The 65,400-nt window shown below is 32.5% G+C and overlaps 2 protein-coding genes and 4 long non-coding RNA genes across 6 annotated transcripts; 2 read left to right on the top strand and 4 right to left on the bottom strand.

Moving 5' to 3' along the window:
• The first annotated feature begins 1,426 nt into the window (after nt 1–1,426).
• On the top strand, nt 1,427–3,447 carry LOC143051376 (uncharacterized). Its single transcript, XR_012970731.1, has 2 exons — nt 1,427–1,806; nt 3,014–3,447. It is a non-coding gene; the product is annotated as an uncharacterized LOC143051376 (long non-coding RNA).
• Nucleotides 3,448–13,086: 9,639 nt separating this feature from the next.
• Nucleotides 13,087–28,746, bottom strand: LOC143052772 (centrin-3). Its single transcript, XM_076225877.1, has 6 exons — nt 28,639–28,746; nt 21,775–21,910; nt 18,551–18,665; nt 17,781–17,895; nt 15,591–15,667; nt 13,087–13,246 (listed from the first exon to the last, which is right to left on the bottom strand). The coding sequence occupies exons 1-6, from the start codon at nt 28,653–28,655 to the stop codon at nt 13,203–13,205; spliced, it is 504 nt and encodes a 167-aa protein (XP_076081992.1). The 5' UTR covers nt 28,656–28,746; the 3' UTR covers nt 13,087–13,202.
• Nucleotides 28,747–36,304: 7,558 nt separating this feature from the next.
• LOC143052770 (uncharacterized) lies at nt 36,305–48,311 on the bottom strand. Its single transcript, XR_012971234.1, has 4 exons — nt 48,236–48,311; nt 46,274–46,447; nt 45,264–45,405; nt 36,305–36,510 (listed from the first exon to the last, which is right to left on the bottom strand). It is a non-coding gene; the product is annotated as an uncharacterized LOC143052770 (long non-coding RNA).
• Nucleotides 48,312–48,922: 611 nt separating this feature from the next.
• Nucleotides 48,923–52,015, bottom strand: LOC143052771 (uncharacterized). The gene is made up of 3 exons (XR_012971235.1): nt 51,879–52,015; nt 50,289–50,365; nt 48,923–48,991 (listed from the first exon to the last, which is right to left on the bottom strand). It is a non-coding gene; the product is annotated as an uncharacterized LOC143052771 (long non-coding RNA).
• A 2,633-nt stretch (nt 52,016–54,648) lies between these two features.
• On the bottom strand, nt 54,649–64,217 carry LOC143052769 (ras-related protein Rab-8A-like). The gene is made up of 7 exons (XM_076225875.1): nt 63,963–64,217; nt 62,775–62,835; nt 61,755–61,815; nt 57,534–57,611; nt 56,401–56,508; nt 55,855–55,974; nt 54,649–55,404 (listed from the first exon to the last, which is right to left on the bottom strand). The coding sequence occupies exons 1-7, from the start codon at nt 64,093–64,095 to the stop codon at nt 54,949–54,951; spliced, it is 1,017 nt and encodes a 338-aa protein (XP_076081990.1). The 5' UTR covers nt 64,096–64,217; the 3' UTR covers nt 54,649–54,948.
• On the top strand, nt 58,775–60,654 carry LOC143051375 (uncharacterized). Its single transcript, XR_012970730.1, has 3 exons — nt 58,775–58,908; nt 59,706–59,881; nt 60,342–60,654. It is a non-coding gene; the product is annotated as an uncharacterized LOC143051375 (long non-coding RNA).
• Nucleotides 64,218–65,400: the final 1,183 nt, after the last annotated feature.

Below are 65,400 nucleotides of genomic sequence, written 5' to 3'. Positions count from 1 at the left end.
ATTGTACATGTATTCAAATAGTTTGCTTTTGACAATGTTTTATTTGAGGGATATAATTGTTAAGTAGTAGACTTAAAATTTGTAAACCAAACATAGCATAACATAAACTATCTACAAGTTTTATAAAATGATCTAACATAGAAGACTCAGGAGTAATTTTCTATTCAATATCACAATAAAACAAAAAAAAAACACTCAGAGGCAAAGATAATGAATTCAACTATAGACAAATATAACTCACGAAGTTGCTAAATTTGAATTATCGAAATTTCCCTCGACCTGCTCGTTCGAGTTTGTAGCATTTAAAATATGAAGAAATTCCAAATTCCTTAAACTACCTTAACGAATTTAAAGTATGTATTATCTTCATTCAGATGGTTATAAATAAGACATAAGTTACCTCCAGAAACTTAGACAAAGTTCCTACATTTAAAAACAATAAATTGGAGTATATTCGTAACTGCTACACTTACATTCTGACCGCAATGTGGCATCATAAAATCCTATCTATAAAAACAGCCGAAACTCTTCTGGAATTTTCATGCAAGATCGATACATAAAATTTTATGAAAATTAAGAATGTATCTTTGAACAAGTTATACTGGTTCTCTTTTAAATAAATAAAGCATGCAGAAGAAATAAATGGGATAGAGAAATACACAAATAAACAATACAATAGTACATTTCGACATGCTAACTACAGAATAAAAACGAACACGTAAAACAACCTAGAACAAAACACCAATACAGCACAACACAACCACGAACTGTCTGTCACACGACTAGATTTGAAACATTTCATATTGCAATAAATGATTATTTAAAAAAAGAATAAAGATTAACATATATAAAAGCAAAATGTAAAAACATATAAAAAAGAAACGAGTTTAATATGATGGTGATTGGTAAAATAGACAAGTACATGAATAAAACATGTTTCCATTTAGGTTTTCCTTTTCAAATTGAAATGATTACGGTAATCATATACTAACATACATATTTGCTTGTATTTGGTTTATGTAATCAATTGTACATATGATTCACGTTAAACCGTTACATGTTCAAACCAAGCTACTAAGACATACATTTTTAAATGAGCTATTCTCCACTGCTGTCAATTTTGTTTCTTTTGAGCGTTTAGTATAAGGATATATCCTAAAACGTGCACCAGGAACTTAAAATTTATAATGTGCTATTTTCATTTTTTACTTTGGTTTCAAGTTATATTTTTTTTTGATTTTTCAAATGTTTGCATTAACGAATACAATGTATGAATACTGTGTTATGAAACTGAGGATAATTTATTTTTGATACACATCTTAAAATATCGCTCAATTATTCACAAAAATAATTCATCATACTAGTATATTGTTTATCTTTAAACCAGGATATGAACTGACCTTGTTAATTTCCTGTAAAATGTCTTGTTTCAAGGTCAAGCAGTAATATTGTGGGTATAAATTGTTTGACATTGTAAACAGTCGTTACTAAAGTATTTGTAAAAATTGAGAAAAACGTTCTTTTTTAATCCAGCTGTTTTTGATGTTGTGTACATATCCATTGCATGTCCTGCATCTTCTTCTGATGGGGGCAACTGTAAGCGGTCAGTTGAAATTCCATTGGTTAAAAAATTGGACGCACCTTAAAAAACTGAACTGAATATTACTTCACTGACTGACCAATTGACAGCATTGGTTAAAAGGGAGGTAAGTAATAGTTTGGAAGCAATCATTGGCAGAGTAAGAAACGACACCCTTGTATACGTGCAACAGAAAATGCAACAACAAATAGAAGCTGATAGAAAAGGTAGGACACATTTCAAAAAATTACTTTTAAGAAGTACATGTTTTCTAAACGTATATAAATTATATTTAAGTAAGTTCCAACGGAATTTGAGATCTTTAAAACCAAACGGGAAAAAACAGAAAACCCCTTAACTATATAACAGATAGTCACAAAAATGGCTGGATATTATATCAATTTCTATGAGATATAATTCGCATCAAAACGGTTGGACATTGGATCAATTTCTATAAAACTATTTAAAACCAGTTGGTTTCTGGTGTAGGCTTCTCTTGAAAAAACACAATTCGAAAAGAAGAAAAAAAACCGAAACATTGCGTACATAGCACAATATCAATGTAAGGCCAGAGATAATTTAATTTAATTTAATGTGTTTTTAACGTCACTTTTAAGTTCCACTTTTGGGCTATTTCGTGGCGTCCAGTTTTTATTGGCGGAGGAAGCCGGAGTGCCCGGAGAAAACCACCGACCTTCGATAGGAAAACTGACAATCCTAGTCAATTAAGATTAGAGTCGACGAGTGCACCCGCACGAGCGGGGTTCGAACTCACAACCTCAGAGTTGACTTGCTAGAGATTACAGTAGTAACTACTGAGACCACTCGGCCACCGAGCCCCAAGGCCAGAGAGATGATTCGCACCAAAATGGAAGAATATTGATCAATATCTTTGAAATAAAATGTTAGTGAGCTTTTTTGGACTCTGAAATAACATTATTCTAGGACAATTTTACTGATGTAGATGAGAATCAGAGAATATATGATTTTTATGTTTATCTTTGATAGTCTATATTTTATGGACAATTTGTTTGATGTACAGATGTCTTTATTGGTATGTGTTTTGTTAGATAGAAGAGGGACGAAAGATACCAAAGGGACAGTCAAACTCATAAATCTAAAACAAACTGACAACGCCATGGCTAAAAATGAAAAAGACAAACAAACAACAGCACACACGACACAACATAGAAAACTAAAGAATAAACAACACGAACCCCACCAAAAAACTAGGGGTGATCTCAGGTGCTCCGGAAGGGTAAGCAGATCCTGCTCCACATGCGGCACCCGTCGTGTTGCTTACGTGATAACAAATCCGGTAAATAGTCTAATTCGGTAGGTCACATTCAGGAAATTCAATTGATGTATACCTCAGTGAATATTTCATATTATGAGTTTTAAGAAAATCCCATTGTTTATATTTTTCATTTTCAGTTGCATTAGCAGCTTGTGGTGCCGTTAGTGGTAATGACGGATTAATTAGATTTCCAAACATGAAAATGTCAGTAGGAATAGACAGTCTATCTGCATTCCTTAGTACTGGGAAATTCACAGCGGAACATTCCGGACTTAATCAGCTAACTGTTACAATAATGACCGAGGACAGTGATAAAACTTTCAACATAAAAAAAAACGGAGTTGTTATCATATCAGGTTACTCACAACACCACGATTCAAACCAAAGGTGGCATACAAGCATCATGACAACGGCTGTTGAATTGGATGTTGGTGATTTGCTGTACGAGTTAAAGGGTTGAACTTCTATATCCAGCGTTTATCCTTACTGGTCATGCATAACAATACTTAAAGTGCAACGAAAACAAGATTTGATGATAATAATGCATTGCAAAGTAAAATCTAAAACAGTTTACATGATTTAAGGCGTAGTTTATACACCAAAAGATATACTAAAAGATAAATATTTTACGGTGCAGTTTAACAAACTTCTGATAAGATGCTTCCTTAATATTCCGGCAATTTAATTCTGGTATCATTTTCAATAAGCACATGACGGACGTAGCATGTGCTCCTTGTGCTTGTGCTTGTGCTTGTGCTTATTTTTATCTTATTTTTATCAAAAAGATGGTTTAAGTTTATTATTAATAAAACCATATCTATGCCTGTTCCAAATTATCTCATAAGGGGGTATATTCATGTATAGTTGAAAATTTAACTTAAAATTTGAAAAAAAAGTTTATTAATAGTACTTGTCAGATCTTTGATAGTCTATGTTTAATTAATTTCTCGAATTTCGAACAAATTATCTCATCAGGGGGTATATTCATGTATAGTTGAAAATTTAACTTAAAATTTGAAAAAAAGTTTATTAATAGTACTTGTCAGATCTTTGATAGTCTATGTTTAATTAATTTCTCAAATTTCGAAGACTTAGAGCTTAATTAGTGCGAAGTCTTAACCCCTTTTAATAGTTGGAGACATATATGTTGACATCATGACAATTCAATTCATGATTTGTTTATAAATAAGAGATAAGAAGATGTGGTATGATTGCCAATGAGACAATTCTCACCAATAGATCAGATGGCATAGAATTTAACAACTTAAGGTACGGTCTTTAAACAATGAGCAAAATCCATACCTTATAGTCATCAATAAAAAAACACCTCAGTGACAAAATTAATGTTAAACAGTGAAGCGAGAAATTTAACGGCCTATTTTTGTACGTATACAAAACAATAAACGAATAACAGTTATGATCAACAGCAACACACGATAGCCACATAATTATAGGCACATTCAGAATTTTCCTGGCGCATCAAACCCTTTCCCTAACCTTGAACAATGGTATTAATATCCAACATACTATAGCTCGTTTGAGCGAAGCCCAGTGTTAGATTTTACTATCACTTGGCCTTTGTCATCAATAAAAAGTAAAATCACAAAATCATTGAACTCCGGGGAAAATTCAAAAAAGAAAGTCCCTAATCAAATGGCAAAAGTAAAAGCTCAAATACATCAACCGAATGTATAACAACTGTCATATTCCTGACTTGGTACAGGCATTTTCTAATGTAGAAAACGGTGGATTAAACCTGGTTTTGCAGCTAGCTAAACCTCTCACTTGTATGACAGTTGCATCAAATTTCATTATATTGACAACGATTTGTGAACAAAACAAACAGACATAATAGGTAAAATTGTCAAAAATAGGGGTACATTAGTTACCATATTGTGTTATAATCTTAATCTCTATGAAAATTAACAAATATGTAACAAAGAAGCACAAAATGGCATGCAGATCAAGGATATTTTCAAAAATTTAGGACAAGAATACAAGAAACCCTTAACCCTGTCATATAAGACCTATATATCGATCAATAATCGTGGGTTTGACGATAAAAGCACCGCATTTTGCATGTTAGTAGTGATTGGTGTTTAAAACAATATATAGGCTTTGGACCCACTTTGAAATTTCAATATGGCGGCTATTTTTAACATGACTGTCATAAAATATCAGAATAAAAAAATATCACTTAATATATAAAGTTAAAAAGTGTTTTGTTTTTGGCGTTCATTCTTCAAACTGAATACTTAATTAGAAATACTTTATCTTGCATTATTGCACATGAAAATAAATATTTTGGAAAACATTTTCAAAAGGTAAACAAATATAAATGACGACCATTCATTCTACAGAGGGAGGGATGGAGATTTGAATAAGAAAAAAATACGTATTCTGATCTTCGTTAGATTGACAATAAATAATAAGGCCGCCTGTAAATTGGAAATAAATATTCTGATCTTATCACATTTACTAGGCCCGACCCCACCCGGCGAAATAATGGTTTCCTTAGTGAGAAGATTATAGATAATCTTAACCACGGTACCGTTCTGAAAAAAATAGTAGTCTACAACAATAAATTAGGTATCAACACTGATGTCATTTCAATATTTTATGAAGACTTCATGATCAACTAGAAGGGTTTCACCTCATCATCTATTATATATTCACAAGTGCTAAATATCATTTATCCCAGTATAATTTCCTGTTGTAAAAAACAATCTAGCAGATAATTAAATTCGTCTCAAATATTAATAATACTGCAAAGATGACTTTTGCTATCATTTCGTTCTACATAATTCTTCCTCTCCTGTTCAATCTATGGATGATCTGTGATTCTACATTCCCTTAAAAATACTGCATTGCAGATCAAAATAATCTGAGTATGTTATTGTTATATCTGCTTTCGGAGAGTCTTCTTACAGCCTTTGTCAACGAGCATACGTATAGTTAGCTATAAAAGCCTCTTGGATTGGTAAAACAATATAAAGCAATTCAAACATACAAGACAACAGGAGTCGACTGACTATCTTTACCTTCTTGAAGAACTTGTCTTTTGTAGTTCATTTTTGCTATTTAAATATAAAGTGTCCATCTATCTTTTATTAGTTTTCTGTAATTTCAAGACTTTGTCGAAATGGTCTTGCTAATCAATTGTCATTGAAAGGTAATAACTCCAATATGTCGTCAGACGATTTCTGCTAAGCTTACTCATTTGTCGATCTTGTCTGCTGTTTAAAATGTTTATTTATCTACTATACTTTATTTACATGTTTAAAGGGGCACTAGCTGTCAAATTCATATTCACCGATTTGACTCAAATTTTCATACTAGTATTTGATTTATAACATACTAAATCGTATACCCAAATTATAATAAGTCTGAAATAAACCGTTAGCAAAGCATGTACTCGATAATATATGCCAGAAGTTAGTGTGTATTGTAGTGTAAACGCCATCTTATTTACTTTCCATATGACCTTAGATTACTTCAGATGGTCACATAACCCGATATAAACTTAAACATAACTATAAATAGATTGTGACCTCGTGCGATTGGATTGTTTTGGATCTATTCGAGTTGATGTTATAGATTGAAGATAAGTTAATTAACGTAAACAAATAATTTTTCTGTGGATTGAATCAGTCAACGAAATAGTTCACCGGTTTCAATTTTAGTGTTGACATTATTGTCCTTAAAATGCATGAGTAACTCATTTCTAGCTAATGGCTTCATTTGAAGGTCGCAAGAGTACGCAGTAAATGAGGTCGAATTAATCACTTGCAAGTAAATAATTCATCAGCGATATTTTTTGCTTATTTTGACAAAATTGATCAAATTGTCCGCTAAATACTAATTATCTTTTCATTATTTCATTTTAATAAAAGAATGAACCAAACGAAATCTTATTCTATTTTTTTTTCATATATCATAGTTAGTGCCCAAATTACTACAAATGAAGAAAAATAATCAATAAAGAGAAATAACTTGGCAAAATTTGTCTTGTTTGTAGTTCTTGTCTTGCTACTCATTTTTGCTGTATAAAGCGTCAATCCATTTTGTTTTTGTCTTGAAATGTGCAGATCTCAATAGTTTGCACATGTCTATTTTCAGCCATGTCCGCCGATTTGGTTGATAGGCTGGGTTGTCCAATTTTATTTTAAAGCTAGATACTCAAATGGTGATTTTGTGTCATTATTTCGACAGATTTTCCAAATACTTCTATAGAATAGTTTTCTAGAAACCAGACCACATCTGAATACCGAGGCCAAGTCAAATATGAAAAGACAGCAATCTTTGACAATCACTGAATTTCAGGCTCCTGACATGGATCAGGCACATACAGAATATGGAAGGGTTACACATGTTAGCGAACACTCAATGCTTAAGTTAATCTCAAACAACACCATCTCAGTTCGTGCACAAATGATTGATAATTAGTATCAATATAAACAAAAACAAAATGCAAATCATACACACAGTACTTATTACTCTAGCTGTGACGACTCTAACAGCAAAAGTACTGAACCTTAGCACTCTGTCAAGACAAAGTAGTCTGCACTATAACAGCAGTTCTCCAGACAATTCTTGGTCAATTACAAGTCAAGAACCAAGTAAGTCAAACATATCTACCCTCTCAATAAACATCACTATAAGGAGAGACAGAGAAATAAAACATAATAAATAAGTACTAACTTACCTATGTAGCCTCCTCTTAGTCAACTCGTATGCGCCTGAGCCAAACTCAGGTCATACAAAATACCCCTGTAGTTCTTGTGCCAAAGCAGTCACATGGAGACAAAAAGCAGTCTGCTGTGACACATGTGATGAATGGTATCACATTAAATGTAAAGGTATTGATCAGCACATGTATAAAATCCTAAATAATAGCAATATCTCTTGAAAATACATGAAATGTGGTATGCCAAACTTTTCTACCACATTATTTAACACCACTATTGAAACATCAAATAGCTATGCAGACCTAAGCACGGATGATAATACATGTAACTTAGAACACATTGGAACACCAACTCATTCATCATCATCAATACTCAAACAAAAATCAAAACCATTTAAACAGAATAAGAAACAAAGAACAGTTCCATCTCTTCGAGTACTCACTATTAATTTTCAATCAATGAAAAACAAAAAGCCAGAAATTAATGAGATAATAGACTCATGCCAACCTGATGTTATATTTGGTACTGAAACTTGGTTTTCAAATGACATATCAGCATATGAATATATTTCACCATCCAAATACACCATCTACTGAGACATGTAAATCCATCCCTAGTAAACAGATTAGAAACATTACCACCACTAGGAGACCATGACATAATCTTCAGTGAAATTAACCTTTCCCTCTCGAAAGCAAAACGGTCACCACACAAAGTATTCATTTACAAGAAAGCAGACTGGGAAAAAATGGAAAAGATTTGAAAGAAACATACACACATATGGAAAAACACAAATTAGAACTTGATTTAGACAATAGGTGGAATTTCTTCAAAACAAAACCAACAGAAAGTATCCAAAAGCATATACCAACTAAGCTAATAGGTAATAAAACCCACCTACCATGGATAAATGGTTAAAAAAAACTGATAAATAAGAAAAAGAAATTATATAAAAAGAAAAAAAACATGATGGTAAACATATTAAAAAATTCAAACAAATCAAAACACAATTACAGAAAGAGATGCGAAATGCTTATTGGAATGATATCGAAAACGTTATTTTTGACATTGAAATACAAGAGCCTGAAAATCCGAGATTCAACAAACAACCTAAAAACTCTTTTCATACATAAAAGGCCAAAACAATGAAAACACTGGTATTGCACCTCTTAGAAGTGAAGGTTTACTTTATACAGATCCCTTGAAAAAAGCAAATATATTAAACGACCAATTTAAATCAGCTTTTACATCTGAGACTAATACAGTTATACCTGACAAAGGTCCATCAATACTTCCAATAATGTACAACATAGACATCAACAGAGAAGGCATCTATAAATTAATTAAAAATATAAATCCTAAAAAGACTACAGGACCAGATAACATAACTGGAATAGTGCTAACAGAAAACATCAACACATGCACAGACATACTCACTCTATTTTTTACAAAATCAATACGTACAGTAAAAGTACCTCATGATTGGAACCGCGCAAACGTAACATCTGTTTTCTAAAAGGAGACATCGACCAATTTCATTAAAATGTATTTCCTGCAAATCATTAGAGCACATAATTGCAAGCAGCATCATGAAACACCTTGAATCCAACAACATACTTTATGACTTCCAACACGGCTTCAGGGCAAATACATCTTGCGAATCCCAGATAATGTCACTAATTCACCAGCTGTCATCAAATAACGATAAAAAATATTCAAACCGATCTAATCATCATGGATTTCGCAAAAGCCTTTGACAAAGTTTCACACAACCGTTTACTATATAAACTTAAATGTTTTGGTGTATCAGATCAAGCTACAAACTGGATAAAATCTTTCCTTTCAAACCGTACAGAAACAGCCATGCTAGAAAACCATTCCTCTGACAACATACCAGTAACATCAGGAGTTCCTCAGGGTACTGTATTAGGTCCAATACTATTTTTAATATACATCAATGACTTACCTGACTATTTGCATCACAGTCAAATCAGCATCATTTACCGACAGATTAAATCAAAATCAGATGGCCTTAAACTCCAAGAAGACCTAGAAGGGGCAATCAAATGGGAACAAGACTGGCTAATGCAGTTCCACCCTGACAAATGCAACATACTTCAAGTGACCACAAAGAAAACACCCATCCATTTTTACTATAGTAAATATGCACGGTCACATTCTTGAGTCAGTTGAAAATGCAAAACATTTAGGCATAACTATATCATCAAATTTTAAATGGAACAAACACATTCAGAACATGACATAATAAGCAAATAAGACCCTTGCATTCATCAGAAGAAATTTTATAATAAACTCAGTATAAACCATCAAAGACCGAGCATACCAAGCCCTTATTTTACCAAAAATGGAATACTGCTGTACTGTCTGGGACCCTCACACAACAGAGAACATTAACATAGAAATAGTCCAAAGACGTGCAGCGAGATACGTATGCTCCAAATACCAATATACTGAAAGTGTAACAAACATGATTAATACACTTCACTGGCCAACATTACAAGAAAAGAGACTCAAAGCAGATTAAATATGTTCCATAGAATTACAAACAACAAAATTGTCATACCACATTCTGACATACTAATTAAAAGCAAATCAAACACCAGGTCTAGCCACGAACAAACATACCGACAAATTCGATGCAGCAAATAAACTCATCATAGATACGCGCATTTCGTCTACAAAAGACTCATCAATGACGTTCGAATCAAAAAATGTTAAAAGGCCAAATAAAGTTCAAAGACAGTTACAAATTTTCATTATTCTGCCAAACTATAAAAGACTGGAACATATTACCTGAACCAATAACCTGCTACTGAGTGCTTCAAGGAGAAACTCACTAGAGAGATGCTCCTTGACACTTACAAACACCTACATGTTTAATATGTATCTGGCTTTTATCTTATACCAAAAATTAAAATTAAAAATTGAAAAATATTACTTACATATACATTTGTATATATAAAAATTGAAAAATTATTATGAAATTAAAATCATATTTTTAATCATTAACAATATTGTTAAACCAGGCATGCGCCGGAAAGTAATCATCAACCAGTTGATGTTTTTTCTGTATATAAAGAAGAAGACCAATAGATTGACACAAAGCTTAAAAGATTTTGGTGGGGTTCGTGTTGCTTATTCTTTATTTTTCTACGTTGTGGCATGTGTTCTATTGTTCTATTGTTTGTCTGTTTGTCTTTTTCATTTTTAGCCAGGCGTTATCAATTTATTTTCGATTTATGAGTTTGACTGTGCCCTCTGGTATCTTTCATCCCTCTTTTAAAAAAATAATCTGTTTATCAGAAATATGTCGTGCATGTCAGCAGAAAATCCTCAAAAAGAATCATATGGACACCAACATCTAAAATTAATTCAAAGTTGCAGGACCATGACATAACAGCAATATGTGAAAATAAATGTCAAACTGAGATGTACTAATATTAATGCAATTTTAAAGAAACTATCATTGTCTATTATAAGCAGTTCATATCAAACTATCTCAAGCAGAAAAATTAACACTGAAAATTACTTATTACTACACGAATCAGACATCCTACAATGAACTAGAAGGAAAGGCCTTGGAATACTGTGGATTCATTATTATTCGTTGTATACCAATTTTCGTGGGTTTCGTGCGTACAGGTGAACCACGAATTCAAATGTTCAGCGAATATCATATTTTCAATAGGCTTTGTATACAGTGATTGACAAAACCAAGAAATCCATTATACAAGAATATGCAAGTTTTCAGCAATCCACGAAAATTGATACCCACGAAAATAAATGAATCCACAGTAGTCCCTAAACTGATATGCATTAATGCAACCTTTTAGGAAATGTCACTGACCTTGCAAAACGTTAAGCAGAAAACTTCACAATTGTTGACACCAACAGAGGATTGCTGAAAAATTAACAGCTATGTCTCCCCTTCAATGTTTTTCTTTGCATCAACTCACAAATAGAATTAAGACATGAAGTAACAATCAATTTAGCAGTTAGACAGTGAATCAACAACTTATTGTAAAAAGAAGATGTGGTATGATTGCCAATGAGACAACTATCCACACAAGAAACCAAAATGACACAGACATTAACAACTATAGGTCACTGTACAGCCTTCAACAATGAGCAAAGCCCATACCGAATAGTTAGCTATAAAAGGCCCCATAAAACAATTCAAACAAGAAAACTAACGGCCTTATTTGTATAAAATAATGAACGAAAAACAAATATGTACATGTATACCAATAACTCTAAATAAAGTAAACGCTAATCATAAAATTCGTAATAATTTTATTATATAATATGGAAACTAGCAATCATTTATATAAAAATATTTAAATAAAATACAAATATTCACAAATACCTCTTTCACACCAACAAGTGTTACAATGCATAATATAATTGATCTTTAAATAAAGATGTGGAAAAAAAACAGATTTGAATATGCAAAATAAAAATAATGAGAACAAGAAAAAAATATTTCAGCAGTATTTAAGTGGAAATATCAAAAAAGAAAATGACATCTACAACATGTACAAGCTTCAACAGTAGCTCAATCTTACTTAGTTAAAAATTATCCCTGAAACAACATAACTTCTTTAACAATAAATATATATCCTTTCAATTTAACTTATTTTCATGGATTTTGATATAAAATGAATTCATAATAAAAGTCGCAAGAAAAGCAATTGTTTTATGCAATTTTTAAAACAAGGAATAAAGAATATTTACATGTATTTAATGCTTTTTCCTTACATCACAAATTTAAGAATTCATGCAACATATTTTTTTTACATGTTTATAAATTTAAGAACAACTCTATCAATATCTTGTAAAATAGTTTCAAAATCAAGATTATAGCTAGCTGCTCTCATTTAATAGAAATATTACATATTTTCTCTATGTTAACCAATGAAATTTTGCAGGAATGTAAAATAGTGTAATTTGATCTTCATTTTCACTGATGCATAATAAATCTGAACACATTATCCATGAGTCTGTGATGATGATGACATACTGTTAATTTCACAAATTATTGCATGCATTTATTATTATGATTTTGTCATTAAGTTTAAAATGCGATTTTTATATTTTTTGATATTGAGAAAAATCCTGTTAAAATTTTTTTTTATCAAAATGCGAGTTTTAATTATTGTGATTATAACCCTGTCGCATTTTTCACAATAATAAAAACATTGCAATAATTTCTTAATTTACAGTAGTACTTAAATTGAAAAGTGAAATGATGATCGCACACATGTATACTAAATGCACATCTGTACAAATGCCTATCTGTACAAAAGTTCATCTGTTTTTTATATGTCAATACTAAATGACTGTCTGTACGAATGTTCATCTGTTTTTTATATGTCAATACTAAATGCACATCTGTACAAATGTTCATCTGTTTTTTATACGTCAATACTAAAAGCACATTTGTACAAAGGTTCATCTTTTTTTTTATAAACCAATACTAAATGCACATCTGCACAAATGTTCATCTGTTGTTATGTACCTATAATAAATGCACATATGTACAAATGTTCAGATTGTTGTTTTATGTGTTGTACTAAATGCACATCTGTCATGTCTGCACTAACATAGATCTGCCGTCTTATGTATCTCCAGTCATTATGGCAATAAACTCATCTTCATTAACTGAAATATAAAGATAGTGTTATTAACTTAATTACTGTACAATTCATTTATCAAGTTCACAAAGAATATAGTAAAAGAGCTGTGCCATGACTACAAGATACGCCAATAGCTTTTTCAAAGAATAAAGTTCTTAACTCATGTTATATCACGAATTTATTAAAAATTAAGGGGAGTTAATTTAATAGATATAAACCAGTCACCAAAGTTTCATGAAAACTGTCTGAAACTTGAAAATTCCACTATTTTAATGAATATAACTGCATGTTTCGAAAACATAAAATCTTGAATTTAAAAAAAATTGAAAGGGCGCTCACATCAATAGATATGAACCAGTAACCAAAGATTCATGAACACTACTCAAACATTATTTAGATATTGTCTAAAACTTGAAATCCCCCCTTTTTAATGAACAAAACCCCAAAACTTGGGAGAGTAAAATCTAAAATTTATAAAAGTTGATAGGAAGCTCATGTCAACATGGTCAATAGATATAAACCTGTCATCAAATTTTTTTTAAAAATGCTCAAAGCATTATTGAGTTATTGTTTGAAAACTCAACATTTTTCTTTTAAATGAATAAAACCCCATAACTTGGGAACTTAAAATTTTAAGTTTACAAACTTCAATAGGGAGCTCATGTCAAAAGATATAAACAATTCATTACAGTTTCATGCAAATTGGTTAAAGAGTTTTTTTATTTAATATTGGGTATGTTGACAACAAACTGACAGTTAAGTAGAGGGACAGGTGGAGGGAAGGACAAAAATATACCATAATACATCCTGTAAACAGGCGTATAAAAATAAGACGTGGTATATAAAAAAGAAGATGTGGTATGATTGCCAATGAGACAACTATCCACAAAAGACCAAAATGACACAGACATTAACAACTGTAGGTCACTGTACGGCCTTCAACAATGAGCAAAGCCCATGGTCGCCAATGAGACAACTGCCTACCAAAAGATATGGGTGTACACAATTATAGGTCACAATACAACCATCAACAATAAAAAAAACTCATACTGAACAACAAAAATTATGAAAGAAAGAAAGAAAATTTAAGATCAATAGCAATCCACAAAAGTCATGTTGAGGTTAAGACTGGGATTTTAACAGTAGACAAATAGTATGTTCTATTTTAGCTACTGTGAAAGTACTTTTATTCGTGGGGTTCCAATTTTCGTGGTTTTCGTGGATGACTTTATCCACGAATTTAAGTGTCCAACGAAATAAAACAACCATTGTCCAAAGCAAGAAAGGGAAAGATCCCCATCGGTAGGTTTGACTACTTATATGATCTAGCGAATATATTGAATAACGCCTAATCTGAGAATACTTTAATAGCAGTCACAGAACTACAACCGCATGTAGGATTATACCTATTTCATCTTGACTAACCTCAACTGTACAACTTTTGACCTTTTAATTCTCACAAAAAATATTTTTGATCGATGAAAGTCAGATTTCCGGTTTGATATGCCAGTATAATAAAGTGTTCATTTTATATCTGTATAGTTCTCGTACATATGGGAAATAATATCTTCATGCTATGCTTGATTTTGAAAAGAATTATTTGATAATTCAAGATACATTTATAGCATTTGTTAATGTTACTGTTTTCTTTAGGTGACATGTTTTAGGCCTAATTAACACCTTTGATGGTCTTTAATCTGTTGATCACTTTATCATGGGTTAATTAGTGTTATCACTACGATTTAAACGGGTCGATGTTTACTATGCAATTTCCTTCAATCCAGACTATTTGTAACATGTGTAACCTCCGTTTCTAAAGGCTTTAATTTTATTTTTTTTTCTTTCTAGAAAACTAAAATCCATGAATTTAAAAACCCACGAACATGTAAATATTGCTTAAACCACGAAAATTAATACCCACGAATTAAAGTACTTTCACAGTATTCTTAAATTATTTTAGCATTGACATTGATGAAAGATACAAACATGATGGTCATCAAAGAGATCCAGAAACATTTTGGAGTATGATTATCAAACTCATTGAGAATTCAACCAATCAAAATACTAGAAAAGGTGCTTCAAGCATTTTCTACTCTAAAGTACTGAGTAAGGTTTTACAGCCAAAGGGCTAGATGCTATGAATTCAGAAATTATTGTGTGCATTTATTATTATGATTTTTCAACAATGAACATAATTGAGACACTAATATTTGTGATTTCAGCTGAATCTCTTATTCTTAATCAAGATGTGTGTATCAGATATCAGAATGTGAATCCTTATTATTGCAATCCTCATCAAGTCCAAATATTGGCGTTATCTAAACTACGCATACATTTGATAAGACAAATGTCTCTAACATAATACATACTTTCACCGTCTCCATCTCTGTCAAACTCATCAATCATTGCTCGCAGCTCTTCATCTGTCATATTTTCTCCTAATTCTCTGCAATATAATCAAGACTTCTTCAAAATAGATGTACATTATATCTTATCGTATAAGTGACTTTGTAAAAATGCCTGTACCAAGCTTAAGTCAGGAATATAACATTTGTTTTCCTTTCACTTGATGTGTTTGAGCTTTTGATTTTGCCATTTGATTAGGGAATTTCGGTTTGGAATTTTCCTCTAGAGTTCAGTATTTTTGTAATTTTACTTTTTTCTGTTATATGGTCAGGTTGTCATGGTTGTTGTCTCTTTGACATATTCCTCGTATCCATTCTCAATTTAGTTGAATACTACCATATTAGTCTGTGATCCTTGTACTACCTTGGGTACATGTCACTGATTATAAAAGGCTAAATGAGAATATTGTCTGGAAATTGTAAGTTCTAACTATTTCTTTTTGTGACCTAGGCTAGTTCAGACTTTATGTACTGACCTTACTGGCAAACATTTAGCAAAGTTTTATTTGTTTTATATATTATAAAAAGTAAGCATTATAAGTGGATAAAACATCTGATAAATATTACAGAAAAATGCAATGGTGTCTAGGTCTGTGTTTGCAGGTAAAAACAATGTAATCAAAGTCCAATTTTGTTACTCAAAATAATTGGTTTTATTAATTAAAGAGCAGATTGCTCTGAAGGATACGATTGCCATTGTTTTTACTGATACATGTATTAGTATTATTTTCAAAAATAATTCAACTGTACGTGTAAAATACTCGTAAAATGTAATTTACTTAATCTGAATAGTTATTCAACTTTAAAAATAGCCATTGAATCCTCAATACAAGTGTATGAACAATGTACTTATTGTCTTTTATTTTTGTACTATTAATTCCAAGTTGACTTTCCACAGCAGTCACTGAGAGTGAGAGAAGGTATTTCACTTCATACCTTATCACCTATTTTCCTACGTGAATTCTAGGTAGAACCCCTATTCCTAACTCTTTAAATATATAATTTCCTTTGGGTCAGTAGGCATGACTCCTTTCCGTACACATTCCTCTGTTTAAATTGCGTTTGGTTTTAATGCGACGTCTATCAACAGAATGAGTTAATTTTTCTCCACGTATTGTCGTTTGACAAGAGACTACTTACGGAAGGGAGACAACTCAAAGCCTCCATTTTGGCTGAAGGGTGTTCTAGTTACACCTTTACGTTGTGGACTACATTTATTTTAATTTAAATGATGCATATGATTTAAAATTATGCAACAACAATAACCCTCAATAGCAGACAGACATAGAAAGGATCTCGTGAGTTTCAAATTAATCAATGGAGTGGGGAATCCAGAGCAACCATTCAATCTGATACCCCTTCAAGTCAAGAAAACTATATGCATGCGCATAATTACCTAACCAAACCCTAGACTTGTGATTTGTAGCAAAGACGTATATTAAATGTTAATTAAACGACCTCCATTTCTTTATGGAAGTACAATATCAAATATCAGTTTCATAACGGTGACATATATGAAAACTCTACTTCTGTTCTTATGTGACAGAAATAGATCTATCGATCAGAATTCAGAGAACTCTCGCATGTTATCAAAACTGGGGAATCCCACCTCTGGCATGTTTCTAAATTTATAAAAACACTAAATATAAATACTGCTTAATTCTGATTTTCCGTGTTGTTAAAAACACGCATACAACATGTACAAGTCAAGGGAAATATCGACACATGAAGATTATGAGAAGAACATTATAGGACAGTTGTTTAAATTCAATCCTTTTGTTTTTTATACCATTTAAAGCAAGGCAATCTCAAGAATCTGAGATGTTCCTTGATGTTTAGAATAAAACGGTTGACGTGAGGGCATGGCCCTGAGTCAATGGTATAAGTCTACAGATTGCTTAAAAGCAATGGTATCCCAAAAATTGGTAATAATGGTTTTCTTATCAGGAAATGTGCAACAAATATAACCTAATAAATACACATTTTTGTTTAGGGGTCAGCAGATGCACGCCTCCGGGTCCGCAATTTTCTCCCTGTGTTGAAGAACCATTGTTTGCACCATCTGTTTTCTGCTGTTTGGTTGGGTTGTTGTCTCTTTGGTACATTCCCCTTTCCATTCTCCATTTAATGACAAGAAAATAGAACTATAATTACCTAGCCACTCTTCTTAGATTTCGTAAACTTATTTTCCCTGATGTATCATCATCAAATAGTTTAAATGCTTTTATTATCTCTTCTTGTGGGTCTCTTTCTAACATCATATCTGTCACTGGAAATAGAAACATTTGATTTTGATAACTTATTGGCTTATCTTAATCAATATTAGTGGACAGTGGATGCAACCTTCAATTTCGGTTAATGTGTCTAACTAAAAAATTATAGTTTGCAGAAAAAAATGCAATGTAAATTTTGTTCCTTTTGTGATAATTTTTCACATCTGTCAAAAACAAGTGTTGAAAGTCTTCACCATTAATTGATAATACACCTACAACTTTACCATGCAATCCTGTTAATATACTGTGGAATCATTTTTTTCGTGGGTACCAATTTTCGTGGATATTTGATATCCTGGTTTTTCAAAATTTGTAATTCGTTGTACATTTAAATTCGTTGTTTTGGGGCTTCCACGAAATCAATGAAAATTGGTATCCAACGAATAATATTGAATCCCCAGTAACACTTAATTAGATGGTTTGAACTATCTAGTATCTGCTTTTCGCATGTCGAATTAATTACAATCAGATTGCTAAATCAGATTGATTGTTCTAATCCTCTTTCCATTAGATACATCTATAATGAAAACTCATGTGCAGAATGTAATGTAAGGGTCAGTATTAATCATTTTAAATGTTGGTAGAACAGTCATAGATTTTGGAAATTTATAACGAAACAAAATGTGATACATGTACGTAGGACATACTTACTGACTTCATTAAAATCTTCAAATGAAATTTTACCCGTCCCTTCTCTGTCATAATCTCGTAAAATTTTTAACACATCAGCTTTCTTAACATCAAAACCAAGTGCTCTCATAGCAACCTTAAAAAATAAGACAATAAATTAAATAAAATTTGATTTCGCAAACAAATCTTGTTTAAAATGAGTCTATTATCTACCCAAATTGCACCTATTTTGACAGTTTTATAACCTACGTTTATTTATGCTTAAGCCAAAGTTTACATTATGTGTTTATTTTGTAGATGTATCATTATTTACTTAATTACACCTTATGTAAGAATCTGGGGTTTTGATTGGTTAATAGCCAGTGTATTTTTCACCAATTTACTGTTATCAAATGAATATCGTTCATTTTTAACGCTGCCGGGGTATTTGCTAAAAGGATATGCCTTTTTTACCCTCTCTGCCGTGGTATTTGCCAAAAAATACTCTATTCCACTGGACGCTTGTAACGTCACGATCATCAATGCGTTTTAGTACATTAACATTCGGTGTAATTAAACAGATATATCATGTTATTGAGGGGTATTTGCGAAAAATACCAGTCTTGAGAATGAATTTCCCTCGCCTTACGGCTCGTGAAATTTAACATTCTCTCGACTGGTATTTTTTGCAAATACCCCTCCTTAACATGATATATCTGTTCAATATGGTTTCACCATTTTAATTTTAATCCATATCGAATCATAGAAAAAATGGTCTGAACTGACCTCCAAACCATCAATGATTCTGTAATGAGGAGTACCCAAATTGCATCCATGCTTAAATTTGCATTGTCAAAAGTCGAATAACAGAGCTTTTGTTTAATTTCTTCAAATATTTTGAATAATTGGATATAAGTCCATGATTTCTCTTCATATTTTTAAAATTGGAAGCTAGTTACATATTGTGTTTGCTCATTTTGAAAAGATGACGTTTTTGATTCATGACGTCGTATAGCGACGTTTCCTTACATTTTGCTTTTTTCAGTAAACACTGTATCTGTTGATAAATACTGTGAACATTTTGTATATACATGTATCTAAATATATTTACCTATGTTGAAAGACGTGCATAGTATCAAATCATGAAAATACAAATTATTTAGTCTCTAGAAAATCTTGTAAGATTTCCGCTGCTATTTTTGCTGAATAGGTGCAATTTGGGTACAAACCAAGACATGCAATGAATAAAAATTGCAGAACTTCACAAATTTCTGGATTCATTTCAGTTAGTGTGTTGATTTTATAAATGAACAAGAAAACAGATAAAAATTTGGGAGTACCTTTTTTTATAAAATGTTTGTGTTTTCAGGAATTACAAATGTACAGGTTGCATTTCTGTAAATATTGACAATGCAATTTCCCATAGGAACTCCTTTTATGGCTAAAACTGTACCACTTTTACTATGAAGTTTTGAAAAAAATCTTATCCTAGAATTGAAAGTTCATATGCACCACAATTTTTTTCAAAGGTCAAAATATAGGGCTGTGCGGCATATTTTCAACGTTTATATGCCCTGAACTTCTCAGAGTTTAAACTTACACTAATTTTCTTAACTACCCCTACCTCGAATGAAAGGTTACCACAGATTTCAATGTAAACAATATGCACGTGTTTATTTACTGGTAACATTCCCAAGTTCTGTCTCTGCGATATGGAACACAGAGAGCATAACTGGGAACCAGTATGTAAACAAAATGAATTTTCTATGAATATTCAATTACTCCCCAAAAGAGGCGTGTTTTGAGAAACAGCTGTATTTACAAAGTGCAACCTACAACATATAGCATATATATATATAATATATATATATAAGTGATATTTTTAAACTAAAAATGCAAATTTTAATCAATTTTATAAAATTAGGCAGTAGATATCATGAGGAAATATAACTTGTAATTATCCAAAGCCCTGTCTTTTGATATACATTGTACTTGCATGATCATGATGATATATGTACAAATAGTACGCGTACAGTCTGACTAATATTAAGAAGTTGGTCAAGTTTACTAGATACAAAAAGAGGGACGAAAGATACCAAAGGGACAGTCAAACTCGTAAATCTAAAACAAACTGACAACGCCATGGCTAAAAATAAAAAAGACAAACAGAAAAACAATAGTACACATGACACAACATATAAAACTAAAGAATAAACAACACGAACCCCACCAAAAACTAGGGGTGATCTCAGGTGCTCCGGAAGGGTAAGCAGATCCTGCTCCACATGTGGCACCCGTCGTGTTGCTTATGTGATTACAAATCCGGTAAATAGTCTAATTCGGTAGGTCATATTCATGAAAGGGAAGGGGATTGTAGTTACGACGTAAGGAACATATCTGATATCATTTGTGAAACGGTTATTCCATAACGGTCAACCAACTCGTGATGGTGTCCGAAAAATTTACAAATGTATATGGCAGATCAACATAACTTATATATATCTGAAATTAATATAAAAAGTTCAATAGTAATTGAAATAAAAACTTTTCATATTATAACTATTTAAAAAAATCACGCTTATTTAATCTGTTAATCTCCTGTATTTAGCATGTCAGTAATTTATTAATAGCAGCCCAGTATTCTCATTGAAATTGAAGTTATCGGAAGTAAACATAGTTTTAGAATATTTAGGAACTTTACAAAAAAATGCATATGCAAAGGAACATGCATGATCAAAACATGTTAATGTAAAAAAATATGACGTTCTTTGTGGAAACCAGTGTCACCTTGAGTAACAAAATAGAATTATCGGACAAACAAATATTTAATTTCAATTGTTCGCTTATTCACTTTATCCATCTAACTGTAATTATAACAATTTGTATAACGAAAAATAAAGATTTTGATAAATGTTTGTTTGAATTTAACCTATATGATCCCAAAACATGTATGGTCAGCTGGACCGTACGCGTATGGAACGACTGTACGACCGTACGCATACGGTCAGGACCGTAACGTACGGTCCAAATAATCGTATGGTCTGGAACATGTACACTTTGATGAACATTTTTAAACTACATAGTTTACAATGTACCTAAATTCCCAAGAAATGACCAACAAGGTTATCATAATGGACTCACAACAACCTATATCTTGGTCCGAGGCTAAGACAAGTTTTATGTTTAATACCCCTAGGATCTCAAGATCATGAAAATTTATAGTTCTGTATTATTTATTCTAAAGACATGTTTTAATTTCATGTTACCTTGAGTTCATGATAATCTATAGCTCGGTCTTTATCTGTATCGAATAAATCAAATGCTTCTTTAATTTCTTGTTTCTGTTCTTCAGCTAATTCTCTTTTCTTCTTTTTCTTTGTCTTGTCTAAAGCAAATTCAGCTCTATAACAAAATTAAAACGGTTATTTATTTTATATACATGATATGTAACATGATCATAATGAGTGCTTAATTTTCACCCAACTAGTCACTTCAAACTATATAATGCTCCAAATTATAAGATCTAGTAAACAATATGCTGTACTTCCGTCAGAGAATCTACAATTTTGGTACGTTCTTTTTAGAAGGTAAGCAGTACATATAAATGGTAGGATATTTTCTCCACAAAAGCATTGTATTAATGAAACTATATAATATGAAAAAATAAAAGAACTTATTTTAAACATGTCAAAGTTCAATTTTCTGAAACCCAATTTTTGTAATATACCGGTAAGCAAATGGTAAGTGATTTGTAAGTGAATATGATAGTGTAGTCCTCCAAACAAAAGGTGCCCTGATGAAAAAAAAATAGAGACTCTAAAGAGCCTGTGTCGCTTACCTTGGTCTATGTGCATATTGAAAAAAGGACACAGATGGATTCATGACAAAATTGTGTTTTGGTGATGTGTTTGTAGATCTTACTTTACTGAACATTCTTGGTACTTACAATTTTCTCTATCTAAAATAAACTTGGCCCTTTAGATTCAGAGGAAAATATTTTGTAAAAATTTACAAAAATTTCCCAAATTAGTAAAAATTGTTAAAAATTTATTATAATGGGCAATAACTATTTTGGTCATGTTGACTTATTTTTAGATCTTACTTTGCTGAACATTATTGCTGTTTACAGTTTATCTCTATCTATAACAGTATTCAAGATAATAACCAAAAACGGCAAAATGTCTTTTAAAAGTACCAATTGAGGGGGCAGCAACCCAACAACCAGTTGTCCAATTCATCTGGGCAGATAGATATTGACTTGATAAACAATTTAACCCCTTGTCAGATTTGCTCTAAATGCTTTGGTTTCAGAGTTATAAGCCAAAATCTACATTTTACCCCTATGTTCTATTTTTAGCCATGATGGCCATCTTGGTTGGTTGGCCTAAACTAGATACCCCAGTGATGATTTTCTGGCCAAGTTTGGTTAAATTTGGCCCAGTAGTTTGAGAGTAGAAGATTTTTGTAAAAGTTTACAAAAATTCATGGTAAAAAATGACTATAAAGGGCAATAACTCCTTAAGGGGTCAACTGACCATTTTGGTCATGAGGACTTATTTGTAGATCTTACTTTGCAGAACATAATTGCTGTTTACAGTTTATCTCTATCTATAATAATATTCAACATGTTCAAGATACATTGTAATAACCAAAAACGGCAAAATTTCCTTAAAATTACCAATTTAGGGGCAGAAACCCAACAACCAGTTGTCTGATTGTTCTGAAAATTTCAGGACAGATAGACAATTTTTCTCCAGTCTGATTTGCTTTAAATGCTATGGTTTCAGAGTTATAAGCCAAAATCTACATTTTACCCCCATGTTCTATTTTTAGCCATGGCGGCCATCTTGGTTGGTTGGCCGGGTAACCGGACACAATTTTTAAACTAGATACCCTAGTGATGATTGTGGCCAAGTTTAGTTAAATTTGGCCCAGTAGTTTCAGAGGAGAAGATTTTTGTAAAAGTTAACGACGAAAGACGCCATGTGATGTGAAAAACTGCAGGAAACACTAGCCACTACTAACATGACTAAGCTTACTTATAAATATTTGTGTATGTGATATACATTTGTGTAACCAACATTAGGAAGAAGATGACATTGGATGATTGCTTAACATCCAGCAGCAAATTAATAAGCATATTCAGGACTAGAACATGTTAATGTAATATGAATATCAACCTTAATTTGTACTAGACCAACACACTGAGCCTAATTTTTACCATGCTACATATTTAGTTCACAAGGTAAATGTGCAAATGAAGCCGACCAGTCTATGCAATTTGAATTACTCCTTAATGCTGCATGCTAAGCAGAGAAGCAGAAAATACAAATTTTCAATTCATTTGTTGGAACTCACAACCAGTGTACTCAAGGTGAACAAGCTACCACCAATGCAGTCCAACATTGAGGGCATTCTGTATTTCAGCTTAGCCTTATTTAATTTTTCAACAGAAATTCAATAAACTCATTTTTTGGTTCAGGCCTCACTTACGAAGACAATAACATAGTAAGGCTTTCTTACTTTTATGATTGTTTAAATGGCATTGCACAAAGAAATAAAATAATGATTTTTTAGATAATGACTAAATGGCTAATGAGAATCAATTTAACATTATGTTCTTTCTCTTCTTAATAAGCATGATGATGATGAACTGTACTAGACATTTTTATTAGGGGCCAGCTGAGGCCCACCTACTTGTTTGGATTTCGCTGCATTGAAAACCCTTTGATGGCCTTTGGCTGACCTTGAATTGAACATTTGTTGAATCTGACTTCACAAGATTTATGGGTTTTGGTAGCCTCTGACTATAGCATCGAAATTGCTCAATCAATTAACCACAATAGACCACTTTCGAGTTCATCCGTTACCGGCAAAAACTCGTCAATTATGCGAGCCATTATGACGTCATTTACCAGATAGAGGGGATCAACTGTATCCCTGCACTATTTACGTTCATCAAGCGTCTTAGTGATCGTTGTTGTGCAGGATAAACTAGAAATAATGGTTGTTCTGTAGGTACTTAATGACAATTCCCTAATGACAGCAGTGCTGATTGTCAATTTTGAGAATTTAATTTGCTGAATAATTCGTACAATATAGAATTATAGTTTTCCAACCACTCGCTCAACATTGAAACGGAAGTGACGACGCCCCTAAACGCACAAATGACGTTCACTAAAACCAGAGTTTTTGACGGAAATGCATCGAACTCGAAAGTTGTCTATAACTTAATTATAAATTAAAAACTTTAAGTTTTATCATACGGAAAATGTAAAATTACCCAAATAAGTTTGATTTATTTGATGTGAAGTGTTTTATAATGGGATCCCGCTAACATGTTTAACCCCGCCATTATGTATGTATGTGCCTATCCCAAGTCAGGAGCCTGTAATTCAGTGGTTGTCGTTTGTTTAAGTGTTACATTTTGTATATATTTGTTTTTCATTCATTTTTTATATAAATAAGGACGTTTATTTTCTCGTTTGCATTGTTTTACATTGTCATTTCGGAGCCTTTTATAGCTGACTAGGAGGTGTGGGCTTTGCTCATTGTTGGAGGCCATACGATAACCTATAGTTGTTATTATCTGTGTCATTTTGGTCTCTTGTGGACAGTTGTCTCATTGGCAATCTTCTACATTTTTTTTTATATTCTGATGGTTTTGAATTTGGGAATGCAATCGGCTCCTTTTTTAATTAATAAGTTTGCATTCTTTACTCTTCTGTGATGAAATTAATGCAAAACATTAGTTTGAATGACATTTTATTATCAGAAATTATTAGGATAAATACATCTGTTTCCTAATCGTCTTTATTGACTATAAAATCGGTTACAATTACAAATTACATAGTTTTGTAAATAGTGTCAAGTCCCTTCATTATATATATGTTCCGACTGCATTGGAAATTGAATACAGAATTGAACACAAAATGAATTTTCTCAAAAATAAAATAGATTTTTATGGCTTTCAGTCATTGTCAGTACTTAAATTAAAATTCCTGAAAATCAATAGACCAAACTTGAGTTGGTTATTATGAATATACTACATGTACATAAATTGACCAAACAGCTTCTATATAAATATTTTATCAGCATGGCTAGTGCCAGTGGCTAACTTAGGCAGCAACCATTTGATTTTCTGGAGGGCTATGGTTTTTTTTTCTGTACAAACTTTTTTTTTCGCCTGTGGCGAAAAACAATCTATTTTTTTTGCGACAAGTCGAAAACAATTTTTTTCTTTCAATTTTAGCATTACATATTGAAAGATCGGAAGCAAGACTTGATGGTTCAGATAGTAATTTAATAATGGCTGACAAATATACAATTGGTATCGCTGTAGCGACGTTACGTAACAAGTAAATTAAATTGTCCCGAAGGTTTGTGCGTGACGTTCCCGGAATAATCACAGATATTACATTCCTCCTTAACTTTGAATTAGAAAATGACTTTATAAATGTAAATTAAAATGTGTAAAATAAAGTTTGTTTACATTAATTAAATTATCACAGTCCCTGTATTGTTCACTAATGTTTTTGTAATAAATAAAATATAGATGTTCACTTTCTCAATTTGTATAAATTATAATAGTCTCTTTAATGTTCACTAAATTGTATCAGTCTCCTGGTTCTTCTGCTTTATGTTTCAGTCCTGGTTTCCTGACTTTTCCAAAGTTCTCTTTATCCGCCCCCTCCCGCGCCTGTCTTGCGGGGGGCCCATAATTTTGTATGTCCACTGCCCCCTCCCGCGCATGTCTTGCGGGGGGCCCATTTTCTCCATCTTCCTGTTTCTGTTTTCAGCATACCCTTTGATTTTCTCCTTGCATTGTCTGTCTCTTTCATTTATCTCCTCATATAAGTTTGAGTGATATCTTCTATTAATCTCCTGCTTAGCTGTTTTAGTGTTTTTCTTTTTTAACTTTGTTATTTGCTGTGTTTTGTTCCTGGGTTTTCTAAATAAGTTCACTTCTGTATTTGCTATTTGGCGTTCTGGTGTGACTTGGTAGTGTTTAAATCCCTTATCAATAGCAAGTTTCTTAGAGTTGAAAGGTGGTCTATTGTCTGGTATTCTCAACTGGTTTTTCTTTACAAAAGAACCATCAGTTCTAATCTGTATCATCCCTAGCTCAATCAGAGTGGATTTGCTTAGTAAGGGTGGAGAATTGATTTTTCCTTTTACCACAATGAATTTTGTCTCTGTGCCACATGTTTTGTTTCTTATGGTAGTTTTAAATTCTCCCTTGATTGGTAATGAATTTTGCAGTGTGCTCAACTTGATTTTACTCTTTTCTAATACTGGATTGCCGTATGTTTTGCTCTGAAATTTTACAAATTGATTTTCATCCATTACGTTTACATCAGCGCCACTATCAGGTTCCACCTTCACATCTACGTCGTCTATTCTTATTGTCACTGTTTTGTCCATGTTTCTACTGCCTTGTATGGTCTTTACCTTTCGTATTTTCATTATATGTTTGGTCGTTCCTCCAAAATAATCTTCATCTTCATCATAATCTGATATATCTGTATTCGAATCTGTATCAATCGTGTCCTCCGTTGTTTTCTTTACACTTCTTCCTTCTCGTCTAAAATTGCCAGCTCTATACTGTTGTTTTTTCTTTTCCGTTCTGCATACTGATGCAAAATGATTATATTTCTCACAGTTTCTACATTGTTTACCATATGCAGGACATTTGTTTCCCTCACAATGTTCAAATCCACAATAACCACAATTAGACTTGGTTATATAATCCTGTGACCTATTATAGCTTGACCTGTTGCTTTGTATTTTATTTATGGAACTTGTACCTATGTCTCTGTGATCTCCTTTCATATCCTTCATCTGTAAACATGTGTCTTCCATCTGTCCTGCTTCTTCTACAAATTTATCTAAATTCCATCCTTTGCTTATAGCCCTCTTTATCAAATCCTGATTGGTTATGGTTTGAATACAATGTTCCAATATTCTTTCGTCGCATGTAGCTTCAAACTCACACGCATGTGCCTTTTCTCTCAGTCTCATTACATATGTTACTGTGTATTCATCTCTAAATGGCTTCATTTTTAAAAACAAATACCTGGCATGATGTTTGTTCTTCTTTGGCAAGTAATATTTATTCAATTTGTTCTTTAAGACTTTATACTCATCTTCTCCTTCTTCATCTCTTAGGCTTCTTTCCAATCTTGATATATCTTTTCCTCCATAAATGATTAATGCATCCTTTTTATCTGCAGGTTCTGTTATCCTGAAATATCTAAATTCCCTCTCTATACTTTCCATCCATTCTTCCCAATGTTTTCCTGTAGATATCTGATCATCCGACTGTATAAACGGTTGTGATCGTAAATTTCTAGTTTCCGTAATTACCGTTATCTGCTGGGGCTCTCCTCGGTCCATAATCTCTATTTTATCAGTATCTTCTTTTAATTCCTTGTTTTAGCACTATCTTCTTTCAATTCTGTGTTCCGGTAAATTTTCTCTTTATTTACGCTGCTAAACACTGCTTTTTTCTTCGTTTTTAATCCTCGTCGCCATTGAAAGATCGGAAGCAAGACTTGATGGTTCAGATAGTAATTTAATAATGGCTGACAAATATACAATTGGTATCGCTGTAGCGACGTTACGTAACAAGTAAATTAAATTGTCCCGAAGGTTTGTGCGTGACGTTCCCGGAATAATCACAGATATTACACATATAGTGGCAGCTGAGGGTGAAACAAACAATTTTTTTTTCTCAGAATCAAAAACAAATTATTTTTTTCTCCAAAAACTGGAAACAAACTTTTTTTCCAAAAAAAAAACATAGCCCCCCCCCCCCCCACAGAAAATCAAATGGTTGCTGCCTTAGATGGTCCAAATTATAAAAATGTGTTACTTTAATTTTGTGTCGTTGTTGACATCAAACGTTAATTTCAGTAATTTAACAAGTTTACAAGTCAATGCTTTCACAATGTCAACTTTGAAATAATTAATTTTTGTAATCATATCCTTTCACACATGAAATTCGACTTGTCAGAACTTGAAAGATTTGCAAATATTTTTGACTGTAACAACGAAATCAAAACGTTTAAAGTAGGATTTACTTTCGATTACATTGCAATACAAATACTCGAAACCCGTGCACTCTGTACCTTAAAGCTAAACTCATGGCTAAGTTAGTTTTCTGACGGTTTAATAAATAGCGGTTAAAAATACCGCTTGTCGTTGCTATCCCGTTCGCTGATAATTCGTGACCGTTTCGTAAAGCAAAATAAAATATATATGCAACAATTCAATAGAAAAAAAAGCTAATACAAATATTTATATTAAATATCAATCTAATAATATCAAGGAAAAGGTCATTAAACTTTAAAAATACGAAAGTACAATATATGTATTAAGTTGAGACAATTCGCCCCAAATAACCTCGTCCTCATTTTGGAAGACGCATCACTGTTGAGTTTACCCTTCCGGAGCACCTGATATCACCCCAGTTTTTGGTGGGGTTCGTGTTGCTTAGTCTCCAGTTACCTATATTGGGTCTTGTGTACTATAATTTGTCTGTTTCTATTTTTCTTTTTTAGCCAATACGTTGCCAGTTTATTTTCGATCTATGAGTTTGACTGTCCTTTTGGTATTTTTCGCCCCTCCTCTGAGATGATCCAATCTTGCTCTACGTATAAAATAGTTGAAAACAGCTAATGATTTTGTAACTTTAAAGAATAAAGAAATATAAGTTATTATAACTTCGCTATTGTACAATTAACAGATTGATGACTTATTGACAAAGTCTGAATGATAAGTCAACTGACTAAAATTATGTGTGTCACATGCTTTTTTACAAGCGTGTAAGCAAAATTTCGACACGTGACTTGTATTTTAATCAGACTGAATGAATTAAGGATGTCTCCTAGCAAACGCTGAAAAATAATTGTGACATCTTTATAGACGTGACAAATTGATAATGATTAAAAAAAAACAAAAAAAAAAACAGGGTTATATTTCTTTATTCTTTAAAGTTACAAAATCATTAGCTGTTTTCAACTATTTTATACGTAGAGCAAGATTGGATCAGCTCATGTTAAATGAGAATTTTTTTTATGGAAGCATGCGCTAGGAATGCTCCACAAATACAGCTAGTCAAATTTATGTCTGATTACCAGATAATAGTGATACGTACCCTCGCTTGCAACATGTACGAAAATGAAACAAATATCTTTATCTACGGAAATTATCGACAAAAAATATTCATAATTAAGATTTAGCTATGCAATAATATATGGCCACCTATAAAGATATTTTTGGGAAAGTTTTTTGTTAAAATGCCATAAGTAACAGAGGAGAAATAAGAACTGTAAAGTAAACACCCCGTCCATGATGTTATGAAAAAAATGATGAAAATTCTTGGCTGATAAAATGATGTTAGAACTATAAAAAAAAATAGTCTTTGTGTTCATGAAACTATAGTATATGAAGTTTTTTCTGTATTTTAAGAAATAAATCAGTACGAGACCAATATCGCATGCATTGACAATATGTGTCCCCCCACCATTTTTTTTTGTATAAAACAACGCCAGACATGGTTGTCGTTTTTTATATTGATTAGACCGTTGCAACGGTTTTACACTAATAATTTTTTAGATCCCTTACTGTTCGGTGTGAACAAAGGCTCCGTTTTGAAGACCGTGCTTTGACCTATAATGATTAACTTTTACAAATTATGACCTGAATGGAGAGTCGTCTCATTGGAACTCATTCCACATCTTCTTTATATAACTATAAGCGATGGAATAAATCGCAGACTTGAAATCCAGATATATATGTGAACTACAAACAAAGATTCACAGGGATATTACACTTCAAAGGTTGTTGTCTATGTATAATTGTAATACAATAACACTAGACATCAATATGCACATCAATTTGAAAAGGTAACGGAATACTAGGGAAAAAAAGTTGGATGTCATGCATGGTATGGCGCCGACAATACTCTTGAGTTTAATCAGACCATTATGTACTGATTGACCATTACTTCTGGGGTCATTTTGATCCGCTTTGGACTAATTTTCACTGCAACATACATGTATGTGTGAAAATAAGAACCAGCTGGAATGACAAATTTTGATACATGCATGTTTTTCCCGACCCCTTATAATTGTTATCCTTTGCCAATTTCAATTAGAGAAGACGTGTCGCATTCTGTAAGAGCGCGAGCTGCTGTTGTATGCCAGACATCAGGGGTCTAATAAGTAAAAAGTTGCATATGTCGTGAAAAGGTAAAAACTGTCTTGTGGCTTTGGTTGAAGTAACGCCTACAGTCTAAAGAATTATTCTGTCGCCTCTTTTTTGCCAATGAACAGATATTGAAAAGTTATTCCAGGGGTTACATCATATTAAAATCATGACAGTTATGTTTTAATTCTAATAAGGGGTTTTCCTCAGATGTCAAACATGATGAATTGTGATTTTAGACTGAAGGTACATTGCAATTATGCACTATCGCACTACAATGATTTTGATTTGCAAGAACATGACAAAATATTTCTATAGCGGGATCTTTTCAAAACATATACTTTGAAGAAATTTTTTCCCGCTATAGAAATATTTTGTCATGTTCTTGCAAATCAAAATCATTGTAGTGCGATAGTGCATAATTGCAATGTACCTACAAATCTTATCAACCCATGTTTATTTTTATGTGCACAAAGATATTCTTATAATCTCTTACTGATCTACATTCAATGACTTTAAGAAAGATTTGGATCTACCACCTTTTGAAATAAACATTATTGTCCCTTTGACGCCTGTAATAGCTGGCTTAGTGGTATGGGATTTGCTCATTGTTGAAGGTCGTGCGGTAACCTATAGTTGTAAATATCTGTGTCATTTGGTCTATTGTAAAGCGTTGTTCCATTAGCAATCACACCACATACACCAATGTCCGATGTAAGGGGAGGGATGGGCGCCCGCTGACATCTTTAACCTCGCCACATTCTGTATGTGGCTGTCCCAAGTCAGGAGCCTGTTATTCAGTTGTTGTCATTTCGTTTAATATTTTGTACATTAATTAGGCCGTTGTTTTTCTCGTTCGAATTGTTTTACATTTGTCAATTCGGACCCTTTATTGCTGACTATGCGGTAGGGGATTTGCTTATTGTTGACGGCAGTACGGTGACCTATAGTTGTAAATGTATGTATAATATTTGGTCTTTTGGAGATTTGTCTAATTGGCAATCATACCACATACTTTTTTTATTATGGTTTTAAAGCAGTCATTGTCCAAATCTCAATAACTGTTGTACCATTTTATATATAGACTTTGGGCAATACCAATACCATCTATTTGATAAGGGGTGTTCTGGTTTTTCGTTAAGGAATATCACACACTCAGCTAAAGTATACATTTCCGTTCAGTATCATATGAGTGCATTGTAATCATTATCCATTTGAAAATAATTGTCATCTACTAACCAGGCAAAATATTTATCAGAGAGTTTGGAATACATTGTAAAGATAGAAACAATTTGAAATTTCGAACGATCGTAAACAGCTTTTCACATTTTTTCTCTCGCAAAATGCAATATCTGTAAACAAAGGTAACTGCAAACTATACGACAAAGAATACGTTTTTTTTCTTTCTTTCGCAAACAGTTTGTCATTTTGGTCTCTTGTGGACAGTTGTCTGATTGGCAATCATACCACATCTTCTTTTTTATATATCATGTAGACTTTCTATTAGTATTTGAAAAGTAACATCATACCCCGATTAATTTAAATCATTAGAAGCAAATTATTTTCATTATCATCAAGTAGTTAACAATGCATGATGAATGTTGACGCGGCTGTCCTTGAAGTTATTTATGAAGAGTAAACTCACCACTGGATGGCTTGTCTGATAATTTGCGTCATTTAAAACAGTATTGGCACGCTCAAATGACTCGACATGCCTTAATTGCTTAGCTTGTATGACTTTTACCTCCAGAAGAGACATTTTGTACCGGTTATGGTTAGCACTGCCAATAATTTTCCGGATTTTTTTTGGAGTTGTACCAGTGTGGTTTAAAATTAATCTTTTCGAAAAACAAAAATAAAAGACTTAAAAAGTTATTAAACCTTAGCATATGTACTTATTCAAGCACATAGACACAACTATTGATACACATATATTTAATTTTTTATAAAACTTATGAAAATGCATTTCATATGCAGGGGAAAATAGGAAAGGGGAACTTATTGGGTTGAAAATTGAGTAGTAATACGTCTCGATGTGATGAGTTCTATAAAAATGCTTGTAAAAGTTGATTTGTATGTTCTATCAAACTTTTATATATATCAAAACTTCCGAAGTATTGGTTGTTCCACTTTTTTATGTGAAAATTAACTACTGGTGATATATATAAGAAATGTAGTATACTTTGACAGACGGTAAGATTGAAAAAAAATGTTACATACATTTGAAAATCTTCCGATTCACTCAATTTATATGTTCATATGATATTAAAATTTGATGTCAAAACAAAGCTGATACATAACTCATTCATTTGATACCAATTTGTTGATGATATCTTCATTCGGGAATTTATTATAAGCGTTCCCGTGTTTGAAAATGAAAAAGACAAAAAATCCGAAAATCACACTTTAACGCGACTTTACAAAAAACTGCACCGTGGGAAAACTCTACGACAGAGCTAAAATGAAAGTACATGTATAATGTTTACTCTATCTTCATGCGAATTTTCAGCCGTGAGGTATTTCAGGCCATTAAACTCTTTAAATAAGCGACTTTTCCCGATTTGTCACTCCACTAAAATAACCACTGCCTATCAAAATAAAATTGCCATTGGTGGAATGTCGTACTTTGACCTAAAATTGTTTACTGTTTACCTATTGTGAATTGGAATGGACAGTTGTCTCGTTAGTACTCATACCACATCTTCTTATTTCTATCATGAAATTTAAGCATAACATTTAACTAACAAGAACAAATGACAGAAGACCCAAATCTATTTTACCTATGTATTGCAAGGCATCTGTACTGTCTGTACTTAATTGACAAACCCCAATAAAATAGTTCATGACTAATGTTTCTATATTGACAGAAACAGATGAGTTTTGACTATTTTAACTATTTACCTATTTCTTTGATTTGATTTTTGTTTAACAATTGACAATAAGGCTAACTTACAACTGATCGATAACAGGGTTTTCTCATCTTTTTTAATATCCAAGTTAATGTGAACAGGGGATTCCCGTATTTCACTTCCCCGCCCTCCTCCTGAATCCCCTTCTAATAGAATTAGGAAGCCTCGTTCCTGAATTTACATGTAGTTATATACAGAAGAAGCATGATGAAGAAGTACTCGCGTGTTACTCAAGTATTCGCTGTTGCATAAAGTCGTGGATAAAGTATAAAACATTTGTATGAGCTGGACGCATTGAACTCTTTTATGATGAATTGTTTTAGTTGTACATTTACAAAATTATTTGATACACTTGTATGGTCTGTAATAGATTATGGTGCCTCTATATGGGGAACACGTGATTTTTCATGTATAAATAGTATTAAAAATAGAGCCATGCGTTTTTTCATGGGTGTAGGTAAATACACGCCTAATATGTCTTTGTATGGTGACATGGGCTGGATGCCTTGTAAAATCAAACAGTGGACTAGTGTTTTTAGAAACTGGACACGTTTTAATAAAATGAATGATGATAGAGTAAATAAAAAAGTGTTTATATGGGGTAACACATGTAAAAAAGTAAAAAATTGGCATTTTAGAGTAAAAAATAAGTTTAAAGAACTTGATATGGAATATTTGTGCAATGGTGCTATTTTGAACAAGGATTTAGTTAAGAATATTGAAAATGTATGTTTTGCAAAATTTAAGGAAGAATGGTATGACAAGATTATGTCAGATGATAAAAATAAATTACGTACATATAGAATGTTCAAAAATGTATATGGCGTAGAAAATTATTTAATTTTTAATATACCAGGTAGATACAAGAGTGCTTTAGCAAAATTTAAATGTGGTGTAGCACCCATCAGAATTGAAACTGGTCGTTATGAGAATATTGATATTGAAAATAGATTATGTTTTAACTGTACTGATGACGTTGAAGATGAAAAACATGTTTTGTTAAACTGTCCTGTATATTCAGATATTCGTAATGTTATTTTTAACCATGCTAGTATTGTTGATGAGAATTTTTTACATATGTGTGATAATGAGAAATTTATCTTTCTTTTTACAAATGAAAATATGGTATTTTATACTGCCAAAATCTGCTATGAAATTTTAATAAAGCGAAAATGTATTTTATATTCATGATAGTTGACTTAAGTTGTATTTGTATTATAATTTAAGAAAAATTGTTTTATAGTCTCTCATAACTCTTTATAGAGTGGCTCTTGTTGTTAATTTGTGTTTTAAAAAGCTGTATATTTTATATGTAACAAGTGGTGAGACTTTAATAAAGTATTTGTCTTGTCTATTTGTCTTGTCCCATGAAACATTTTATATGGTAATTAAAATGATTGACTGTAAACAGCTCTTTAGAACATATGATTTAAAGAGCATTTAGGAGCAGTGGCTTTAAACAGCTATTAAGAACCTTGGCTTTAAACAGCAATTAAGAACATTGACTTTAAAAAGCAATTAAGAGCATTGACACCCAAGAGCAGCTATAAGAAAAGCAGTACACAAGACCAAAATCAGATAAAAAAGGGCGTCTTCTTTGGCATTCATTGTCACTCGCTATAACCTGGTTACTTTATTTGAGGACACAAACCAGTAATAACTACGTGCGTACGTCTTCAATCTTAGGGCGACCAAAATCCACTCACCCCTAAATCAATCGATTTCAAACGCTACCAGATTGTTAAGTCCTTGTTTCACCGGAGAAATACCTCTGATACAAACACTGGAGAGCACCAACTCCGTATCCCCGGTACGTAACGGTATATGTGTAAGGCATTGAGCTACATTGAAGCATCAATTACTAGTATTTATGTTGAAATACTCTGATCTTATGGTCACAACTGACACTACTATAAATATTTACAATAATTTATATGAAATATTCTTTTGAATCATATATATTCCTCACATTTATATTGTTCATTGGATGCCTCGGTGGTGTAAGTTGTTATTTTATAACACTTGCCAATCCTATCTGTGGTTGTGTTTTTGATTTCGATCCTCATTGCATATGATTGCCAGTGTACATAAAGAAGGTCAGTGGTTCTCTCAGAGCACGTTTCCTTCCTTTTCTAACAAAGGTTTATCACAACTATATAAACAACAATGTAGAAAGTGGCGTTAAAAATAATGTATCGTTTACTGTATTTGTACTTCTACATTAAATCTTTCAACTCCAACATCCTGTCCCCTTACGGAACAATATCATATTTTATCAGTCAAATGCGCACTAAAATCTCTGCAGCTTTTGTTTCTAAATCAAATCTTCAGTTTTTAAAGTAATGTTAATTTAAGCATCGAGCGACAAATAAAATAGATAATTTGACGCTTGCGAGATACGAAAAAAAGAACGTTCATATTAAACACTTCTTTGCTTCATGAGGTTATGAATTTGATTAAAAATTGTTATTTACGGTAATAATTATTATAATTCTTAATATGGCTAGCGAATATATCACTACGTATATAAGCTGTACAAAGTAAAACAACAAAAATACCAAGCTCCAAGGAAAATACATTAATGTCTACTACTATCAAATATTAAGGGCAATATAATTGGCATGATGCATTAATTTGAGTAATTTTTATGTAACCAGTGAAGAAGACAAAAACAAAACACGACCACACCGTCATAGAATACTTTAATGAGAACCATGATACAGGTTATCGGGTACAGTTTTCAAGTTACAGTCATCTCCTTTACAACAGAATGAACATTCGAAATGAGCGTCTTGTTGTACAAAGACGTTGTAGTTCTTGCATTCATTCCTGTCAGCTGATTCTACAATCCAATCACGATTACACTCTGCTGATGTCGCGCATCTAAAACCAAAGATACAAATAAATTAAATGTACGATCACCCCCTTTTTTATCCCTTTCTCTTTACTTCCATATAAGAGCTTGCAATCTATATACTTTAGGTCCTTCACTACAGAATAAAAATATGGTAGTTGCTGGTGTATATTGCGATAGAGAAAGATTTCTACTTCTTTACATGGTAAATTGACATATTTTGTCTAAGTTAGTCTATGAAAAGGTAAATACTATGAGCTTTAGAGAGAGGTGATTGCCCCGAGCACTTATTTTTATACCTTTTGATAAACTCCGATTTAACACATATTTACAATTCACTTTTAATTAGCCTTACAGCCTGCATTGAAAGTGTTGGTACAGGTAATATCTTAAGTAAGCTTGCTTGCTAGCTTAAGAGTGAAGTCATTATTAGGAAAGGAATACTATCCTCCCTTCGAAGTAGCTTAGTAGTCATACAGACAGATAGATTGTTTATCTGTCGGACTAGTCTATTCTTAAAGGAGGGAAGTTTACATAACCTAATAATGACTTAACGGTTCAGTTAGCCTAGCAAGCAAGTATACCAAAGATATTTCCTGCACACCCAATGCAATATAATCGGCTTTAAAAATATTTATTTTGGTGATATCTTTTATCACAGGTGTTTGTACACCAGTAGCTATCATCTTTAAATTCTTTCAATTATGATTTAAGTGCCTTTTGAGTTAACATATTTTACAATAATTACATTACAAGTATGTTTGTGAAGAATCTGTTATTTTGATAAAAACTCTTGTGCGTCATACTCAAATGAATCTGCATGACACGTGTAATCACAATTTTAAAGTGCACATGTTGATTAAAGAAATAAATAGGTTGTAACAATATTGATCGTGCGCACATTTCTAGAATGAAGCACTTCCGCACTTCATACAAAATGTGCTTTGGTCAACACTTTTACAATAAAATTACAAAAAGAAACATTCAATTTTTCAATGATACTAGTGAGTAGATCAACAAAACTTCGTTAATGAGCTAATAGAGCAATTAAAATATTGTAAAAAGTTGTAAATGTGCTAGCTCGCCTCACTCTAAATTTCAAAGTATATGTTATATTAAAATTTTGTCTTTGGCAATTCACAATTTTACAGTTGTTATAGTAAAATTGTGAATTGCCAAAGACAAAATTTTAATATAACATATATATATATTTCCATAGACTAAGCTAGATTTGCCAAACAAGAAAAAAATACCTGTATAAAAAACGAAAGCAAATGTTGGAGAAACGTGAACACATACTTGGAGTTTAAAGTTGTTACGGCCAGAAATCGCCTTTAAATTGTAGCCAACAAAAGACACAAATCAATAATAAAATTTAACAATATTTAATATACAAAAGTTTACAAAAGGTATTACACAAATATTACTGTTAACTTAACTGTCAAAATATGAGTCCAATCAGTTATCTTTATCTGTATCCGGAAATCTTTCGGAATCCAATTTGAATATTACGTTCACTACTAATGTCACAATCCAGTATGATGTTGTTTGTAGAATAAAAGTGTCAATCCAAATGCTGTGAATACTAATGTCTATCAATGTCTATGTCCAAGTTTTAATTATGAGAGTTTAACTTTAGTGTCTGTATATATAGTGTTGTCAATGGAAAATTCTAGAACACTCTATAATGGAACATTGTGGAAAATCCTGGAAAGTTACAACGGAAGTTTCTGGAATAACGTAGAAGTTTAAATTACGCATCTTTTATAAGGATCATTCTAGAAAGTTCCAATCATTCTGTGATTGTTCCAGTGATTCCTAAACTGCACAATTATAAGATTATTTGGTAAACAACTATCAGGCCATACAACACAAATTAGGCCAACATAAATAAACATAATAATTACAATATCATAACACCTCCCCCCTTAAAAGAAGTTTTAGTGTAACAAAAACTTATCATGAATAATATGAACAAAAATACATAATATATACAAAGTGATTTAATAAGCTCTAGATAAAGCATCAGCTATTACATTATCTTTACCCTTAATATGTTTTACAATTACATCATATTCCTGTAACAATAAACTCCACCTAGTCAACCTCTGATTCTTGTTTCTCATTTTATGCATGAAGGTGAGAGGATTATGATCAGTATAAACAAGAATAGGATATACAGTGGGATTCAAATATACATCAAAATGTTGAAGTGCTGACAACATTGCAAAACACTCTTTTTCAATAGTTGAATAATTTTTCTGATGTTTATCTAATTTCTTAGAAAAATATGATATAGGTTTTTCAACATTATCATCTGTCTCTTGATATAAAACAGCTCCTATTCCTACATCGCTTGCATCAACAGCAAGTTTAAATTGTTTTTCAAAGTCTGGAGTAATCAGAACTGGACTATTAATTAAAAGTGATTTGCTATTTTCAAAAGCTTTTTGACAATTTTCACTCCAGATAAATTTAGAATCTTTTCGTAAAAGATGAGTCAATGGTTGAACAACAGTAGCAAAATTTGAACAGAATTTCCTGTAAAATCCTATCATGCCTAAATATCTCATAAGTTGTTTTCTATTTGTAGGAGGTGGAAATTTGGAAATAGCTTCCACTTTAGCCATAATAGGTTTTACTTGACCTTGGCCTACTGTATGCCCTAAATAATCAACAGTGGCCTGACAAAATTCACTTTTACCAAGATTAACAGTCAAATTTGAATGTGACAATCTATCAAAAGTATCATACAAATGTGTTAAATGCTGTTCCCAGCTATCACTACATACAATAAGATCATCAATATAAGCATAACAACAGTCTAAATCTTTTATAACATTATTGATCATTCTTTGAAATGTAGCTGGTGCACTTTTCATGCCAAATGGCATTACAGTATATTGAAATAAGCCATCTGGTGTAACAAAAGCTGATATTTCACGAGCTCTCTGTGTCAATGGAACTTGCCAATAACCTTTCAATAAATCAAATTTGCTCACAAATTTTGCTTGACCAATATTGTCAATACAATCGTCTATCCTTGGAATCGGATAGGAATCAGATTTTGAGACTGAATTTACTTTTCTGAAATCAGTCACGAAACGAAAAGTTTTATCTGGTTTTGGCACAAGGAGACAAGGAGAGCTCCATTCACTGTGACTCGGTTCAATAATATCATTGTCAAGCATATATTTAATTTCTTTTCTCATAACTTCAAGTTTGAGTGGATTGAGCCGATAAGGATGTTGCTTAATTGGAGAAGCATCTCCTACATCAACATCATGACAAACAGCAGTGGTTTTGTTTGGCACATCTGGAAAAAGATTTTTAAAAGAAAATACCAAAGTTTTTATTTCTTCTCTACGATCAAAAGACAGATGTGCAAGTTTTGAATCTAAATTTGACAAAATTTCTGAATTTTTCAATCTAACTGTCTCTTCCATAGTTTTACAACTAAAAGTTGGTTCAATTACATCTGGTTTGTCATGATTGTTCTCAAATTTAACCATGCCTAAAGTGGCAACTGGTTTACTATCACATAGTACATTAGTACGCTCAAAATATGGTTTTAACATATTAATATGACACACTCTATTTTGTTTGCGCCGACCTGGAGTTTTTACAATATAATTCAAATCATTAATTTTACTCTCTATTGTATAAGGACCACAATATTTAGCCTGTAAAGGATGTCCAGGGACTGGCAGAAATACAAGTACCTTATCACCAGGCTCAAAAATTCTGTCCCTGGCATCTTTATCATACCATATTTTCATTTTGTTCTGTACATTTTTTAAGTTTTTCTGAGCAATTTGACAAGCAGTAAACAATTTTTCTTTAAATCTAGATACATAGTCTAAAAGATTCAAGTCAGTATGTTCAGTAAGCCACTTTTCCTTAATCAATTTTAATGGTCCCCTTACAGTATGACCAAATACCAACTCAAAGGGACTAAATCCAAGGGATTCTTGAACAGCCTCTCGAACCGCAAAAAGTAGAAAGTGAACTCCATCATCCCAGTCTCTGTCAAATTGAAGACAAAAAGTTCTAATCATGTTCTTCAATGTTTGATGAAAACGTTCTAAGGCACCTTGAGATTCTGGATGATAAGCACTTGATCTGTACTGAGCAATCCCTAACTGGTATACGACTTGCTGAAATAAACCCGACATGAAATTTGATCCCTGGTCGGACTGTATAGACTTAGGAAGTCCTACTAATGTGAAAAATTTGATCAAAGCTTTGACGATAGTAGGTGTCTTGATATTTCTGAGCGGAATAGCTTCAGGAAAGCGGGTAGATGTACACATGATCGTCAATAAATACGCATTTCCAGTCTTGGTCTTTGGTAAAGGTCCAACGCAGTCAATTAGAACTCTGCTGAAAGGTTCGTCAAAGGCTGGAATAGGCAGAAGAGGTGCTGGTGGTATTTTCTGGTTAGGCTTACCAACAACCTGGCATATATGGCATGATTTGCAGTATTCTGCAACATCGTTTCTAAGTCTGGGCCAGTAGAAATGTTGCAATATTTTTAGGCAAGTCTTCCTTATACCTAAGTGTCCAGCCAAGGGGGTGTCATGGGCAAGACCAATAATTTCTTGCCTATAAACTTTAGGCACCACCACTTGGTACACCACTCTCCATTCCTCCTCTGGGGTAGCATCAGGAGGCCTCCACTTCCTCATTAAAATGCCGTCCTGATGGTAAAAGCATTCGGCCACTTTGTCTGCTTCCTCCTGTGGTTGAGCCCTCTGGCTGAGCTGAAGAACCTCAGGGTCTTTATGTTGTTCTTCGAGTAAATTATTTCGGTCTAATGAATGGCTGTTTACATCTGGCCATGGCATAATAACATTTTTGTTAACACTAGGTGGTTTTATAATAGCCTTTTCTGAGTTACCAGGATCTTCAATATCAGCTATAAAAGTGTCAGAAAGGTCCATGTAATCAAACTTGTCTTCTTGCAAATTCTGATTTTGTTGTTTTCTAGCCATCGCCCTAGTAACAACACAAGCTGGATACAATTCAGCATCATCTTCAGGTGATTTAACATCCACCACCGGTTCACTGGTAACAATTGGTTCAGCAACCACTTTGTTCCTAGCTAGATCATTTCCTAGCAATAAGGTAACACCCTCAACAGGGAGATTAGGACGAACACCTACAACAACTGGTCCAGTTATCAAATCTGACTTCAGATAAATACGATGGAGAGGAACATCTATACAACCTAACTCTACACCTTGTAACAAAACGGAGGCACCAACAGAAGTCTTCTCGGACAAAGGCAACACACCTTCTAACAATAAAGACTGAGAAGCTCCAGTGTCCCGTAAAATCTTAATAGGCTGAAGAGTGGTATCATCAACAATAGAAACAAACCCATCAGACATAAAGGGTTTGTATTCCTCCATGTAATCACAAAAACTGGACTTAAAAGCCTGACTCGCAGGACATTCCAATGTACTGGTAATATAAGGTGTCGTACAAGCACTGGTCTTCGGCTTATTATCTCGTTCATTCTTCTTCTGGAGTCTAAAACATTCAGCCATCAGGTGACCAATCTTCTTACAATAAGCACAAGTCAGTGACTTCTTCTCAAAAGTATCAAATTTTGGACTAGACATATTATAACTGGACTGACTCTTATTCTGTGGAACAGGCTTACTATCAGTACGCTCAGTGCTTTGATTTTTGTAATTTCCACTGGAAGTATTAACATTTTGACTCTTGAAGCTTCTTTTATGTGAAAGAGTATAATTATCTGAAATTACAGCCGCATCATGTATTGACTCAACAGTTTTGTCGTCTAAATGTGTTTTTAATTCTGAATGAACACATTGTTTAAACTCTTCTAATAACATCAATTGTCTTAGTTGATCAAAATTGTTTTTTGTTTTCTTTGAAGTAAGCCATTTATCAAATAGATCTTCTTTTTCCCGAGCAAATTCCACATAGGTTTGCGAATCAAACTTTTTATAAGATCTAAATTTCTGTCTATATGCTTCTGGTACTAGCTCATAGGCTTTCAAAATTTCCTGTTTCACGGTGTCATAATCGGAACTTTTTTCTGATGGAAGTGCAGAGTATATTTCAGCGGCCTTTCCTTCAAAAACACTTTGTAGCATTGTAGTCCAATATGGCTTTGGCCATTTCAAATTATTAGCAATTTTCTCAAACTGTGGAAAATATTTATCGACTGTTTTTTCACAAAATTTTGGAACCAAACGTATATTTTTTGCTGCATCAAAATAATCTGATTTCGACTGGACTTTAGTGTTGCTTTCTTCTTTGACCATTTCAATTTTCAGTTTTTCCATCTCTAGCCTTTCTCTCATTTCAAGTTCTTTTAATTTTAATTCATCTTCTTTTATTTTCTCCCTCTCCTTCATTTCCAGTTCTTTTAATTTAAATTCATCTTCTTTTTCTTTTCTCTCTATTTCCAACCTTTCCTTCATTTCCAGTTCTGCTTGTTTTAATTTAAATTCATGTTCTAATTCAAGCTGTTTTAATTTAAAGGCATCTACATTTTCGACCTTAAGTTCAAGAGCCTCTTCACCTAAAATTTCTGCGTCAACTAATTTGTCTATAACCAAATTTTTTATAATTTGTTTTCTCATAGATACTTTAAAATTTAACTGCAGATATTTAGCAAGCAACACTAATTCGTCTTTCTTTAAATTATCAAAACTCTCCAGGTCTGGCGTTTTCAAAAATTTACCGGCATCAAATGCCATTTTGTAGAATTTTGTTGGCTAGTTATAATAAAAATATTGAAAAAATTTTGAATAATATATTTTCAGTCTCCCGGACGAGCCCCCAATTTCTGTTACGGCCAGAAATCGCCTTTAAATTGTAGCCAACAAAAGACACAAATCAATAATAAAATTTAACAATATTTAATATACAAAAGTTTACAAAAGGTATTACACAAATATTACTGTTAACTTAACTGTCAAAATATGAGTCCAATCAGTTATCTTTATCTGTATCCGGAAATCTTTCGGAATCCAATTTGAATATTACGTTCACTACTAATGTCACAATCCAGTATGATGTTGTTTGTAGAATAAAAGTGTCAATCCAAATGCTGTGAATACTAATGTCTATCAATGTCTATGTCCAAGTTTTAATTATGAGAGTTTAACTTTAGTGTCTGTATATATAGTGTTGTCAATGGAAAATTCTAGAACACTCTATAATGGAACATTGTGGAAAATCCTGGAAAGTTACAACGGAAGTTTCTGGAATAACGTAGAAGTTTAAATTACGCATCTTTTATAAGGATCATTCTAGAAAGTTCCAATCATTCTGTGATTGTTCCAGTGATTCCTAAACTGCACAATTATAAGATTATTTGGTAAACAACTATCAGGCCATACAACACAAATTAGGCCAACATAAATAAACATAATAATTACAATATCATAACAAAGTGAATTATCTAAAGTAGAAATTTACCAGAAACTTGGCCATACTCCACTACATATCGATAATATTTTTTCAGTTGTTATTTTTATGTATAATCAAAGACATGAATGAATGTCATGTTTGAAGTCAAAATCTTATAGATAGCCTTAAGTAGTTTATGTTCCATAATGTTATTCAAACATGGTACATGTATTCCTCAATTGCTTTATTGCAAAACAATTTACTGTAGATATCAATAATTACAACGTCAATGAGGTTAATGACGTTTTAATTCAAATGTATATATGCGAGTTTTGAGCGATAATCATGATAATTATTTACTTTTTCTAATTAATACTGAATACTCAAACATTTACTTGCCAGTCCACTGGGTCTGTGTACACGATATTTTGTAATGTAACTAGTAAAACCCAGAATGTTGTATACATTCTACAGCGTCGATGTGGCATGCAGTATGTTGGTGAGACAGAACAGTCATTCAACAAACGCATGAATTGTTATCGTAGTGACTACACCTGCAAGCCCGACCTCCCCGTAAGTCGTCATTTGAGATCACCTGGGTTCGCCAAAAGCTGATCTAAAAAAACTTACCATCACTATCATAGCTCATAACGAGGATTGGTCAAAAGTCGACAGACTTGCTCGGGAACGTTTTTGGATAAGAAAGCTCAGGACAGTTTCCCCCAGAGGGCATTAATGAAAAATATAGAAGAGTCACTCATTTTCCCTACCATCACTAATTTTCCTGCCATCACTTGTGTCCAGTAACTCCGGCTTCCGTACTGGACTCTTACACATTTCAGGAATTTTAGAATTAGACTAGTTTTAATTACAGAGTTGGCAGGAATGTATAAGTACGCAGCCACGTTCAATTATTTAACCTTAGTAAAAAATTTATTACTCATTTTTCTAATCATCAAATTACTATGTATTTGGGATGTTTAAATACGCAATCTCTGTTGCAATTGCTGTACCGTTGTCATATTTTAAGTATTATACCAGCTTAGAGCTGTCAGAGCTGTTTATTGAGACTGTTTTTCCACGCAGTTGTTGTAACATCTTAACTGTCCTCACCTTTGCAATTTTAGAGTTGTGCCAGTTCATATTGCAAATAACTATTTTTATTTTAGCACATCTAAGCGGTCTTTGTGTTGTGTTTGGAAATTTTAAAATTGTATCAGCGTCTCTGATGTTCGCTTTAACTGTTTTATTGCATACATTTCAAGATTGTGATAGTAAAATCAGAATAGATTGACACGATTCATTTCACATCGTGATCATACTGATGAAGGATATCTGTTCTCCGAAATATTTAACATTATTTGTAATGCAATATGTAGAATAAACTTACCTTCTTGTTACATATCGAGAGCCATCTTTTAGGTTCTCCACATCGTTAATGCAGAATTGTTGTGCTGGATCGAGACATTTACTGGACACGTGAGACCGTTCACAAATGAATTTCGGCCCACGACAAAGATGACAGAAAATAGCTTTAAAGAACAAAATAATAACAATACGAACTACATATATTAAAGTACAAAATATGCAGGATGATAAGTTTCGAGAAGCAAATAATTATATAAAGGCAATTGGAAATGAACATAAACCCAAATGAAAGACAAGACGCGTTTAAATGTATTACCTCCTTTACCAAACATAATGGATTTTATGTTCTGTCTTAAAAATGAATGTTTTACTGCAAGTTTCACATAAACTTAGCATTATAAATCACCGATTCATCAAAATGAGAGTAAGGATAAAGGACATATAACAAACGAAAACTTCGTAACACAAGGCATTTGAAAATAAGATATCAAGTATACAGATCTTCTTTTCTTCAACGATCGAACGGTGATACAGACTGTGACAAAGGACAGTGTAGAGACTTGTTAATAAAACTATTTTTTGAAGTATCCAGTCCTCAATATATTCGTCGGTTCAACGGCGGATCAAATTCTTCAGGTAAGACATTAAGCAAGAATTATTTTGTTAGTTTATATATGATATTAGTATCACGAAAACATCAAAAACAAAGCCACACATATTTGTATTAGCTAATTAATAATAAATAATTATTTTTTTTGTAATGAAAAAGAAATATATTTTTGTTAACGCTTTGTGAAGGGATGTTTCTTAGCTTATTCGGATTTCCCATAATTTGTAATCAGATTGATTATAAATTATAGCTATTCCTTCAAAATATGTATATCCAAAAGCAAAAAAAAAAGTTGTTTTAATTGAAACTTGCACACAAGAGTGTACATATGATATAATTTTGTGTTGTTAGAGAAATTGTACATTGTACAAATACTGTTTTTTAATATAATAACGTTTGAGTATAACAAACTTATGAATTACGTTCAAGTTGCTTCGTAGTTGTAGAAGGAGTAGTAGTTGGTGTAGTAGAGGTAGTTGATGTAACAGCCGTAGTTGTAGTTGTGGCTGGTGTAGTTGAAGTTACAGCCGTAGTTAAAGCAGCAGACCTAGTTGTTAATGGTTCCAAACTGGGCTTGACAGTATTTACTAAATTGACTAAAAAACAATATATGGAATGATATGATATCCGTATTTCCGTGGCGCGTAACGCAGTTTTTCTTCATATACGAAATTATAAAGTGTACTTTTCATTTCATATAAACGCCGTGGTTTTGGATTCCAATTAAGATTCAACGAACAAAAGCTAAATTATCTATATGAAATGACAAGTTGCTTGCATGATTAGTGTGTGATTATGTTAACTACATATCTGACCGGTTTAGGATCAACTGGTTCTTTCTCAAGATTACAGCGTTACGTTTTAATAATAATAAAAAAAAAGACAGACAGGAAAGTTCCGAAGTTTTAGCTTTATGGAAAACGTTCGATGTATTATACTTTTAAGTGAGATGTGGTTTATGTGATTGTTTAAGGATGTACTTAGGTGAAATATTAAAAATCAAGAATTTAAAATTGATTCTATAAGTCGGAAGAGCATTAGTTATTAAAGGAACAAAATAAGCTTTAAACATTGGCTTTTCCCTTATGTGTGCACTGGTGTTATTTGGGTCTCAAGTCAATAGAAAAAAAAATCAAGAATTTGCTCAAATTTTTGAAAATGACCTTTTATGAGCTATTTTAAAGTTTTATATGAAAAGATACATGGATGTTATGGGGCAAAATATTCTACCTTGTATCGTATGGTAAAAACCCAAGGAGTCCGGACATCTGACACAAATTTCAAAACCTCATCTAAGTACATCCATAAGCATAGGAAAAGTGTGTAATTTATTTCCTTTATATTCATGATATTGTGGTCGTAACTTATTTTTACTTGTATATGTTACAGGCATTTTCTAAATTTAGGCATTTTGTAAAATGACTGAATTTTTAGGCATTTTCTAAAATTCCTAAAATTGACAGGCATTTTACAAAATGCCTAAAAAAAATCTAGTCATTTTGTAAAATGCCTGAAATTTTGAATGAAAATTTCACAAATTGTCTGGTCTGTTAAATAATTTTAGGCAAACTGTGTAAATATGAAATATATGAAGGCAATGTTTGTCTGTGATGGTAAGATAGGACTATTGTCATCATCACTACCTCAACTCAAGAGATTCTTGTGTCTTTGCAGACTGAGGAAGATCTAATTCAGCATCTTCAAAGCTCTGATAAGCCAGATGAGATACGCAATGACAAGCCAAATGAGTTAAGCTCTGATAAGCCAAACGAGCATGACGAGATTAGCCAGCCTAATTCAGCATTGAATCTATCCGAATTTCAGGAAACAGAACTAGATGTTCATGTGTGTGCCGTGTGTGAAAGTCCATGTTTTTCGAATATATCCAGTGCTCGACTTGTGCAACCATACATACATGGGCTGTGTTCAAAAGAAAACATGTCTGATACTATTACTTGTCATCTGTGTTCAAATGAAGAGGTTATCAGAAATGAAAGAAAGCTTGCATCAGACTCCATGACAAAACAAGCTGTCAGGATGAGAAATCTATCAGAAAGAATTTTGACATAGGTGGATGTAGGAGCGAATGTGTTAGTTGCAATTCACCATGTTGATTTTATGGCTGTTGTTACTGGAAAGAACATGGTTATCAACTGAGAATTACAGATGGAATACTACGTGGAGTTTACATCAGTTTGAACTGTCTGATAGTAACTTATTGCTATTCAATCTGCAAATTATGATAATGAAGTATCCTTTAGAAAAGCTGTCAGTAGAGTTTCTTTTTGTGATGGTCAGGGTAACACAAAACGTGGATGTAGTGCGTGTGGTAAGACTAGATGTAACACTAAACTTTTTATACAATATTACTTTTGCTTACTTACGGTTACAATAGTTAGAGTCACAGCAAGCTGTCGATAAATCCCTCTTTCCAAATATGTATCTATCACAAATCTACAGTAAACATAATATTAGTTATTTGAAAGAAGAAAAAAAAACCATTACATTTAACTATTAATTCTTAAAATGGATAATTGCATATAAAATCCATGGACATCATTCGTTATAACGACACTGTATGAAAGTGCAGTTATTAACTTTGCAAGATTTTTGGTGTCCTTAAGACGGTTTTGTATGAATTAAGATATATTAATATCAGTATAACAAAACACGTTTGACAATGGGTTTGCGCAGTAAGGACTCATGGGAACACCGACTGTCTTTTTATATATAAATCCACCGAAATGCAATGTCTAACATGACATCTTCTTTGTAGATTGGTTAATCGGTTACTTTGTGTATTATTATGTCTTTATGTTAGTCTGACTAACAGATACCTGACTTTGACCTCCATTAATGCTGCAATGTCCAACGCATCGCTTAGTTTCCCATTTACAATAAGTAAGAATGAGACGCCGAGAAGACGTCACCGAAATTGACCTTAATAGTAGATTATCAACGTTAAATTTTAGCAACAAAACCACCACTTTTTGGAATTTTGAATCCTCAATGCTCTTCAACTTTGTACTTGTTTAGCTTTATAAATATTCTGATATGAGCGTCACTAAAACGCGCATCTTGCGTACTAAATTATGAGACAGTCTGTTACTTAAATCCGATGCCCTGTTTGCAATGCATATCTGAGAAAAGAAAACTAATGAATATACATATGCTTCACTTTGAATGACATACAAATAGTGTGTTTGTTAAAGTAAAATGAATGAGATGATGAATAAGAACAATTAGACAAATACTTATATGTCTAGCTATTAGATTTGAATGTTTTTTTCTTTTCTTCTTTGACACGATTTTTCACACGGTGGAGCTTAAGCTTACTATATGGTATGGGTTTTGCTCCTTGTAGAAGGTCGTACGTTGAATTGTTGTTGCTTACGTCTACATCCCTTTGACTCTCTGGTGTATAGTTGTGTCGCTTACAATTATTACACGCCTTCTGATTTTTATTAAGTGGATCATTTTCTATAGCTGATCTATAATAAAATTATAAATGTACATGTAAGGAGGTGTGGTATGATTGTCAATGACAAAAACATCCATCAAATTCCAAATGAAGTGGACGTAAGCAATTATAGTCAACCGTACGGCTTTCAACAATGACAAAAATCAATACAGTATAGTTGGTTACGAAAGACCGTAACATGATAAATATAAAACAATTCAATTGAGACAACAAACAGTCTAATTTGTAACATAACAATTTATGAATAACAAATATAAATTTGGTTATAAATAGTATAAAGTAAAATCACAAAAATACTCCGAGGAAAATTCAAAACGTAAAGTTCCTAACCTAATAACAAAAATAAAAAAAAATGGTACAGCTAAGAGCAACAGTAGTATACCGCTGTTCGAAATTCATAAATCGATTGAGGAAAAACAAATTCGGATTACAAACTAAAACTGAGGGAAACACATCAAATATAAGAGGAGAAAAATGACACAACACAAAAACTAAAATGCAACAAACACATAAACGAACTATAATATAACAATGGCCATTTTGAGAAAAATAATGGGTTGAACCTGGTTGTGTGGATAGCCAAACCTCCCGCTTGTGTGGCTATATTAAATATAACATTAAAATGAAAACATTACATGACAGGACTACAATACAAATAAATGGAAGAACATACAGGACAGAGAAACACACAAATAAACAATACAATAGAATATTACAAGCTAATAGTTATTAAAGATACCAGGCATTTTCTTATGTAGAAAATGGTGGACTGAACCTGGTTTTATAGCTAGCTAAACTTCACTTGTATGACAGTCGCATCAAATTCCATTTTATTGACAACGATGTGTGAACAAAACAGACATAGATAAAAATGTCAATAATATTTAAAACAATTCTATTGCGAAAACTGTCAGCCTAATTTATGAATTACAAATATAAAACTGATTGTAACGAACCTCGTGTGATTGACACTCCACAAGAGATTTACATCTATTCAAATCATACTCTTTGTCACAATGGTAGCAAATTATAGCTGAAAGAAACATGCTATCAGATTATAAAAGTATAACACAAATACCGAACATCAAGACAAATTCAGATAGGTGATGTCCATGAAAAAAGACTAAATCAAACGATATCATTTAACGGAACAAGTAAAAAAAAGAGCCATATTCCATGTTATTGGCACTTAAATGTCTGTGATGATGCACTGAATATGTGACAATTACATCAGGTTGATTAAAATTATATTTAATTAGTATTCTCATCCCCCTCTGTAGGTAACTGGCCATTAAGCGTATCCTTGACCGTCCTTCTGCCATCCGTCCGTCCAATTTTCGTTTCCGCACTTTAACTTCAGTTTAACCATTTTTTTCGTGTCAACTTTCTCCATTAAATATGTCTCATCTATTTTTTTAAAACTCATACACTAAAAACCACAACACGTCGACAGAGTTTGATATTAGGTTATAAGTCATTTGGTGTTCAAGAGTAATGCCCCTTTTTAACTTTGAAAAAATGCAACGTTTGAACTAGGGCATTGGTGTCTTCTGACACATTGTTCTTTTTTATTTTTTTGTGTTTTGCTTATAATTAGTTGATAGTCAAGACTTAAAAATGCGTAATATGTCTGAAAATACGGTGACTGCCGAAATGTTTTAATGCACAGTTATGCATTAATCCTCTTTATGCATTTTAAAACATGTGGCATTATTACAACAAACTATAGATACCGGATGGTGCTTATTTCGTATTTGTATTTTTCACAGGCGAAATCGTGGTATTTATACAAATATTTTTGTCATGCAAAAGGGGATATAATAAAATCATAAGGAATGACTGTATTATTTTATCTGTCTATTTGAAACAACCTCGAACGAATTTATTAATTAGTTTGAACCACAATTTTGATGTCATTTCTTCATAGAAAAAAAATCCCTAGTGATTTATTATTTCAGTAGTGTAAGCCTGGGCTGATAAGAGAAAGCCGCTCAATATATCCATTCGTAGTACTAATTTATCGTAAGAATGTGTCCATAGTAGACGGACACCCATCAGCACTATCATTTTATATGTTCAGTGGACCGTGAAAATGATAAAACTCTAATTTGGTATTAAAATTAAAAAGATCGTATCATAAGGAACATGTGTACTAAGTTAAGGTTGATTGGTCTTCAACTTCATCAAAAACTACCTCGACCAAATACTTTAACCTGAAGCGGGACAGTCGGACGAACGGACGGTCGGACGCAGACCAGAAAATAAAATGCCCATAAATGACACATAAAAATCCGTCCGTTCAGAACAAATCTTAATTTAAGTAGCTATAAATAAGTTAGCCCTGTTCCACATACTTTCCTATTTTAACTTTCAACTGTGTAAATGAATTGTGTTTGCATACACCATTGTGACAATGAAACATTTGACGAAATAATTCTGTACGATATCGCCGTAATCAAATATAAATCAATGTCCATTCTGGTAAATTACAAATGGTTCAAAAGAAATAACGTAAACCTATATCCCCTTTTATTTCTATATTTTACCTGTACATACTGGTAAAAATAATACTATCCAACAGTTGAAGAAACCCATTATATAACCTGAAGTTAGGTGCATTGACCTTTTCTATTTATCATGTATCTTGTGATAAGACATTCTTTATCAATAGAACACATGTCGGTCATACAACTGTTTGGTATGATTCTACTTACCTTACATATTAAGAATCAGACATGTAAATCTCACTGCTTTATATACATGATATACTAGTATACTTATTTCAGTTACAAACAATACGAAAACACCGTGTGGGATTTATCGATTTTCAACTTTATTTTTTGGTTGATTGTAAGGTTTCTTTGCATGATGCATTGACGTTTGGTTTTGTTGCATTTGAGTGTTTTTGTTGTCCTCTTATAAATTATGTTTTTACCGTCGGGATTTATACTCTCAATTGATTTATGACATTTTAAAAGCTTTCTACTGCTGTTGTCTTTATTTTTGCTGTTTCGTATGATCTTTTAACTGCACTAGATGTGCACATTCGATAGCTAGCTTCTTATTTCATGTATGAGGCTAAAGTTTTTGAAATCAAAATCATTATACTAATGTTGAAGACATTATGTAAAGCTTTGCGTGAGGAAGATAAAGTCTGTTACTTCAAATAGCATCCGAGTTCGTTCTGCAAATTTCTTACAAATAAAATCCATATGTTCATGAAAGAACTTAAGGATTGGGATAATAGCCTGGTGATACCTGCGGGAACTAACACTAGTGATACCGTCAGAGAATAGCGGTCCACCAGAGCCTGGTGATACCTGCGGGAACTAACACTAGTGATACCGTCAGAGAATATCGGTCCACCAGAGCCTGGTGATACCTGCGGGAACTAACACTAGTGATACCGTCAGAGAATAGCAGTCCACCAGAGCCTGGTGATACCTGCGGGAACTAACACTAGTGATACCGTCAGAGAATAGCGGTCCACCAGAGCCTGATGATACCTGCGGGAACTAACACTAGTGATACCGTCAGAGAATAGCGGTCCACCAGCAGATATACCGTTTCAGTTGTAGTTATAAAATTAAGCGATATCAGTGTTACTGCACCAGATGCACATTTGGACTACTTAATAATGTTCGAAGCTAAATAATTTTAAAATCCAAAATAAATTAGGCAGCACGAACCTTATACAAAATTAGTAATCAATTCTGATGTCTATGCATTTCTACCATTTACGTTTCGTCATTGATGTTCCACGCCAAACAATTAAAACAATCTATATAAATGAAGAGATGTGGTATAAGTTCCTATGAGACAAATACTCATCCAAGATTCAATGTATTAAAAGTTAACAATTATAGGTCAATGAATGGCCTTCAAAACGGAGCCTTGGTTTATACCGATCAGCACTCAATAAATGACCCCAAAAGGACTAGTGTAAACAATTCAAACAGGAAACCAACAGTCTAGGGTATCTTTCTATGTTGGGATGTTACACTATTGTTTCAGGTAAGGGGGAAAGTTCGTACCTTTTAAAATGTTTAAACACGCTGTATGTGTTTGCACATGTCCTAAGTCAGGAACCTCATGTTTAGTGGTTGTCGTGTGTTGATTTTTGTTTATAAGTGTTTCTCGTTTATTTACATAGATTAGACCGTTGGTTTTCCTGTTTTAATTGTTTAATATTAGTCCTTGTGTGTCCCTTTATAGTTTGCTGTTCGGCGTGAGCCATCGCACCGTGTTGAAGGCCGTACTTTTACCTAATTTATGGTTTACTTTTACATATTGTTACTTGGATGGAGACTTTGTCTCCTTGGCACTAATACCACATCGTCTTATATCTATAATCTATATAAAAAACGACAACCGAGAGTCATTTATTAACACCACACAACAACAACCGAAAAACAGGCTCCTGATTATAATATAGATTAGGTAACACTTTAGGCCTTTTCACAACTGAGGATGAACTTAGTTGCCTGGTAATTGTGACGCTCAAGGCAAATCAATTTATATTATTGATAGAGATAATGCAGACAATTTTATTGATACAAGAAATGCAACTCTTACCCTATCAAAAACTAGGGATGGACTCGAACGCCTGAAAACTAAACACTTTTGAGCGATCTCGAAATACCACCATAGATTAGTGAAACTCATACACTTAGCAATGGTAAACAGTTAAGGTTCAAAACGTGACTTCAGACTAGTTACTCCTTTTGAACTCCGTTAATAAGACCTGTCCTGAGACTAGCAAATTTGTCAATGTATATCGCAACTTAAATTATTTCAATGCATTAAGTAAATTCAATGTAACAAACGCGTTATCTTCAGAATAATACCCAGCAAACTGTTGTAGCAAGGACCATACATAATTAATATTACCGCTTGTATAAAAAAAACAATGGTGTCTTAAGGGAGTTCGATTCTCATTTTCAAAGTAATTAACTTTTCAAAACACTAGTTTATATAGATAGGGGATTAATAATTGAATCCAAGGAGCAATAAAAATATATAGGTCACCGTGCTTGTTTTCTAGATAAAAGCCATTGAAATTTTGGCGGGAAAATATTCTCTCTTGATTTTTCATAGCTTTATCATTGACAAGTTGAAGTTCTCAAAAACTGTTAAAAAGTAATTAAAATTTTAAAAGACTTTTACAGATGGCTTATCATTATACATGTAAAAGATTAACAAAAAGAAAAATGGGGGTCACCGGGCAAATTTTTTTAATGCATTCAAATGGATAAAACCAGAGGATTCCGAAAATCTGACAAAACATCTAAAACATGACAAGCCAGCTTCCTTAAGCAAGTTAATTTTTTTCTTTCTCTAGACAAAATTACAAAAAGTATTGAGCATGTTAATTATACGCTTATCAAATACAATTTATATAAACCTATAAATTATATTTCAAATTAAGTTTGAGAGAAGTCAACATGATCACCAATGCCACTAGAAATAATTTAATAATGAACACATTCATACAATAAAATGTTAAACAGTGGTCTTCGGCATAGTGTCAAAACAGCACCTTTCTTTCTCATCGACTGTTCGATACTTTGCTTTGGCTTCAGAAATGAGTCACTGTATAATAATGCTTCTGAAGTATCACAATATAGCACAACTATGTTCATGTCTTGATGTGTGGCCGTAACTGCTGTCACTTTCTCTCTTAGAACTATTTTGTTTCCGCCTGAAAAGTTTCCGCCAAAGGAATCCTAGTGTCTTTTTCTTCTTTTTCCTTTTATTTTTATTTGTAGTTTTAATGATTCGTAATTTTCTCTTTGTTAATTTGAGTCCCCGAGATTTTTTCTTTATTTTCCCATTTTTTTGTTGATTATGTTCCTCACAGTTTGTGATTTCATTTTCTAAGAGATGACCATTTGAATGTTCTGTTGCTGCACATGGAGATGTCAATAACTTATCTTTTTTCGATTTATTGTTATCTTGTTTGTTCGTTTTCTCTTTCTTTTTCTTCTTTTTCTTTTTCGAATTGTCATTTTGCTTCCGCTTTTCTTCCATTATTTCTGGCGGTCGTAACATGTATGGATGATAACTTTTCATCTGTTAAAAATAAAAGTTCGAAAATACCATAATGAACTTTTATTATATGATCAAATAGTTAATATAAAGAGAATATCTACCGTATATTTGACATGTAATGTTGTGATTTTTACCATAAAGCGTGTGTTTCGGCTAGCCACAAAACCAGGTTCCACCTACCATTGTTTACCAAGTCAGGAATATGACAGTTGTTATCTAATCATGCTTTTTGTTCGTTTCTATATATGTTGCAGTGTCGTTTGTTTTTTGTTGCACTTCAGTGCTTCTGTTGTTTCGTTATTTTTCTTTTATAGTTGGTATGTCTCCCTCAGTTTTAGTTTGTAACCCGGATTTGTTTTCTTTCAATCTATTTATGACTTTTGAACAGCGTTATACTTCTGGTGCCTCTATTTACCATGATGAAATCATAAACATAAAAAAAATACAAACTATAAGTAAAAATATTCTTACCACTTTAGGATCAAATGTTTCAGTAACATACTGAGCCAGTCTTTTAAACATCATGAACACATTTTCATTCTTTTTGGCACTGGTTTCTATGAAGTCAAACGCCAGTATTTTCGTTGCTAGCTATAAAATATGAAACAAACTTTACTGCTTTTGCTTGTGAATCATTTCAGCTTTTTATTTAATTTTTGTGTTAGTTTTCTATGCAGTCTTTTGTGGAAATAATTTTCTATTTTCTTTTATGCCATGGTGTCGGTAATCGGTCCTTTTTGCACTTTGATTTCAACATACATTTGTGCATGCTGACTTGATTTTGTGTCGTTACGTTACTGTCTCATTAACGTATTCCTAAAATCTCAACACAGTTATATTCGAGTACTGGTTTATAAAGTACTTCGAGTTTGTTTCCAGTAACAGTTGAATGATTTCTTTGCGCACTCTTTTACGTACCTTTTCATATTCTACTATTTGAAGTTAAAGGGTGAGAGTTTGAACCGTAGGAAAATGGTTTCAGATCTTATTCAAGTGTTTGTTCTAAACTGTACCCACCTCTTTGCCTTCTTCTTCCTCTATTTGTCTGTCTTTTTCTAGATCTGATTTGTTCCCCACTAATATGATCGGTACGGTATCATATTGATTCTTACTATTGGTTATTCCCTGAAAATTGAGAAAATCATATTTATCATACACAATGTTAAGGAATTGGTCAGAAATATATTAAATAAATGTGATACATAGTATAAGGGGTATTAGCTGTCAAATTCATTTTCACTGATTTGTTTTGATTTGATAGTGGCTTGCTAAAAGTGAATTATTATTTCACGTTTTCACTGTCATTACATTTGAGCGTTGTGATGTTACATTTGAGCGTATTACCATTACATTTAGCGCATTGCCGTTACATTTGTGCGCATTTACATTACTTTTGAGCACAATACTGTTACATTTGAGCGCATTACCATTACATTTAGCGCTTTACCATTACATTTGAGCGCATTATCATTACATTTAGCATATTCCCATTACATTTGAGCGCAGAAATTATTACAAATACAATGATTTTAGCTTAATATATATATATATAGATAGATATAGGAAGATGTGGTGTGAGTGCCAATGAGACAACTCTCCATACAAATAACAATTTAAAAAGTAAACCATTATAGGTTAAAGTACGGCCTTCAACACGGAGCCTTAGCTCACACCGAACAACAAGCTATAAAGGGCCCCAAAATTACTAGTGTAAAACCATTCAAACGGGAAAACCAACGGTCTAATCTATATTAATTATAGGTTAATTATTTAAAAAAAATTAACTTATAAAATTGAGAATGGAAATGGGAAATGTGACAAAGAGACAACAACCCGACCATAGAAAAAAACAAAAGCAGAAGGTCACCAACAGGTGTTCAATGTAGCAAGAAATTACCCCACCCGGAGGCGTCCTTCAGCTGGCCCCTAAACAATTATATACTAGTTCAGTGATAATGAACTATGTATTGTTAATGATGTGCACCGTGCAAATAGGGTGTATCTCCTAATGAAGAAGACAAAGAAGAAGATGGAGCATGGGTCAATTTTCTGTTATTACGTGCAGTTTTCAAATATACATGTGTCTTCAAGTCATACTAGAGTTGTCTCACCGGCACTCATACAACATTCTCTTATTTCTATCTACTTACTTTGTTTACACTGTCGACCCAAAACGATAAATGTGTGAATGATTTCCTGTCTGTGATATCATAAACCAATACTATACCCTGCAATAAACATGATAAATAATGATAAATTATACATGAAAAAATAACCTTTGGAATTGAAAAAATAATAAAGAAAACATTTAGAGTATACATAAAGGAAGGACATATTTCGCTCCGATCTTTATACGATTATATTATTTTTTTTAAATTAATTACTTTATGTTTTTTTCTGGTGCCATTGCATCATTGATCAATGTTATATTTTATACTGTTGAATGGTTGACTACGTGGGAGGTTTGTGTACACATTTGTATATCTTCTAAGTTTGGCTATCTGAATCATGAGTTGTTCATTGTTATTTGAAAGTTCGTTTTAATGAGTTTGGTTTTGGTGGTTAGGGTCTGTTATACTCTCTAATATTTTTGACGGTTCCTCTTATTAATTTTATCCCAGTCAACAGACTAACAGTGGGCCAACGTTGGCAAATTGTCGGCCCGTTGGTCGACCGTTGGTGTTGGCTGCACAACATTGGCCCAACGTTGACAAATTGTCGGTCCGTTGGTCGCAAGTTTATGTTGGCTGCACAACATTGGCCCAACGTTGGCAAATTGTCGGTACGTTGGTCGCAAGTTGGGGTTGGCTGCACAACATTGGCCCAACGTTGGTCTGTTGTTGTAAATCCGTATCATTATCTCATGTTGGTTATGAAAAATCGGGCAAATGTTGGCATTATGTTAGTAGCAACATAGGGCCGATATGAAATTTTGTTTATAAAAATTGATTATGAAATATTTTACGCTTTATTTCTCTTGGGAGGCGGATAATTTCGATTGCTGCATGCTTTATGAAAAGTTAATGTTATACCGAAAGTGTTCATCAACTGAAATTACATTTACAACTCTATGTTGGGCCAATGCTGGGCCAACGTTGATCATATATTATACTATATATATGTATAAGCCAGATAAAATTTATACTGGAATATCATTACTGTAATAAAAAAAATGTATATCGTAAACATAGATTGCCTGGTTAAAAGTTTAAATTTATTGCAATCATTATTTATAATAACTTTATTCATTAAACTTTGTGAAACATAATAGTTTAGCAATTATATGCAGAGTGAAATTTGATACAGCCAGTCTGTTATTCAAGCTTATTCTGATAAGGTTGACCATATGTTCGACAAATTTCAAAAACAGTTGCTATGGTAATTAATTTTATAAGAAATCTGAATGTAATGGGATGGTCACTTTTGTGGTTATTTCCTGTTGTGTATTTGTAAGGAAGCAGTAAAACGAAGAAAACAAAAGAGAAAATCATATCATCTGAGGTTCAAAGAGAAAGAAAGTAACATGTAAGTTGTAACTTTAAAAATCTGATATATATATATACGATTAATAATGACAAATACAATATCAATTTTTAATCTGAAGGATGTTGTTAAAAATTAAAACATATATTAATTTCTATCCGATGTTGATCTTGAAGTTTATACGTTTCGGGAGAAATATTTTCTTGATTTTAAATCATTTCAATCCTATTAATCATAATGAAATATTTGCCATTATGAACATTAGTATCTTCAAACAAATTGTAAATTACCAATATTTTAATAGTTTTTTTTTTCTAAAATCTATAACCATGATAACGATAACATTTATGACCAGTACTGAAGTTAATGGAAAAATTCTGTCTTAAGATGTACCTTATTCCGTCATGTTTCAGAAATGTGGTATAATGATTTCTACTTCATTGAAATATAAATGAATTTGTTAGTTTTATTGTATTTCTAAATCGCATGCAAACATATACGATATATTTGTGAAAACCTGATCATATACACACTTGCATGTGTAACAGTGCATTAGATATCAAATATAGAGTATTTATTTCTTGATCTTATTTAAAAATCTTATCTAAATTCATTGCAAGAATATGTTGTTATTTGTATATAATAATACGGACTCTGTTGAATTTATAGTGTTTTGTCCTCGGCAAAACTTTTGCAAAACAAAACCGGGAGGTGCGGTAAAAAAATATACCACACAGACGGATATTTATAAAAGAAAAAGACTATAAATTAGTGTCGGAATTACTTGAAGTAGCTTTACTTTTTAATATTCAATTTTACATTTTAATATAAATTTATAGGTCAGGTATTTGAGTACTACAGAAGACAAAATAAATCAGAGTGCAAAAGGAAAAAAAAAAGAGAACTAGGAATAATAAGAATTATTGACAACATCCTGGCTAGAAAATGCATGGGAATGGAGATTGGGGAAATGCATTCTACCATTTGATAGCCCAGAATGAATAACTTTAAGAAAGTAAGTTAACATAATAGCCATCCTTTATGCTACATCGGATTCGAATTTCACAGATATATATGCATAACATGTTTAATACTACCTTTAATGCTAGTGTTTTAAGTTTTGACTATGTATTTTTTTCAACTAGTTTTATTTATTTACTTATACTTAGAACATTTTTTGACAAAGTTTCCTGTAACCATTTCTACACTCAAGTGTCCTGCTTAACCTACCTAGCTTGGTGAAGTCTAGCTATTATGGTAAAGCATGCAATATGCTTTTTACCTTGGCTGGTATAGGCTAGGGAAAATATTAAAAAAAGATTATTTTTTCTAACTATTGTACAAAAATGTATTGTGCCAGGACACCAGAAACAATGTATTTTTTTATTTTTTTTTTTATTTTTTTAATAGGAGGATTTAACATTTTCAAAATATACATACATTGAGTACTCATTTTATTCATTACTTTATTACAGAGTCAGTGAAATAACTTTTATGAAGATATGCTAAACTGGATAAAGGATTTAACATAAGACGGAGCCAGAAATAGTGACAAAACAAAGTGTAGCAGAAAACAAAAGGAAAACTCTTGTGAATAAAAACCATGTTGGAATACAGAACTAGAAAAATAGCTGTATGAAATGAATTAGCAATGCCTTCATACAGAGCTTTGATATTTCTACATAAACTGTAATGATATTATGCAAACGGGATAAATGAATCATCATGAATAGACTTTATAATTTTCATTCTAGATCTGATTTAGCAACGTATAGATACAAAACATATTTTTTTTAAACTGTTTGTCTATAGCTAATAATAAATTATATTTAATCATACCTTTGTATTTACATTATTTAAGAAAATTGGGTAACATGGATATGTTGATTGAATTCATTAAAGTTTGGGTAAAATTCAGAAGTACAACTCCTGGAGAGACTGATTGGTTGTTGGTTACTGAAACATCCATTGGCAAATATTTCATGCATGTTCAGGAAGATGGAGAGAAAGTGGCAAAATACAAATTTTTCGGGTAGTATGTAAGACACAACATGGTATAGTGGATATGAAAAACGCAATAATTGCAACATTTAAAAAAGTAATAGTTTCGCCATTTTGAACTGATTTTAGTTTCCTTCATATGGATAAAAAGGTTTATAGATTGAACCAACGGAGTTCCAACGTTTGCTAACAGTTTGTATTACTACGTTGGCCTAACGTTTGTTCAACATCAGCAAGTATTATTCCATCATTGGACCAACGTTGGGCCAATGTATTGTATAAAACCTTACAACGTTGTGCCAACGTTTAGCCATCACGTTGGGCCAACATAGGGCCACTTTGCACTTATACATTGGGCCAACGTTTAAAAATAACGTTGGGCCAATGAATGTAGATACGTTGGGCCAACGTACCAATGTTGTCTGGGATGTATTAATGTTTTTTTGTGTAGTATCGAAGCGTAGTTAACGTATATCAATGTACACAAGTAAGAACACCATCATACGGGGTTAGAAAATTTACTTGTATTAAGAACACGGACGTGGGGTACGTAACTGTATTTGATAAAAAATACACTCTCTTTGAATAAGAATGTGTATGTTATTATTAATAAATGGACTACCATTTGATATTTTGTGGCTGAGAAGGGCAGCAGGATTTATCTTCGGATTGATAATTTATTTTAAACTTTTGCTTTATATGTATTCAAATCCCCCCTTTTTTTAACACATTAGTTCCCTGCATTCTGTGTTGCAGAACACTAATTTTCATCCTGTCTTGTGCTTAATTATTCATTTTCAGTTCTTCCCGGTCTATATTTTCTAAATCCTTCGGCCCTCACGGGAAAATCAAATGGTATTCCCTTAAATGATTGATTAAAACTGTACCTGTACTCCTCTATAGTGCTTCCTCGTGACGGAATGAAATCTCTGTTGACCAGCTGTATCCCTGAATAAAAAAAATAACTAATACAATTTTTCACAATTCGCCGTTTCAGAATCTAATGCATCCTGGGTACTATTTTCAAGAGTGTACACCAAAACGTCGTTTAAAAATGTCATAAACAATGGAAATTTAACCAATGACGTGACGTTATTTTCATTTTGGGGTACGAACAATGAAGTTACCCATGATGCTTTAGTTTCTGAAACGGCCAACTACTAGTAATCAAACGGGTGTGTCGATATGGTATTCTGTTTGTTTTCATGTAACTTTTCTAATATGTTTTCCGATTTTATTATTGTTTTCTTCAAAAAGATACAATGTTTAGATGTATTTTACCAATGTTATATATAAAGTAAAACCACAAAAGTACTGAACTCCGTGGTAAATTCAAAACGGAATCCATAATCAAATGGCGAAAATACCGAAAGCTCAAACACATCAAACGAATGGATAACAGATATCATATAATAAGCTATCATATATAAGGTTGTTTTTTTTTATATATTTTAAATGTCAAACAAGCATCTAGTATTACATGTATATATAAACTTCCTTCACCTTCAAGCTTCTAAAACCGTCACTTCTTTCTGTAATCAATCGTGCATTTCAAATATGAAATTTGATTTTTTTGTGTGATCTAAGGTTGTGGCTAACATGCATTTAATAAGACTTGTATTTCACACCATTAGCTAGTAAAAACTTATTTTACATGAACTCCTTCACCAAAAGATCATTATTCTTCGTATATTGATGGGTTAAGTAATTTCATCGGACTATTATTCCAATTACGCAAAGTGGCAAGCGTGTAGTCACGAATGTTGGCATATCATAATGATTATTTTTTTCTCATTGCCATAAAAGTTGTAATAAACAGAATTTATCATTGCAGGTCTCCAAACAACGTCTAAAAAGGATATACTATTAAATAATTATTGATAAACAAAGCACTATAAGCCACTCACCATACATTTAGTTTGACAACAGCACCATCCACTTCAAACGTTCTTCGAACAAAGTCAATACCTTAAAATGTCAATTAATACAGCATTAGTATACAAGCTTATAAATCCCAAATATGATGATGGTTTTTAGACGGATAGTTGTAAATAATTCGCTGGGGCAAGTTACAGGAATACAAAATTACTATAGTTAACCCAATAGTTGACTTCGGATAACAGATAAGTTTTTTTTATTCAGGGATGTATAAATACTGCCACGTCCGTTCGGACTGGGGATATAAATGGTATGCCTCTTATAAGGAACGTGCATTGTACTCTCACGTATATAAATAATTCATTGTAGCAACTCTTTTCTAAAGGGGCATGTTGCAGGGTAACAGTTTTGTCCTATTGAACTCAATATCCAATTATTTTAAGTGGCAGTATAGATTGACCAGCATTCACCTTAGTTGATCAATTTTGCATAAGCTAATGTACATGTATTTATTTCAAATCTTATCACGTTCTAATGCATGAAATATTTGCCACTGAAAGTTAAGCAAACAGTAATACAGCAAGAAGTCAAATTTTTCATTCAATTACTTTTTAATGTGGTACATTACAAATCTGTGAATCCTACAATAATCTTATAATAGAAATAGACTACTTGCAAGAAATGAATATAGGCAGTAGTGGCTCAAAATGTCTCGGGGGGGGGGGGGAGGTTGGAATACCTTATTGGACGATAACTACTTTTGAATGGGAACATATGGTTGGAACCTATCTTTTTCAAAAATAACTGGATCCTCCCGGATCCCCCGATAGGTGCTCCTTCCACAAATCTGATGATCAGACGTTAACTCACTAGCACATATAAAAATTGCATCCAACCAAGTTTGTTTACCTCAACTATTGTATTTATATTTATATTGTATATTTCTCTGTAATATTGTATTTGGATTTTAGAGAATAAAGTATCTATCTATCTATTTACAGTTTTCCAAGAAGTGGCTAGTTATATAACTTAGGCATAATATTTATAGTAACAAAATTACTGTTAGTCTGACTTATTAGTTTACAGTTTCAAAATGTGCTATTGAACTACTACATGTATGTCTTTGTTTTTTGCTACATATACGTGTCTAACAATCAATTATTAATTTATTATATTATTTCTGTATATCAAATTACTTATTAATATAAAATACTTACCAACAGTCGGGAGAGTCTTATTGACGAAATCTTTCCCCGTTAAAGTTCTTAATATAGAAGATTTTCCAACAGTTGTATCCCCTAATACTAGAATCTTATAGGTGGCAGCACAGTCAGAATCAGTTAATGGCATAGTTTAGTAACACAAATAACACACTAAGTTTCTGTCTGATTTTTAAAAAGTTACATTGTAATAACGATTATTTTGCTTTTATTAACTTTATTTCCTTTGTATCCTGTTTATTTGTCTTCTCACAGATCTGCAAAATAACGAAAAGAAATTTTATACATCTGAAAGTCAGTGGATTGTTACTTAGTTTACTCCTTAACTTTTCTAGAATAGCATTATACAAATATAGCCTTTGTATGAGGTCGATACAAAGATATATTGACCTGAAAGAAGTATATTGACTGAGGACGAAGTCCGAGGTCGTTATACTTCTTTGGGTCGATATATCCTGTATTGACCTCATACAAAGGCTATATTTGTTATATTATTAATTTCCGACCATGTTTGTATCAGAATCGTCATTTGATTATGTTGGAATTTTAAAGATATCATATTGTCTCCTTGACATTAACAAAATATTAGTTGTTATTTCAGTTGCTTTTTTTTTTTGCATCTTATGTATTTGAGGAATTTTTTTTGTCAAATAATCGATCACAGATATCATTTGTTTCAAGATCGTTTAACAATATCCTGAAATTTATTACATGACGTCACAAAGTATATCGGTTTTTAGACATTCTAAACTGAATAACCGTGCAATATGCTTTTTGCTGTGCGATATGCTTTTTGCTATCCGCCGTTTTCTCTCTACCTTCGCAAATATAGTTTAACATGTGACTATCCCTAAACGAATCAAATTTGCTAAAATAAACGAAATAATAGTATACTGTCACTCATATATAGTTCTGAACGTAGTTTTCAATTTAGACTCACTCATATACGTCAGATATGTGTAAATAAATTCTTGTAACAAGTCTACAATGAAAATCAAGGCTCCGCGTTTACTATCACGTGTATTTATGTAAAAAAAACCTGCGAAAAACTTGAGCCACAAATATGTGAGGCATTCATTTTCAAACATTCACATGTATACGAAACATGTGTACCAAGTTTCAAGCTGATGTGACAATTCGTGATAAACAACATTAAACCAAAACGTAAACTTTATATGGGACCGACGGAAGAACGTGAACACCTTAGGCTCCGACCTTATTGCAGTTCTAGTACATAGTATATATTTGATGAACAAATGTTGTGTTGTTAATGCATCACAAGTCGATTTGATTAGGTACAATGTCAATTGGAATAAAGAATCCAAATACCTGGTTTAATTATAATAATGTTGTCGTTGTGAGAATTTTGTTGTCGACGCGTAGTCTACAGAAGAAAGAAAAAACGCAACTCGAGTATCTTTATACTGAAAGGTGG

Source organism: Mytilus galloprovincialis, chromosome 11 (assembly GCF_965363235.1).
Source record: "Mytilus galloprovincialis chromosome 11, xbMytGall1.hap1.1, whole genome shotgun sequence".
Classification (NCBI taxonomy): Eukaryota; Metazoa; Mollusca; class Bivalvia; order Mytilida; family Mytilidae; genus Mytilus; species Mytilus galloprovincialis.
Note: the sequence above shows the minus strand (reverse complement) of the source record. Positions and strands in the feature narration are given on the sequence as shown.

Excerpts from the sequence above, each read along its gene's own strand:
- LOC143052769 (XM_076225875.1), bottom strand. The coding sequence starts at position 64,095 with ATGCCATTAACTGATTCTGACTGTGCTGCCACCTATAAGATTCTAGTA. Across the intron at positions 57,612-61,754 it reads AGCACTATAGAGGAGTACAG|GGTATAGTATTGGTTTATGA; the intron begins GTACAGTTTTAA and ends TGTTTATTGCAG. Across the intron at positions 55,975-56,400 it reads AGGAAGAAGAAGGCAAAGAG|CTAGCAACGAAAATACTGGC; the intron begins GTGGGTACAGTT and ends CATATTTTATAG.
- LOC143052772 (XM_076225877.1), bottom strand. Across the intron at positions 17,896-18,550 it reads TGAAGATTTTAATGAAGTCA|TGACAGATATGATGTTAGAA; the intron begins GTAAGTATGTCC and ends TTCTATTTCCAG. Across the intron at positions 15,668-17,780 it reads AATCTAAGAAGAGTGGCTAG|AGAATTAGGAGAAAATATGA; the intron begins GTAATTATAGTT and ends ATTATATTGCAG.